Source organism: Vespula pensylvanica, chromosome 2 (genome assembly GCF_014466175.1).
Source record: "Vespula pensylvanica isolate Volc-1 chromosome 2, ASM1446617v1, whole genome shotgun sequence".
In the NCBI taxonomy this organism is placed as follows: domain Eukaryota; kingdom Metazoa; phylum Arthropoda; class Insecta; order Hymenoptera; family Vespidae; genus Vespula; species Vespula pensylvanica.
In genome coordinates this window covers 8,215,342-8,275,864 of record NC_057686.1, presented here as the reverse complement: position 1 = coordinate 8,275,864, position 60,523 = coordinate 8,215,342, and the positions used below count along the sequence as shown (strand labels likewise).

At 32.5% G+C, this 60,523-nt stretch overlaps 11 protein-coding genes across 25 annotated transcripts; 6 read left to right on the top strand and 5 right to left on the bottom strand.

Moving 5' to 3' along the window:
• Nucleotides 1-3,921: 3,921 nt before the first annotated feature.
• LOC122637564 (protein atonal) lies at nt 3,922-5,226 on the top strand. The gene has a single exon (XM_043829773.1). The coding sequence runs from the start codon at nt 4,018-4,020 to the stop codon at nt 4,828-4,830; it is 813 nt and encodes a 270-aa protein (XP_043685708.1). The 5' UTR covers nt 3,922-4,017; the 3' UTR covers nt 4,831-5,226.
• Nucleotides 5,227-10,008: 4,782 nt separating this feature from the next.
• On the bottom strand, nt 10,009-19,482 carry LOC122637561. Of its 5 annotated transcripts, XR_006329261.1 has the most exons (17): nt 18,510-19,482; nt 18,133-18,293; nt 16,837-17,133; nt 16,608-16,758; nt 15,115-15,336; nt 14,523-15,006; nt 14,210-14,445; nt 13,967-14,140; nt 13,317-13,890; nt 13,094-13,173; nt 12,932-13,023; nt 12,510-12,744; nt 11,164-12,363; nt 10,722-11,082; nt 10,378-10,622; nt 10,216-10,291; nt 10,009-10,127 (listed from the first exon to the last, which is right to left on the bottom strand). XR_006329261.1 is itself a non-coding variant. In XM_043829766.1 (16 exons), exons 1-15 carry the CDS (start codon nt 19,480-19,482, stop codon nt 10,226-10,228), a joined length of 5,637 nt encoding a protein of 1,878 aa, XP_043685701.1. In that variant the 3' UTR covers nt 10,009-10,127; nt 10,216-10,225. The 5 variants fall into 5 exon arrangements, 4 of the variants coding, with proteins under 4 accessions (XP_043685701.1, XP_043685704.1, XP_043685700.1 ...); XM_043829766.1 differs by having other exon boundaries at nt 10,216-10,622; XM_043829769.1 differs by having other exon boundaries at nt 10,009-10,291.
• On the top strand, nt 15,488-16,708 carry LOC122637563. Its single transcript, XM_043829771.1, has 2 exons — nt 15,488-15,779; nt 15,845-16,708. The coding sequence occupies exons 1-2, from the start codon at nt 15,525-15,527 to the stop codon at nt 16,499-16,501; spliced, it is 912 nt and encodes a 303-aa protein (XP_043685706.1). The 5' UTR covers nt 15,488-15,524; the 3' UTR covers nt 16,502-16,708.
• A 2,412-nt stretch (nt 19,483-21,894) lies between the features above and the next one.
• Nucleotides 21,895-24,841, top strand: LOC122637562 (asparagine--tRNA ligase, cytoplasmic). The gene is made up of 10 exons (XM_043829770.1): nt 21,895-22,011; nt 22,213-22,281; nt 22,537-22,947; nt 23,016-23,173; nt 23,271-23,414; nt 23,479-23,627; nt 23,709-23,837; nt 23,954-24,203; nt 24,274-24,537; nt 24,608-24,841. Exons 2-10 carry the CDS (start codon nt 22,239-22,241, stop codon nt 24,737-24,739), a joined length of 1,680 nt encoding a protein of 559 aa, XP_043685705.1. The 5' UTR covers nt 21,895-22,011; nt 22,213-22,238; the 3' UTR covers nt 24,740-24,841.
• Nucleotides 24,842-27,057: 2,216 nt separating this feature from the next.
• LOC122637596 (vacuolar fusion protein CCZ1 homolog) lies at nt 27,058-30,288 on the top strand. Of its 2 annotated transcripts, none has more exons than XM_043829821.1 (11): nt 27,058-27,231; nt 27,389-27,483; nt 27,578-27,671; nt 27,764-27,979; nt 28,093-28,268; nt 28,345-28,488; nt 28,548-28,693; nt 28,930-29,194; nt 29,294-29,421; nt 29,549-29,874; nt 30,036-30,288. In XM_043829821.1, exons 1-10 carry the CDS (start codon nt 27,157-27,159, stop codon nt 29,599-29,601), a joined length of 1,392 nt encoding a protein of 463 aa, XP_043685756.1. In that variant the 5' UTR covers nt 27,058-27,156; the 3' UTR covers nt 29,602-29,874; nt 30,036-30,288. The 2 variants fall into 2 exon arrangements, with proteins under 2 accessions (XP_043685756.1, XP_043685755.1); XM_043829820.1 differs by having other exon boundaries at nt 30,010-30,288.
• Nucleotides 29,936-33,059, bottom strand: LOC122637594 (25S rRNA (cytosine-C(5))-methyltransferase nop2). Of its 3 annotated transcripts, none has more exons than XM_043829817.1 (7): nt 32,749-33,059; nt 32,516-32,616; nt 31,550-32,411; nt 31,299-31,466; nt 31,024-31,219; nt 30,564-30,932; nt 29,936-30,462 (listed from the first exon to the last, which is right to left on the bottom strand). In XM_043829817.1, the coding sequence occupies exons 2-7, from the start codon at nt 32,610-32,612 to the stop codon at nt 30,001-30,003; spliced, it is 2,154 nt and encodes a 717-aa protein (XP_043685752.1). In that variant the 5' UTR covers nt 32,613-32,616; nt 32,749-33,059; the 3' UTR covers nt 29,936-30,000. The 3 variants fall into 3 exon arrangements, with proteins under 3 accessions (XP_043685752.1, XP_043685753.1, XP_043685754.1); XM_043829818.1 differs by having other exon boundaries at nt 32,786-33,059; XM_043829819.1 differs by lacking the exon at nt 32,749-33,059 and having other exon boundaries at nt 32,516-32,635.
• Nucleotides 33,060-33,238: 179 nt separating this feature from the next.
• Nucleotides 33,239-34,670, top strand: LOC122637598 (39S ribosomal protein L39, mitochondrial). The gene is made up of 2 exons (XM_043829827.1): nt 33,239-33,458; nt 33,609-34,670. Exons 1-2 carry the CDS (start codon nt 33,448-33,450, stop codon nt 34,609-34,611), a joined length of 1,014 nt encoding a protein of 337 aa, XP_043685762.1. The 5' UTR covers nt 33,239-33,447; the 3' UTR covers nt 34,612-34,670.
• A 560-nt stretch (nt 34,671-35,230) lies between these two features.
• Nucleotides 35,231-37,597, bottom strand: LOC122637599. The gene is made up of 4 exons (XM_043829828.1): nt 37,068-37,597; nt 36,424-36,840; nt 35,989-36,289; nt 35,231-35,767 (listed from the first exon to the last, which is right to left on the bottom strand). The coding sequence occupies exons 1-4, from the start codon at nt 37,250-37,252 to the stop codon at nt 35,351-35,353; spliced, it is 1,320 nt and encodes a 439-aa protein (XP_043685763.1). The 5' UTR covers nt 37,253-37,597; the 3' UTR covers nt 35,231-35,350.
• Nucleotides 37,598-37,745: 148 nt separating this feature from the next.
• Nucleotides 37,746-41,151, bottom strand: LOC122637597 (gastrula zinc finger protein XlCGF57.1-like). 4 transcript variants are annotated; one of them, XM_043829823.1, is made up of 4 exons: nt 41,002-41,151; nt 40,395-40,719; nt 38,882-39,549; nt 37,746-38,788 (listed from the first exon to the last, which is right to left on the bottom strand). In XM_043829823.1, the coding sequence occupies exons 3-4, from the start codon at nt 39,482-39,484 to the stop codon at nt 38,186-38,188; spliced, it is 1,206 nt and encodes a 401-aa protein (XP_043685758.1). In that variant the 5' UTR covers nt 39,485-39,549; nt 40,395-40,719; nt 41,002-41,151; the 3' UTR covers nt 37,746-38,185. The 4 variants fall into 4 exon arrangements, with proteins under 4 accessions (XP_043685758.1, XP_043685757.1, XP_043685761.1 ...); XM_043829822.1 differs by having other exon boundaries at nt 40,395-41,139; XM_043829826.1 differs by having other exon boundaries at nt 38,897-39,549; nt 40,395-41,139.
• Nucleotides 41,152-41,801: 650 nt separating this feature from the next.
• On the bottom strand, nt 41,802-48,192 carry LOC122627012 (chymotrypsin-like elastase family member 2A). Of its 5 annotated transcripts, none has more exons than XM_043807728.1 (5): nt 48,063-48,192; nt 44,908-45,184; nt 44,679-44,824; nt 44,197-44,468; nt 41,802-43,543 (listed from the first exon to the last, which is right to left on the bottom strand). In XM_043807728.1, the coding sequence occupies exons 1-5, from the start codon at nt 48,085-48,087 to the stop codon at nt 43,370-43,372; spliced, it is 894 nt and encodes a 297-aa protein (XP_043663663.1). In that variant the 5' UTR covers nt 48,088-48,192; the 3' UTR covers nt 41,802-43,369. The 5 variants fall into 5 exon arrangements, with proteins under 5 accessions (XP_043663663.1, XP_043663661.1, XP_043663665.1 ...); XM_043807726.1 differs by lacking the exon at nt 48,063-48,192 and adding an exon at nt 45,450-45,575 and having other exon boundaries at nt 44,908-45,169; XM_043807730.1 differs by having other exon boundaries at nt 41,803-43,543; nt 44,908-45,166.
• A 50-nt stretch (nt 48,193-48,242) lies between these two features.
• On the top strand, nt 48,243-57,251 carry LOC122627010 (nuclear pore complex protein Nup153). The gene is made up of 8 exons (XM_043807720.1): nt 48,243-48,371; nt 49,522-49,812; nt 49,886-50,192; nt 50,270-50,496; nt 50,559-50,947; nt 51,059-54,278; nt 54,373-54,500; nt 54,887-57,251. The coding sequence occupies exons 1-8, from the start codon at nt 48,297-48,299 to the stop codon at nt 54,963-54,965; spliced, it is 4,716 nt and encodes a 1,571-aa protein (XP_043663655.1). The 5' UTR covers nt 48,243-48,296; the 3' UTR covers nt 54,966-57,251.
• The last annotated feature ends 3,272 nt before the right edge of the window (nt 57,252-60,523 follow it).

Below are 60,523 nucleotides of genomic sequence, written 5' to 3'. Positions count from 1 at the left end.
GACAAATTCCTTTTCACAAGATAGTCGCGAGATATATTTCCACCTGTCGAAAGTGTCCGTTATTATCATAGTTAGCCTAACTATGGTTCTGTGAAACACGCAGGAGGGATACATATGTAGCGTCTTGAAACGACACGTCGAAATCGCGACTGGGATATTGGTCTGAAAACGAGACTAGACACCTTTCGGATGTATCTCGTGCCGAAAATAAGATTCCCTTTCGCTTCTCTGTTATTTATCAATCTCGGTAGATTGTACGTGTCTCCCGTTTATTGTTTACTATCCGTGCCTTTATTGGTAGGTTCACATCACAAGACACAGAGAAAAGAAACTTGGGGGACGAAAACTGACCCTATGTTTCTTCTTCTTCATTTCTTCCTTCTTCTTCTTCTTCCTTCTTCTTCTTCTTCTTTCTTGTTCTTCTTCTTCTTCTTCTTTCTTCTTCTTCTTCTTTCTTCTTTCTTCTTCTTCTTTATTTCTTCTTTCTTCTTCTTCTTTATTTCTTCTTCTTTCTTCTTCTTCTTTATTTCTTTATTTCTTCTTTCTTCTTCTTTATTTCTTTATTTCTTCTTTCTTCTTCCTCTTCTTCATTTCTTCCTTCTTTTTCATTTCTTCTTCACTTTTTCTTTCTTCTTCTTCTTCCCATTTTCGATGAAAGATTATTCGAAAACATCGCATAGTAGCACGCTTGTTGATCTTTAACAACGTATAACGATGGCTCCCGCGATGGCGGACCGCACCTCGAAGGACAAAATGAGGAATTTCAAAGCGGAACCGGATAATGCGATAATTGTATTCCGAGAATCAGCGCGGCACGCATTCTCCTTAACAGGCCCTCCACGAGACTCCGTCCTCTTCTTCTTCGGCCGTCTGACACGACGGTAGACACGGCAAGGAAGAAACTATAACTGCCCTGATGAAACGAGAATCGGTTTGTTCTCGTGTCTGACAACATATCTCATCTATTCTGCTATCTTTGATAGCACAAAATTTATTCCTGAAATGTATGACTCGTTAATTTTTGCAAATTAAAGAATAAAGAATTAAATTTGATATAAAATATTTTATATTGTTATTAAAACGATGTTTATGGACTGATGTATCTTATTATCGATGTATGCTAGTTCTTATAAAATTTTTATTGTTGACTAAAGAAACATTCGAGAGCCCTTTTCGATCACGAACTATTGATCTTATTCTCCTTGATTTCTCGTCGGACGTGTTCGTGTGTTTTTAAAATCACGTATTTCAGGGCCATATCGGCATGTTCCTTCTGATGAATTATTGATGAGATGGGTAAATTCGTCAAGCGAAGATCGAAAGCAGAAAGAGGAGGAGGAGAATGAAGGACGAAAGAAAAGTAGAAATAAATGTTAATCTTTGAAATTCCAGGCAGTCCGTTCTGATTTAGAATTTTTCCGCGATGGCCATTACATCTCTATCGGGCGAATGCATATTTATGGAACAGAATGTAGATCTTATAACATATAAATGGCAAAGATTGACTTCGTGGAGGGCCAAGAGCTGGTGCGTCATACGGCGCACTCATAAATTAGCTCTACTTGGCGGCTAACATGTTATTTGCCACCGAGCTCCACAAATGAGTTCACTTTGTATTTAATTACTGGACTCACGCCCAGGGCGTATCACCGTGGCTGGACCCACCTCGTTTCGAGCCGCCTCCGACAGTATCTTCTCATCCTTTTTTCTTCCAGCATCTTTCCTCTCTCATCTCGTATGGCTTCTTCTTTCCTTTCTTACTTTATATTTCTCCTTGCAATTTTGACCGAAATTTAAGAAAGTGCAACTTTTCATTTTGACTATAAGCTTTGTGTAAAATATGTTTTCTTCTTAAATATTTGTTTATCTTATATCTATCACAGATTGTAATATATAAAGATTGTAATATATGATATAAAAAATAGAATTTTTAACGATGACGAATTTGAAAACATTCACAAACTGAATATATATGAAATTTATCTTGTTGACTATATCTTGTTATGTAGGTATCGTATATTTTATAAATCCTCCGTTGTACTTTTACAATTTCTAAAAGACTACTTTGAAACATTTGTAGTTTCCAAAAAGATGCTATTCCGATGTACATTTCGGTTCTTATCGTTCTTACATTAGAAAGGTTGCACCAAGGATCTATGTTGAAAATGTGGATCCATCCGATGAATTCGACCGAGCTAAATCGACGGCATGTCGGAGAACAGAGCGGGTTGAGCGAATGTTTCGGTTTGGAAGCACGCAGGTAGACGAGAAAGGTGGGTGAAGTTATAGCTGTACGGGGCAAGGGCAAGCGGTGGGACTTACGTCTTTTGGTCCTAATTATTGGTTCCGCCACGATTCTATTTCAAAACGAGATGATATTAAATGAAACCGATCGATTTTCGTATCACGCCTGTCCAAGCAGGAAGATAGATCTCGCGAAGGTTCGCGACGAGATCGATATGAGAGAAGAAACTTTATAAAATCGACCGATTAATTTTTTTTCTTAAGAAACATCTTTTTACCACCTGTATAGGTTTACTCTTTCCAAGTCGACAAGGAACAAGGAAGAGTTATAAGTTCGCGAAGAAAGGCAAAAAAAGAAAAAAGAAAAAAAAACAAAGAACAGTTATCGTGGACAAATCGCATGAGCTTTTTGTAGGAAGCTCGTAGCTGTTGCTTGCGCTCGTTCAGTCGCTCTCGTTGAAGGTGTACGAAAATGTACGAGAGGTTTTTAAGTAGAGGATTATCGTTCCGCTACTTAAGAAGAATTTTAGGACGGCGTTCGGACGATCTCGAAATCCAAGACGGCTGTGTCCCTCGAAGGGGAATGACAGAGAGATCGGGTTGCCTCGAGACCACCTTCGTGCTCGCCGCAAACTTTATCCTACCTGTTTTCGCTAATTGAGCGAGTAAAGATGTAACTGGACCTTACGCCCCTAAGGTATTTGCACCCTTTTTGCAAGATACGATCCTCGTTTCTCTGCTGAGCTCGAGTGCTCGGTGAACGCAAGAGATGGACCTGTGGCTCGGTCCGAACCGTCGCAGCCTGTGAGCACCGAATTCTTCAGAGGCAGATTTTAACCGATTTATGAGCATTCTTTCTTTTTTTACGCTACTAGAACTCGTTAAGTAATTACACGGAGATTTTCTATGAAACTAATATTTCTATTCCTTTCATTTTTTAAAATATGCAATTCGTAAGTTATTGCTTTTGTTTTTGGAAATTTAAACCAAAGTCTGATTGTAGTAGTAAAGTTAATCATATATTGAAAGCACTACAATTTCGTAGCCTATTAGTAACATCTGCTTTTTATTATTTCATCGATATTAATATTAAATAATTCGAGTTACTATTTTTTGACGAAAGCAAAGAATTCGATTCGTCTTTATCGAAGTGAGAAAACGATCGATAGACCGTGAGAATTTCACGCGAAGAATTTCATCAGGAGTCACACGATCTATGCAACGAGTAACGAATATCTCGATGGACATGGCACTCTACGCAGAAAAAGAGAAAGAGAGAGAGAGAGGTAGATAGACTTTCCCAGAGAACGCAAAGCCTACACTGACGATCTCTCTTTCTTTTTCCTCCCTTCTCGTGTAGCCATCGTAGGCGCCGGGCCACCTGTTGCGGTATCCGAATGCGTACAGGGCCTGGTCCGCACTTAAGAGCTTACTAAAAATGTGGTGGGGATATTGGACGTTCTCCGATTGGTTCGGCGGCACGTGCTCTGCAAGGGTGCCTGCTCCTCGAACGCATAAAGTCCCTGGCGCGCTTTCACAAGACTTCAGAATCACCCCGAGGGCCGTCTCGGCGTGTACGCGTTTAAGACTATCGGAAAGCCTTTTGATCTCGCGTATGGTACAATTTTTTCAAGTAGTGTAATAAGAAAAGAAGAACTTCTGTCTCTCAATTAGATCGAATCAATTATCGAAAGAAGATCTAGGGACAGTGCAAACGATTAAGATCAAAGAGAAGAGGAGCTTTCAGTGTGATATCATACTGATTCTCGTACGATGGAACTTCAGGAAATGTTTCGTTACGGCTATATGTTTCCACCACGCGAGGATGAAGTCGGATCATGTACGTACTTGGAATTACCGAGTTACACGACCTATACCAAAACAAAGTCAGGCTTGCCTCCAGTGAGCACTTTGACTGTACCTCGTTGCGTGATATATGAAAGTAACAGAAGCGACGGTTGGCACACTCCGAGTCCTGCGGCGAGTGTACGATCCGTCAGTCCTGCTACGACACTCTCGATTTCTTCAGAACCAGAAACTAATATAATTGGTGGCTCTTCCTATCGTCTTTTGTCTGGAGCAACGGAAGACCAAAGATATACAACCAAAAGAATGGCTAATAGTACTGGTTGTGTCGTGATTGGAAAAACACGATCCTCGCGCTTGGATACCGTAGATCTTGGAGAAGAGTTGGATGTGGATGCTGATGGGGAAGTTGAACACGATAAAGCTCAATCCTGTCGTGGAAGCGTCGTCAGCAATTCTAGTGGTCTTTCGGACAGAACAATGGATGCCGATAGCGAAGACGATGAAGAGACAAGCGACGGTCCTGATTCAGCTGGTAATCCAACTTCTTCTGGACGAGATGCAAGGAGACGAGGCAAATACGTTAGCTCTACGACGGTTAGGAAACGAAGACTAGCTGCCAATGCTAGAGAGAGAAGACGGATGCAGAATCTTAACAAAGCTTTCGACAGGTTAAGAGCTTATCTACCTTCGCTTGGAAATGATAGACAGTTATCCAAATACGAAACTCTTCAAATGGCACAGTCTTATATCACGGCGCTTTACGATCTTTTACAATAACGATCATTTGACAGGAGTTGCTTCATCTTGAATCTCTTCTCGAGTCCTTAACAAATTAGGTATAATATAATATCAATCGAATTAATCGATGTACTTTGTGACAAATGAAAATATCAGTATTATCTTGAACAATAGGGTATCGAACGATAATGAATTGTTTTTAAAAACGAGACCACGCACACAACATTATGCGTCCGACCTTTTTTTTTTACAGATATCAATCATATCCTCTGTACATACTATCACCCACCGATAACTTGTATATTTTGTACGATAGTCTGACTAATTATGCGATAAATAAAATTAATTCAACGTTGTATTATATAGCGTAACATATAATTTATTGTAATTGAGGTAAGTGACAAAGAAGAACAAAGTGATATTTTTGTGAATAAAATTTTTGCAGATAAACTGATTTCATATTTTCTTAAACTTTCCCTTTTCTCTGTTAATAATTTAAGAAAAACATTTCACAGTACGAAATACTGAGTTTTGTGAAGAAAATTAATTTTCAACAAATTTACAGATACAAATTAATGAGTTTCAGGAAAGTCAAAGGATGTTCGATGAAGAAGGAACATCATCGTCATCGGTGGTCCGGCCGTCATTCGAAACCAGCGCGACACTTTGGTGCCCGGTTTCATCGCAATTTGAGAACCTGCAGTATTCTCTTCCTACGACGATGACGATGACTCCTTTTTCACTCTCTCTTTCTCTCTCTCTCTCTCTCTCTCTCTCTCTCTCTCTCTCTCTCTCGTTTTTTTCTCTTGCTTTCCCTCTTTCGCTTTTTTTTCCTACTCTCTTTAGGTCCTCTCGCAAAAAAGGTCCCTCTTTCTCAAAATATTCAAATTTTCAAAGTAACACTTGTGTTTATCGCATAAACGAATCTACAAAGCTACGTTCTTCTAAAAAGCTTCAGGGTCATTTCGTAACACGATCTTACGTGATTCCGACAAATTATACCAAGCTCATATTCTAGGATCTCTACCTAACAAGATTTAGGATACCTAGGATCTAAGTAAATATTTCATTATTTTGAAAATACAATCAAAATTGGTTTCTAATTCATCTCAAGAATTTCTGACGTCTGATTAATTATTAATCTAATATTAATAGAATTACTTAAGAACTATTTCTCTTGCAATTCGAAATGCATCGGTCAACGATAACGGTATTGATAAAATTTACGGCACTAGGAAGTCTATGAGTATTTTCACACGACAGAAGATATAAATTAAACGAAATGATAGACCCGTGATTTTGAAAAGCATTCAAAATTACCATCCAAATGAGTTATATACCATACAAATGAGTTATACACGGGAAGTCGTTCGTATTCTGCTTTTACATGGAACTACCGCTGTTTTTTTCTTCCCTGAAGAAATTTTTAGAATAAGGAGTAAATTTTTATATCTCCGATACAAAAATATCCAATAATTATCTTTGGATCATCGGAATTATACCGTAAATGATTTAGAAATATTTACGAGGCAAGTTTTGACAAGAAATTATAACTAATTTTAGGAAAATCTATACATACTTTCACTGTAAAAGAACAAGCGAATGATCGCAAAAAGATCTTTCGTAGCAAGTCTACACTTGACTTCAAAGGTTGAAACGTGGATTTCCGATAAAGCGGGCTACTCGATGTGGCCGTCAAACATTCGACAGGAATATCGGACCACCCTGCCTAGCAACGATCCCACAGCCGTGAGCTTCAAATTGAACGATCGATCTTACTCCGCATGAGAGAAAGAAAGAAAGAAGGAAGAGAGAGAGAGAGAGAGAGAGAGAGAGAGATAGAGATAGAGAGGGAGAGAAAAAGAAAGGGAGAAAGAGAAAGAGAAAGACATTCTGCGAGTCCTGCGCGAGTTTGTCGCGCGAGAGAATAGCGGCTTGTTGTACGTCCTCGTCGGAAGTCGACTGATTTATATGTGCACCGAATCGGTCGCTTTGTAATACTCGGCCGAACGTATAAGTGGATGCGCATCGTTTCGCTCGTCTCCTCTTTACATTTTTTTTTGTTCATTTCTTTCCTTTATAGATTTGTCTGTTCTTGTTTACTGCGAAACGAAACTTTGTGCGAGTCGTAGCTGAAATCGAATGGAAACTGTTTTGAACTAGAAAATTAAAAGATTGAAAAATTTTAAGATCACTATAATTCAATTTTTTCTTGCTTCTATGTGTTCATAACTCGTTTTTACGATTTTCTTTCTGAAGACCATTATGTTTCACGATCTTCGAAAGACTTTTCTCGCCGATAACAGAAAAAAAAACTCCTATCGAGTAGAATTAAAAATGCAAGACGGATATCGCGAAGTGAGATCGAAATTTTCGATCGACTTCATCCGATAAAACCAGATACATCCGACGTTCCTAAAGAGGTGAATGAGAAAGAGGAAGAGAGAACACACACACAGGTGCGGTGATGGGGATAGGGATTCGGCCGAATGCGCGCCACCGACAAATTTCAACGGACCGATTATATTTATCGCTTGATCCCGACCACAAGATTACATTATTCCGATGCTTAATGCGTTACGCCTTAATGCGGTCTCCTCCTTCGAGACGAGACGACGTTAGGTATTTGCGGAGAGTTTTGGGCTACTCGTGCAGCGTGCTTAACTTAAACCGCTTCTCAAATAAAGCAATCTCCACGATCAGACAACGATGCGGCGTCGTTTGTCTTCTCGTCCTTCTCACTCCAAACCTTTTTGTCTCTACTCTTTCTTTCTTATTCTCGCTAAACCACCCTCTATCGACGGAAGTATTTTGACATTGGCGATCTGGTCACTTGCTCGAACGAGCAACTACCGTTCTTTTACGCAAAGCGATATTGTGATAAAGCTCATCCTTAAATACATCCTTAAATAATTAATTGTTCGCTGGAAATATTTACATTTTTTCATCTCTGGAACCCTGTCCTTTCTCCACTATTTCTTTTTCTTCTTTATTTTAGTCGAAAAATCTTTCAATGATGGCAAACAATGCCGCTAATTTTTCCAAGAATACTATAATAAAGTGGAGATGATCGGATATGCTTGACTATATTTAGAATTATTTCGTTTTTATTTAGAATTATTTAGGTCGTATCAAATACATTCGATTGATTTTTTCAGAAAAGAATACTTGAAAAGCTAGCTTCTCAATTCTCTCGTACTATTATCAAGTTATATTTGTTTTTCTTTTACGACCTACCATATTTCGCACTTGGCTCGCATATACCCTTTTTCTAAAAAATGTTTACTTTAACATTTAAGTACTAAATACTCCGTTAAATATTTTATTACACTATTATTAGTTTGCCAGCTTCCTTGAAAAATAATACACAAAAATATTGTTGTAATTCGCGACACAAAAACTTCCAATTCAACGCTCGACGTGAGATTTTGCAATGTCGTTTTTTTCATCTTTTAAGTTCGCGCTTACGCAATAGGATGATCCTTACAATGGAAAGTCTATTGAACAAAAGGAAAAGCTACTAAAGGAGATCGAAATCAAAATCAGAATTCTTCCGTGTACGCTTCTTTTATGCTTAGTCAATATGACAGCGGTCCCATTTAGTTTTGACTTTCGATGCGTGTTCCCGCGAATACTTCCGGATTATAAAACGCAGGTAGATGCGAGGTCGATCCCAACGAATGCAACCAGAAACACGACCGCCTTTTGTGCAACACCTCCATGATCCCGCGCGTCCGATTCTTTAAGCTCATAAATCGGTAAAAGATCCTGATTTCGATTCCAGGATCTCTCTTTCTCTTTTTCTCATATTTTCTATTTGTTACTTCTTAGGAATACTCTTCTCTTTTCAAAGTTATCCTTCTATTCTTTCAGGATACTAAAACATTCTTTATATTAAGGAAGTCGCTCGATAAATATTGTTTTTCTCCTTGTACAAAGCTGTAAAAATTTCCGGTACGTCGAATCTTTAAATGAACAAAATAAAAAAAAAAAGCAGGATCGCAAGATCACCGGCAAAAAGATATAATGCGAGACTACAACTGTTTTATATGAAAAAAAATATTTGCTTTCTTTTCGAAAGGAGTAATTAAAGAAATTCTTGAAAAAAATGAAGTCTTCTGATTATTAAAAATAATTTTTGTGAAATGTTTATCTAGTTAAATGTTACATTTAAAAGAGATTTAATTAACAATAAACATTTGAATTGTTATTGGAGCCCAAAAAAAAGTCATAACATACTGAAATAAAATAGTTCACAAACAATTGGGGTTCCGATGTCACGGGAGGATACAATTGGCGTATTATACGCGTGAATAAATCTTAGCATGCTCTGTCGAGTGATTTGTTTACTCATCAGAAAATCGATGAAATTCGCCTTACTAGATCGAAGAACTTATAGAAGAACACATTTGCCTTTGTCTTAGATCGATGTAATTCATTTTCATGGCTCATTCACGTGCAATCATTATACTTTTTCTTATTATACAGTATTACTTAGTTACGCATTTAATTTTCTTTCTTCTTCCTTGCTTAGAAAATGGTGGAACGTTAGTGCAGACTCGAAAACACGAGGAAAGAAGAATCCAATGATCGAGGAGTAAGGGAAGTCGAATTGGTGGGAAAGTGGGGATTGACGAAGCAAGCCAAGGGTGAGAAGAATGGACGAGAAAGGTACAGAGTGGGAGGAAGAGGAAGGGGAGAGGGAACACGCGGCAAAGCCGGTTGCGCGCGACACGCGCGTATCTCGCCACTCGAAACTGCCCCAGGGACATTAATCCCATTTAATCGAACACCGGCTCGGAAGGACCGGATCCCTCTTCAGCCGCCATTCTTGTTTACCGCTCGTTGCACCAGCGAGCACTCGAACTCTGCATCGTCCTACGCGTGTGTTTACCCAAGCTAATGATCACTCTCTCTTTCTCTCTCTTTCTGTTTTTCCCTTTCTATTTTTACTCTACTGCTTCGTAAACTCTATTTAGATCGTTCACAATCTCGGACGCGTAATTGTATTGTGCACGCGTTCGTTTTATCGTTTCTCTCATGGATCTTGCATGGAGTTGCATTTTCAATTTCTTTTTATAGTTTTTCTCAAAAGATGATGAATACGAATCCGTCCAGTAACGAAAGGATTACTTATTGATTATTAAATATGGATAAATCAATACTTAAGAAGACATTTTCAACATATCAGTATACTTTTAAAATAAAATCTAGAACTACTAAAATATCTCGTGTCATTTATTATTTAAATTCCTCTTCGTTAAGCATCATTAATGTATGAAAATAGTAGATTATGAAGATGAATAGATATACTTAACTCTTCGTTTCATTCATTTCTGTTTGATAAAATAGTTAATTATAATTTACAGAACACCATCGAATCGTTAAACATCGTCAATCATAAATCTCGATTCCTCTTCTTACCGCTTTAGCCTCACCGACGTTCCTTGCTATTTTCATCCTCTTCTTCGTCCGACTGATCTTCGTTTTCATAGTTTTCCTCGAGATCGGAACGAACGTCAATAAGTAAACTTTGCCGACATAACGTAGAGATCGTACTCATATTTCCATCTTCATTGTCCTTACCTCGCATCAATTTTGAAAATCTTAATTTATTGACTATTCTTGCTAAGGGTCCATCAGAATCTCTTCGCTTCGATATCGTTCGTGGTAAGGATTCACATCCACGATTACTACTAGCAAGTCGACCAAAAGTATCTGGATCGACGTTTATCATTCCGGCGCTAGCAGATTTTACCAAATCAGACTTGGAATTCGAGTTCTGAGAAAGGGTTGGTGATCGTGAAACGGATGACGGTTCAGTCGGACAACTAAAATAAGTTTTACATTTGTTAAAATAGCAAATATATGAACGTCGCAATCGGTTCATAACATAATGTCGATTTTTAAATGTATTGTTATCCACTTACTCGACTAAAGGATCCCGATTTGTATTTTCACGATTTACATTTTCGATATTCAAAGTCAAATCTTTGCGATCGTCCATGGAAAGTGGATCGTCCTTTTGATTTGAAGTTACGGGTGTCAAAGGCTCCAGCATGGATTGACATAAGGGACCACCACGACGCGATAGGAAGCCCTCTTTTGCCCGTTGTATTCTCGAGCTCCGTGACTCTGTTGTAGCAATACAACTACCAATTCTGCCGTCCCTTCTCGCCGCCGCATTTGAAAGGATCCGTAATTTGTGTACAAGATCTGAAGGCAATTTATCCTCCGTTATCGTGGAACGTTCTGTTTCATCTTCTTCCTGTATCCCGAAAATTGGTACTTCTAAAGAAATTAAATTTTTAATTAAAAAACTGTAAATATATGTGTAGCATAAATAAAACAATTTAAAATTTATTGAAGTACCAGATAAATGATGCTCCTGTTCAGTCTCTCGAACTATAATTTCTTCGTAACCGTCGTCAATAGGATTTCTATAATCTTTTTTTTGTTCCTCATCTTTCTTCTCTACTACTTTCTTTTCTTCGACATACGCGACTTCTTTATTAATATCTTTATCACGCGTACTTGTACTAATTTCCACCTTTTCGGTACTAATTTTCTTTTCTTCTTTTTCAGTTATCATTTTACTGTTCTGAACAACACGTTCTTCCCCTGAACGTGTACGCTTGTGATATTTTTGAAACCAGAACCTTTCCTCTCCACGTCGTTCAAAAGGAACGTCGTCCTTTGTTTCCGGCTCTTTCGAGGAAGATCGAAGGGCCCATGAAAGAGACAGAGGCGTTCGAGGCACAGTTTCATGCCGCGAAGTTCTGGGCGATGCCGATCTTGATTTACTCTTACTCTTGCTCTTTGGTCTTTCCACTCGATTCAAGGTGGATTCATCGATATCTCTTTCATGAGAAGCACGACGGAAAGGTGAAAATATCATACGTTTGGTCTTTATGAAAACGTTTCGAGAAGTAGATTCTGCTTTCTGTTTCGCTCGTATGCCATTATTCACATTTTGATTTACAACGTGAGAGCCAAGTTCAACAGGAAGCTTGTTGTTGTCGTTACAAGCTTCATCCAAGTCTGAATGATTATTCGAAGTATTCGAAGGCTCATCCTTTTTCGATCTCGACGAGCTGCTCGCACTGTCGCTGCTCGCTGTAGGCACGACTATCTTCTTTAGAGTTTCTTCGTTGATGATGATTCTTTCGACGCAACGTGCTCCGCGATGCGTCGATACAGTTAATGGCGTCGTTCTAATGGTTGGTTCACGATACTCCAGATTACCATTCTTAAACGGTGTTGAAATCCTCTCAAAGGAACGATATTCTTTCTGGTCTGTCTTTCGGATTGTTTCAATTCCTTTTACGAGTGACAGATTTTTCCTCGCAATCTCTTCTTCCTTCGAAATTTCTGTATTTCGAATTTCTTTACTGTTTCCATATTTATTCTCAATAATACTGGAGGAAGAAAAATCGTGAGAGCATCTCATTGCGTTAAAGTCAGCGTATTGACGTAATGGAAATATTTTGTTATCTATGCAGAACTTTTCTTCAATATCCTTTTCCTCCTTTGAGATTTCACTTGCACCAACATTATTATTCCGAAAGAAATCTTCATTTATAAAAAAGAGAAATATTTATTACACATATCGTATATTTAATATATACCATTAAATTTATATTAATTGTATACAATAAATAATAAACAATAATGGATTAAGCTCTAAGAATTGATTTATTTTACATTTATATTCCTACCCGACTCAGATTTCGAAGATACAGTAGAACTTCCTGAAAAGTTTCCTAGATTATCGACAGTGTGATTATCGACAGCTCCAGATTGATGATGGTAAGAGAAGCTTAAATTCCTTTCGTTTCTGTTTCCATTAGGGATTTCTTTCTTGCCATCGTTCTTGTCGTCAATGTCATCCTCGTCTCTTTTCAGCTCCTTCCTTTCGCTCCTTTGCTCCTCGTTATCCTCGTACGGCAACTCCTGGTTGTACCGACAGGTCGCTAATTTCGATCGCGTTATGATAAAACTTAGCTTCTCGGAAGATTTTTAAACAAATTTGTTCACTATCATGAGATTTTCGACAATTTGTCTTATATGTGAAACCGAAGATAAAATTAATCAAAATATTCTTAAAATTAAAATACGTCGTAATATATATAAAATGTACCATTGGTTCTTCCATTTCTCCCATAGTTCTAGTTCCCGTAGTTCTAGTCGGAATTTCTTCGGATTTGGACACATTATATACAGGTGTATCTTCTAAAAAAGATATTATAATAACAACACGTATTACATTATTTCTTTATTTTAATGATAAATATATATCTACCAATACATTCATCAGTCATCATCCAAGTTTTGTCCGCATTATCATCGTTATTTCTCCCAAAACGAATACCTCGTACTTCACTGGAATCAAAATATAAAATCTGCGAGAGTGTAAAAGTAATGCCAGTTTCAACAACGTAATAACAATTCCAGTCAAAAGAAGGAATTATTAATGTCGAAATATGTACATTCCCGTTTCTATGTCCTTTACGCTTTTCTCTTACCTCTTCAAATTCATGCAATTATATTCTTCCTCGTTACTATCGAATAATTGCTCGTTCTGAGTTAACTCGAAGGAGCGATCAGATGGATACTTGGTTGTTTTATTCCAACCAACAGTCGTCCACGTTTTTTGATCGGAAATATGTTGGTAGCAATGATCTGATCTTCGATGCCGATCTTCTTCAAACTCTGGGTTAGTCTTATCGTATGCTGAAAAATGTGTCTTTTCGCCCCAGAATGGAAGCCAATTGCCTGGAACAGAAGAATTCCGAATGGAAAGATCAGTCCTCAAGTTCCAGTTTCTTGACTCCCAATGTTCTCTGTTCGGATCATCTTCGACTTCCATCAGAATCGCTGGAGATGGTTCGTGACTAGACGTCACCGTACCAAGAGGTACAGCTATACTAGTCGTTTCGCTGGCTGCTACGGAGTAAACTGGAGTCTGATGAGGCTGAACTCTTCTCAAGGGACTAGCCGTTTCTTCGATGACGTCCTCGATATCGACTATCACAGCCTCTGGTTCAAAGTCGTCAATGATCCTATCTACTGAGGTATTTGGCCTTCTCTCTGAGCCTACTATAAGTTTGAAATCATTATTGTAAATTCTTACTACTGTGAATAACGAATATTGCACTTAATGCGGATTATTTACCAAGTGCTGGGGAATCAGCCATAAAATCTGTTCCTTTCAACTTTTCGGTCAAATAGTTCAATGAACATAGACTAGCAGGACGACGAATAAATGGTTGCGTACGTTCGCTAGCTTCGACAACACTTCCCAGCGATTTAGATCTCTTGATACCACCAAGGAAAACCTCCTCTTCATCTATAATCAGGCAACGAAAGATACAGAATGAATTTAATGTTCTCTAAAAAAAATAGAATTAAGTTCAACCTGCTGTAGTTGCGACGTCAGTTGTCGTTGAATCGTTCACCGTTTCTATAAGAGATGCATAAGCCGGACCTAATAAACGAAATGTTGAAGATCTCGGGGATATGCCACGGAACTTTTCCCAATCATATAATTTCCTGGTAAATTCTTGAGATATACCTTCGAAGCGATAGGAACCAACTGATGTCCGGATTAAGATTTCATTAGCAGATTTAAAATTTTGCGATTTTTCGGTCAAACTAGAAGAAAAAAATTCGTAATTATTCTTAAAGGAATTTTCAAATTTATTAAATGTAACGAAACATTTAACAATTACTTTGATCTTCGTTCAAACCAATCACTATCCTGCTGAGTTTCCTGTTCGATGTTTCCAAAAACTGAGAGAATTCTGTCCAAAGCAAGAAATTCTGTCTCGTCCACAATACCGGAGGTGAAACCTAATCGAGCAGATGGTGGTCTTCTCGATGCCTCACTAAGTCTTCTCCAGGCTTCCATTCTTTTTACAAAATCCTCACACAAGTGAAGTCTGCTATCGCTTCCAATGCTACCGGTACTACCAACGCTTCCGCAGCTACGACGAGGACCCATCACTTCCTGAGCTTTCGTTTCCGGTTTTGAAGGATACCGCCAGAGCTGCCAATCCGTTAAGCGTCGTCGATTAACTCGTTGGGATTCTGTGGAAGCACTCGCTCTTCGTCCTTTCTTCGACCGTTTCCACTCTTGAAGTTTCTTCTTGAATTCTGGAGCTAGTCTATCTTCCGCCAAAAGCAAACTTTCGTGAGGACTGCTTGGTGTTGTTCCTTAAATAAAAAAAAAACTTCAAAATTGTATACATATTTAGAGTTTTCAATAAATTGATATAAGTTTAATGGTAAATTATTTTTTGTTAAACTAGGTAAATACTATACCATTGCTGGGAGTAAATGCATCTCGAGTGCTTCTCGTATTGCCTCCCGTAGATCTCTTTAATCGTTCCCATTCTATTAGTTTTTGATGAAATTCAGCTCCAAGCTTTTCGCGCAATGCTTGATAATCTCGTCGAGTTTCCAGCTGAGTGTTTGAAATTAAGGAGTTCTTAGATAAATCCTCTACACTGCCACTGCAACTACGAGCTCTAGGTGTTTCTGATTCTAAAATATAATATATGTTAAATTGTTTTTAATCGTTACATATAACATACTTTTATATGTGCATATAATAATATTATTATACTACTATTATATATTTTGTTATTCATGCCGACGCATGGTCGATAATTAGACATCTGCTGGCGTACACCATTTGTTTTACAAAGTTAACCTGATTATATTATTTTGGCATGCTGCCGTATAAATTCTACGTTTCTACAACAAGTAGAATTTTTAACGATGCATCAAAACTCCCACCGTATTTGTATTACATAAAGTTTATCGGCAAAAGATTAGTTTCTAAGGAAAATAGTACATCGGAGTGTAATATAAAAGATCAATCGAAACCACATGACACATGCAAACAGAATACAGAAGCTCCCACACAATATCCAAAGAAAACTCTCTTTCATTTCTGTTGTCCAAAACCAAATGCTTTGAGTGAAGTAAGACTAACTTTCTTACGCGTACTTAGATACACGTATAGACTTTTATTTCTTTAATCTTTCAGAGCAATATTAAAACAATAGCCTCGGAATGCAATGAGGCGTGCAAACGCATGAAGAACCAAATCGAGAGCATAACTAAATTTGTTAACGTAGAAAAGCAAACAATCATCGAATCTTTAAAGAAAGAAATAAGTGTGGATAAAACTGATGTAAGTCAATGGGTGAAAAGTATCTCATACTGTTTGGATCGAAGACTCAAAAAATTGATGCAATTAGATCCTGCTTTCGCGTCCGAAACACGAATAGTAATCCTTCGATTCAAAGATCATGCAAGAAACACGTTTATTGCTTTATATTGTGACTTAATGCCTAGTATCAGACGAATTGAAACGACTTTAGAAGAACTACAAAATGAGACTTCTCGATGTATTGAAAAAGCAACTGCTCTGATTCCTTTGTGTTTTTACGACAACTCATCTCCGATCTCTAAAAAGTGTTTTTTAAAAAATATAGAAGAAGCGAGAAAGATTTTAGAGCAAACAATGAAGGAAGCACAAATGAAATTGAACGAAGTGAAAAGACTTCGGAAGAATATTTTGAGATGTCATAAAGAAGCGATAAACGAAGCAACGAACGAACACTCCTCAGAGATGCAAGCATTCTCTAAATATTTAGATGATTGTATAGCTGCGCTTAAAAAAATAAAAAGAAAACAATGACATAATGTGCTATCTTATCAAAATTATTTTGTGGATATGTATAGAATAAGGCAAAGAATGAAAAACTTGTAATATTTATTAATAAGTGAATGAAAATAAATCTTACCATCCTGAAGAAAGGATTGTCTAGCTATTACTCTCACTGGACTTGGTGGGACACTGAAAGCAGTGTTGGATAGAAAAGCCCGTCTAACTTTGTTCCATTTAGAATCCATTCTCTGAATTTTTGAAGCCGACGATTCCTCCACAATGGATCGCTATAATATTTATGAAGAAATAAAACAATTTTAAAAGAAAATCGTACATCTTTACATTTTCTAATTTGTTTAGTATACCTGTCGTTTAAATTCCGTCAAATTCTGACCACTTTGACGAGCCTTTACTTGATGCGGTGAACTTTGACCGGAGTCAAGCGTGCTGGAAGGAAGTGGCGAAGTAGATTCCGGCGAAGAAACGTTTCGGAATTCTTCTTCGCTAGATGGTATTGTGATAGTTAAAGTCGGTGTCGGCTTTTTAAGTGTAGCTTCTGCATCCTTATCAGAACTCGATGAAGATTTCGAATTAGATATATTGACTTGGGGTTCAGAAGTGCTTTCCGTCGTGATTCGAATTAGTGGTTTTTCTTGATTAGTCTGTGGAAATCGAAAGAATTAAATTAGAATTTAAACGTGGAAAAATTTAAATATGTCCGATGAAATATTGAAATTTTACTGAAGTGTTGGTAAGGTTGATTACGCATATGCTGAAAATAAATCGTTACTTCCACGTTTCCGTTAGTAACAATAAAATGAATTATAACTTAGCGTTCTCGCGATATTTACATTTGACGCAAGTTTAGAATTAAAATCGTATTTATAAGGTAAATACGATACTTTGGAGATTTGCCAATGATCTTGGAAATGTCCTATGTATCATTAAGAGATACGCGTTTATTCTGCAATGTTCGATAAACAAATTGAACCGTTAACGGCCAAGAGTACGATCGATGTCAGTTCAACATATTCAGAAAATGCGGGCGTACCCCACGCGTGCTTGTCCGATGTATTTTTAAATCGACAAGCGCGTGGACCGATACGTCTCGGAAGAGAAAAATTCTGCGTACATGAACCTTTGCAGACTTCACGAAAGTTTATTGGCAAACGCTTGGAATTCTTTGATAAAATGAAAAAGAATTTCTTTATTACCAATATCTGTAAAAGATATTTATATTGGATATTTTTTCAAATATTTATGTGTAATATGTATGTGTAAATCTGATCTGTAAAAATGAATAACTACTTCTTTTCGAATCGATAAAATATTTTGAAAGAGTTAATTAATTTTTCTAAACGTATTAACAATTTTCAAGACTTTTGGTTATTATCAAACGGATTTATTCAATTTCAAAGAGCGTACATACATATATTTTCGGAATTCATTGTATATACACGTGCATATATACACATATAAAATGAATAAACGACGAAACGAGTTGTTAATGACTCACTCCATAAATTCGTCAAGACATTTAACGATGCACCTGCATGAAGCAGACCTTGATCGTTTAGCTCTTCTATATGTGGGTTAAGTGTTATATACACATATGTACACGATATCAAATTCCACACGTAATTTGGCAAAAGATCCTTTACCTCGCGTATTTCGCTCGCATTCTGTACGGTGTCGTCATCGATAGTCACGGTAATGTCATCTTCGGGCGATTTGTTGCATACGGTAGATTCGTTTCTTTTCGAAATTTCTTTCGCTCGGGATATTCGTCGATCAGTAGAATCGGATATGTATTTTCGCTGACCTATAAGATAGAACAAATAATATATCTAAAAAAAAATGACAATTTAAAAGATATTAAAAAAATATTCGAAAGAAATTTTATACTAATTTCTTATCACAAACAAATTTTTAATTTGAAAAAATCTCAAAGACTTGCAAAATATTTGAGGAAAATTGTTTATCTTTTGAGTCCGCAAATTAAATCGTTCTCATAAAAATACGCTTTTAAAAATCTTACGATCAAATACATCTTCGTTGGAAGAAAAAGCTGAAGAGGGTCGGCCGAGTGGCGTGGAGGGTCCTGAGAGTTCCCCGGTACAGGACCAATTCCCAGATGCAATATCTGGAATTCGAAGATACTTCGTAGTTGGTGTGCTCGGTGTCGTTGATGTTTGTTCGATGTTTGAATCTGTCATATCATTGGGACAGGCTCTCTCCCACTTAAAAGCAGCCTTTACTCTGGTCCATTTAGAGACTTTCGGTACACCAGAATTTTCATTCCTGAAGATCGCCTTCTCTATACCAAGCGCCGAACGGTTACCCAGATTTGGCGATCGTGGTAAAGATTGTTCAGACATGGCAAGCGATCGGCTTCTTTGTCTCGAAGAAGACGGTGACCTCGGATTTCGTCTTTGAAATTGGGAATCTCGACTGCTCGATATTATTGCGTCCAATAAAGACTCGGCAAAGCCAGCATCCTCATCTGGTAAATCACTACTTATGTCTTTATTAGCAAAAATTGCTCTCTCCGCACGCAAATCCGCCGTTCTCAATACCTTTAGTCTTTCTAATTCTCTGACACGTTTGAATAGTTTCGAGCTACGATCGCGGAGTTCCAGTATCTGCTCCGCCATTTCGTAGATCCTGTCCAGTTGCTCGAAGGATTCCTCCGTATAGATACTCGCCACAGCCATTGTCGATGTCGCTGAATTCCTTGATAAACAATCAGAGTTTCGACTATCGCACGGTGGTGGTGTACGAATACCCGCTAAATAAGCAATGATGTCGTCTTCTTCTTGCGGTGGTTCTACGGATAAATTATGAACGGCTTGTGAGCATCTCGGAGACGTCCAAGGATCGGGTGGTGGACTCGGTAAATTTGTTTCCTCGAATCTTTCCTTGTTCTTATTGATTCTGTTATGCTTTCGCATTCTTTTATCAAATTCTTGAATATTACATTCTTCAACTATGGGTCTACCGTTCTTCGCCATTTTTGCACAAACGACACGATTTCAATTTGATAAAATATATATGTACATACGTTGAAATCCGAGTTCAGTACCGTCGATCCGTGAATCAACAACGACTTTTGGCCAAATCTTCTCCGATTCACAAACTTTTATCGATTCTTTTAATTATATTTGGCAAAACCGAAGAAACGATCAAGCTCGTGCCAAATGATTACAATCAGTTTAGAATCTGGTTTATTCGGACACTGTTTATGCTTGCAATGTGTGGATGGAACAGTATGAATCTGCGAATCATCACCGACGTCCGAAAGGTGCCTTCGGTGTAGTCTCACCGCCGCCTTTCGACTCTTTCCAATGTTTAATCAACTAGTCGAATTTCAAAGCTGGCTCTTGATGTTGATCGGATCATTTACAAGCTCTTTGTTCCATCCAATTCCTCCTCGTAGGATGTTTATCGCTCATAGTTACGTAAAACAGTCTTTTTGTTATCAAAAATAGTAACGATTTAAATATCCTGAATATCGCATCTTGTCTTAGAAACATAAAAAGATTACAAATATTCACGGATATGTTCGAATGTTATTTTTGAAATTACTCTGATGCACCACGAATCTGCCACGCCTAAAAATGTTTTACTTTTCTTCTTGAGAACTTCTTTTGTAACCAAAATCAAAAATCACGATGGAATCACAACTGATATTAATAAATCTGTCGATTCACTCTCGACATACAAAAAATTCGCAACATGTTGCTTACATATATCTATTGATAATATTAAAAGAGCCTTTATGTGAAAAACAGGATCGAAGGAGATCGCCGTTACGGAGACGCCGACGCCCGTTGATCGCCTTTGTGGCGTCGCAATGTGCGACGAACGAAGACACGGCTTTGCATCGCGTCCCTTCTCTCTCGTGATTATTTTCAGTAGGCAACGTCGTCTCGGCATTCGTATTTACAGCGATGTACAACTTGGAGTGGTAACGTGAATAGGCATGCGCGTTTGATCGACGAAAGGCCCGAAGAAAAAGATGAAGGAGAAGACCTACACGGAAAGGAACGTGTACATGTGTATATATATAGGAATATTTTTAGTACACATTTTATTCTATACCTATATATATAGCAGATATATTATATCTTTAGTAGCATAGTCATGTACGATAGTATAAATATCTATTAAATATATCTATACGAATATGTTTTACACATTCAAAAGTTTGCTGAAAAAGAGAGAGAGGATGTACCCTATTACAGATGTATATCATACTTATATATGCATGATACAAATTTGCATACAAAAACATGTACACAAAAAATGCAATATATATATATATATATATATATATATATATATAATATACGTACGTATTTAGTCGTAGGTAAATACTTATATTGTGCTCGCTTCATCTGAAGAAAAAGAGAACAAGAAGAGAAAGAAGGTTTTCTCATCTCTTCCTGTTCCCAGCGAAAATAGATGTTTGGAAGACGTCTACTGGCCCTTCTAAATGAACAACCAAACCTACTTATTTATACGCACCCGGACGTCCATCGCAATCTTATGCGGAAAAGCATTTTACACTCGAAAATATGTACGTTGAGCGAGAAAAATGAAAAGATTAATATGTTGGATATAAGACATAATATCAACCTAATTTTTTAATCTGATTTTTATGCTTTTGGAGCACTTTTTATCATAATTATTTTAGACAATAAGATCGATGAAAAGACTTGAGGAATTTTTTAAACATTCAATCACTTTAACAATCATTTTTAAATTATTTTCGTTCTTCCAATTTTATAATACGTTTAAAGTTTTATAATATTATTCAGTTATTTATATATTAAAGTATTATAATATATAACATAAGTAATAAATACGCTTTAATAGTTAATTGAATATATAGTACATATTTTGAAAACAGCGTATATTTATTACAAACTAAAAATCATTCGAAAAATCTCATTGAAACGGATGAAATTTCATTATTTGTGATTGCAAATATTATTTTGTATGTAGAAATTTTATAACATTGCTTGTTAAAAATTTTCAAATGTGGAATGAAATTAAAAAGGAAATGATAGCTTGTTTTATGCCACAATCATCATGGCTGCCCTGCTCCCACGCAAATACAGAACAAATTATTGTTACGATTCAATTGATCTCTTTCTTATTATCAACAAGTGATTATGCGAGTAAACATATTTAAATAATATTTGATTTATTTTAATCTACTGCTAAGAAGTAATCTGTAACACTGTTAAAAACGATATTAGAAAAAATGATTAACTATTTCAAAATATAAACTAACTATTATAAGCTATTCAACGGCGAATGATCAAAATTGTTTAGCAAAAACATTAATATAGAATCTATTTACAATCGATATTGTAGATAAAAATTGACTACCGCCTGATTATGTCCCAAGATGGCACTATACTAGTTCTATCGAAATATTGAAATAAGAAGATTGATCCGGCAAGTGAATACTACGTATGAGTACGCTATTATACGCATATACAATTATTTAAAGATATCAGAAGCGTTAGAAGGTACAGTAATTTCGTTGAAACAACATAGACGTGATTAACACGTTGAGTTTTTTTTATTTAATTTGCATATATATTCCTTATTGTTAAAATAGCAGATTAACAGACTTTTCACATAGTATCTTGAGCATATGTATTCTTATACATCTAAATATGTTTTAATCCATTAAATTACAATAAAATTATTTTTGAAATCTTTTACAGAAGTTTTCAAAATTAATACATTTACCATGCCCGATAAAACATTGCCAAAATTGTCCAACTTAACTTTAGGTACGTATATGGTAGGTTATAACTTGTATTTAGTGGTATGATTCAATTTTGTAAAACATTACAAATTGTTATTACTTCGATTATTTATTAACAAATAGATCTATTCCTTTCATAATAATCTTATAATAAAATCTTATGATAAATCTTATAATAAAGATACTTATAATGAGATTTAAATTATAAACTATAATAATAAAAATTAATTTGTATAATTATATATTATTTCTTTTGTTTGTAAACTTTATACTTCTTTAGGAGAAATTTATACATCGGAAAAAAATGGTAATGATGAAACTGGAGATGGCACAGAACAAAATCCTTTCAAGACAATTTTACAAGCGATGAGACATGCCGGTAAAGAGCCTTTCCCATTAATTTACCAAGATTCACGAGATAGTGAAAAGAGATATGAACCAGCTAGTAAATCCCAATTAAAGAAAATTCAGAAGATTTGGACAAGAGAGCAATATAAAAATGAGGAAAAGCAAGCAAAACTACAAGAAGATGAAGAAAAGAGACTAAAAAATTTACAGGAAGCTAAAGAAATTATCATTGAAGAAGATAAGAGTTTCCCAGATGCAATAAGAATTAAAATAATTAAAGCTTTAGATTATAGAGACAAAAGAGTTAAAATATTTGGTTGGATACATAGATTGAGACGTCAAGGTATAAAAAAGTGTATTATTTATATAATGTAACTTCATTATGTTACTAATCAAATTGTTTGTTCATAGGAAAAGCTCTCATGTTCATTACACTAAGAGATGGAACAGGTTTCTTACAATGCGTATTAAATGACAAATTATGTCAAACTTATGATGCATTAACACTTTCTACTGAAGCTTCAGTAGAACTATTCGGGACTTTAAAATGTGTTCCTGAAGGAAAAAGTGTATGACTTTCATATATACTTATATATGTATTATATTCTTATAATTGATATTAAGTAAATAATTAAAGATGTAAATTTTAATATTCATAATTTATAGGCACCTGGTGGCCATGAATTGTGTGTTGATTATTGGAAATTGATCGGAGAAGCTCCACCTGGAGGTGCTGATTCCATTTTAAATGAAGAAGCTCTTCCCGATGTGCAATTAGATAATAGACATATCATGATTCGTGGTGAAAATGTATGTAATAATGATAATTTTAAGTTATATTATTAATTTTCTATTAATATATTTTTTTTTATAGACAGCACGTGTTTTGATGATGAGATCTGTATTAACGCAAGCTTTTAGGGATCACTATAAAGCAAGAGGATATTGTGAAGTAACACCTCCTACATTGGTACAAACTCAAGTAGAAGGTGGTTCAACTTTATTTAAATTAGACTACTTTGGGTAAATTAATATAACAAATATGAAGAAATTTTTAGATAACTTGTATATAAAAAATAAATAAAAATAGAATATTTTTTCCAGAGAAGAAGCATATTTAACTCAAAGTTCTCAACTTTATCTTGAAACATGTATTCCAGCAATGGGAGATGTTTATTGTATTGCTCAGTCATATAGAGCAGAACAGTCAAAGACAAGAAGACATCTTGCTGAGTAAATATAATAATTAATTTATTTTTATTTTATTATTTATAATATAATAAATAGATATTATACGAATATTATACGAGTAGATATTGTACGCTTTGAAATGAAATTCGAACTTGTAGGTATACACATGTTGAAGCTGAATGTCCTTTTATAACATTCGATGACTTGCTCGATCGAGTAGAAGATTTGATCTGTGATGTAGTAGAACGTGTATTACAATCTCCTCTTGGTTATCTAGTTAAAGAATTAAATCCAGAATTTAAAAAGCCTAAAAAACCATTTAAGCGAATGAACTATAGCGATGCTATTGAGTTTTTGAAAGCTAACAATATAACAAAAGAAGATGGAACTTTCTACGAATTTGGAGAAGTATAATAAAACTTTACGTTTTGATAATTTGATTAGAAACATGAATATCATTTTAAATGATATTTTTCAGGATATCCCAGAAATGCCAGAAAGGAAAATGACAGACATGATTAATGAGCCTATTATGCTTTGTCGTTTTCCCACAGAAATTAAATCATTTTATATGCAGCGTTGTCCAGAAAACAAGCAACTTACTGAATCTGTAGATGTTCTTTTACCAAGTGTAGGTGAAATAGTAGGTGGTTCAATGCGTATTTGGAACTATGAAGAAATGTTGGAAGGATATATTCGAGCGAATATAGATCCTTCACCATACTATTGGTATACTGATCAGGTAAATAACCAAATAAAATAGCAATATAATTACTTATAACCATAGACTTAACATTCGTTAATGATTTTAGAGAAAATATGGTTCATGTCCACACGGAGGATATGGGTTGGGTCTGGAACGATTTCTTTGTTGGTTACTAAATAGGTATCATATTCGGGAAGTGTGCTTATATCCACGCTTCTTGGAACGTTGTCGTCCTTAAGCTTTATGCCCTTTATGATTGCTTACATAAAATTTAATGTAACATCCATAGTTCTAAGTAAAACAAAAGGCTTATTACTTATAAACTTAATTTTCAAAATAATTCAATATACATAACAAATTTATTTGTTCTTTAAAAGGGAAAGAGATAATATGTACATCATTTCATTGTTATATATATATTGTTATGATATACATATATATATATATATATAAATTATAATATATGAATGTACTTGGTCAATATAATATATCAATAAGTAAGTGCTTTTTCATGTATATAAATACATGCACATATCCTCATTAAATATCAAAACAATTTACTTTTTAATCTTGATATGTAATAAATATTTACTATTGTTATATTATTATTTTTCTATAAATTAATTTAGAGATAAAAATTTTTATTAACAATTTATATGATATACAGTATATGGCACCTCAATACACTTTGCGATAAAATGATAGGGTACCCATAGATTTTTGTTGTTTTGAAATCTAATGCAACATTTCATCTAAACAAACATTTCATATGCAATAATACAAAGGATATCCTTTCTTTAGTGACTTACAAAAAAGTCAGCTGCTATTTACCCTCTTTTCTTTCAAGTTTATTGGTTAATATAAAAAATATAATAAGACAAATTAAATAATTCTCGTATGAAAAATTTAATATATTACACTAATCTTACATATTCATCTATAATTAATAATTTGTCTATTTTCCTTTCTTTTTAATGATCTCTAACAAATGTTTAAGTAAAAATTTAGATAAAGGTTTTATAAATTTTCTAAATATTATTTTCTATTCTTACTCTACCATCGTCTTCAATTTATTTACTGATTTAAATTGTTTTTTATATTTTTGTACATTTTATAATAATTCTACCCAAGTATTCTTTATTATATTTATATCTGGAGATCTTTATAACCATTGTAAAACATTTATATTATTTTTTGTAAAATAGTCTTTAACAATTCTTTGGGCAGATAGATTGTCCTATTGAAAAATGAATTTTTTACCAGCAATATAGACAGAATGCTTTTCAATTTCTTCTTGTATAAGTTTTATGTAAATGGCACTATACATTTTTTTTATCGATAAATCTTATATTAATATTACCATAATATCCAATTGCTACTTATAACATAATGCTTTCTTACCTGCATTTCGCTTTATTTTAAATTAAAAAATTCTCTTTTTCTTAGACTAGCCATTCAGCCCATCCAAATAAAATAACATTTCGTCAGTGAAGATGATATTTCGCAACTTTTTCCTACAGCTAATGTGCTCACAAACGAACTTCGTTCTATCCTCTACATGATATGATTTTAACGGCGGCTTTCTTTTCAACTTTTTCCTTTGAATGTGTTTGGATTTATTCAGTATTCGTTGTACGTTTCTTATATTAGTGTTTACACCTGCTTTTCTGCAATTTCTCGTGACGTTAGTCATTGAATTGGATGCAATTCTTAGAATGACATGGGTTTCTCGAGCGGTAAGAGCATGCGGTCTTCCTGTATTCTTCAATATTCCGTAATTATCATTTTTTTTAATGAAATTTGTGATCATGTTTCTACTTCAGTTCATAATTTTTACAATTTTGAACATACTCGACTGTTCTTTTATCAAGTTTAAAATAGTTTTCTTTTCAGTTTCATCTAATTTTTTTTTTAAGACTCATTTTACGATTGATACTAAACTTAATATCTAATTAATTCTAATAAAATACTATAATATATAAATTAGTCACGCACAGATCTTACTACCTCAAGATTCGTCTATTAACTGTCGTAAATTTATTATTGTTATATTTTCAACGCTAGCGATCTATCTTTGTCGTACTTGTTTTTCATATAAACAATTCCAGTTCGGGGAAAAAAGTGTAAATAATTGCTGGCTTTGTCGCATGTTTTTGAAGAAAGGATGACTTTTGTGCTAGTACGTATGAAATGTTTATATATTCTATTGGATTTGCGAAATACCAAAGATCTAAGAATGTTGTATTATTTTGTCGCAGAATGTATATACGGGTATATACAATTTATATATTAATCATTTTCAAAAATTAAAATACATCACGAAAAAATATCGATTAAAAAGATTGGAAACTCGACTTAAAATATATTCTTAGGCTATATATCGATTTATCGATAGACCTTTTTGTTTTCATTGGTTTAAATTATTCGATTAAAGCATGGCTACACGAAAAAGGTTTGATTAAAACAGAGTGTTTATTAATATTTACATCAAACTGATACTATTATCTATTTATTCACGATGTTTACTTCAGCTGTTGACTAACATGTCAAGTAAATAAGAAACGAAATAAATCATATGAAAATCGTGTATGTACATTTGTCAGATCTTTGTTCAGACTTTCTTAATATTATTATAGTTATTAACTATTAATCGAAATGACATCAAAACCTGAAATTACTTTGGAGCACTTTTATATCTTCAATGGAACATATGCAAAAAAAGAAGGCGAAGTGAGTACATCAATATAATTAAGAATATTAAGGATATTTCATAATATCCAAATTATAATAATGTAAATTTGTTTAAAAAGGAATTAAATAGATTAAATTGTGAACTTACGTAAACATAACCTTTATCATTTTTGTAAATGTTTTCATATTCATATAGGAGGAGAAAAAGATACTTTATTATTACCCAGAAAAAGAATTAGATGTGCAAATTAAAAACATAGGTCTTAGTGAAGCAATTATTAAATTCACAGAGTATGTATAATCACATTATTTTTTGTTTGTTATATTATTATCAAAAAAATTTAATTTACATTACTTTTGTACCTATTTTTATTTGATAAATTAGATCTTTCAATCCTGGACAACCTTGTGATTATTGTCATACACATAAAACCCGTCAAATTTACTATCAACCAGAACCAGATTTTTGGATGGTAATGGTAAGATATTGTGAAATAATTTTTTTATTTATATTATAATTATAAGTATAAATGATGTAAAACAAAGGCTATATTTTATGTTTCTATCACAGATTGTTGGTATACCATACATCTGTAGAGAAAAGGATGGTAACAAATATATGGAATATCAAAATGATGAAGTCTCAAGTAGTGTTTGTCAAGCTATATTAAAACAAACCTATATTATGTTTCGATTATTTATGGGTTCTTTTGAAACAATAATCAATGATCCTGATTGTGGTTCTATAACTCTATTAAAACATAAACTCGAGCATTTCTTTTCAAGAGTAAGTAATAGTTTATGAATTAAATATAGCAGTATTGTGCATTAATATAATTTATAACAAATATTTACAATCTTATATTATTACAAGCATTTATCTATAGATATTTGTTTTAGTACCTGCTATCACTAAAATTAAATAACAGTGATATTTTGGATGTTTTTCAAGGTTTACAATTTTTACCTCTTGACAAAATCACATTTTTACAAGTGCAATGCTTTATGAATCTTGTAGAAGCAATGTTTTCTCAAGTAAAATATACAGCATTCCTTTACAATGATCAGGTTGTATGGTAAATAGTTTTAATGCTTTAATGGTTTTATACTACAAATACAATAAAAGTCATATGGTTTCTCATATATATTTAGGAGTGGATTAGAACCAGAAGATATGCAAGTAGTATATAATTATTTAGTAAGCACATTATTACCAGCTCATCTTGAAAAAGAATTACATGGAGGATCAATGCCTCGAAATTCTCCATCGCCATTTACAAGTTCTCATTATGGAAAGTATGTATAAATTTTTATTATGTATCAGAAAACATTATTATTTGCATTTATGTCAACAGGTTTATTATTGGACCTTCCAGTATCAATGAACCAAGTTTAGTAGGAAAATCTCCCACAGTTTTCATTAATTATTCAACCAAACCTGTGTCTTTATATTTAGTTGTGTATCGTGCATTGAGTGCTACAATATGTCTCTTTGTTGACAGTAAGTTAATCGAAAAATCGAATTCCTTATGTTATAATATTATATACCAGTAATTAAATATTATGATTATTCAGGAGCAACAAACTATGGTCAAGATGACATATTTAAAAGAAAATATTTATTAAATTATTTAAATATTTTATATATATAAATACTATAATTTATCATTTATAAATATGTATATATATAGTAACATGAATATGTAGGTATATTTATCTATATATCAATTTTTTCAGGTAAAACCAATTTGTTAATAGACTTTTTTAAGAGTTTAGATAGTTTTCTTGGCCCACAATTAACTACATTAGTTAGTTGTGTAGCTGAACAATGTGCAAAACATGTAATAGTAACACCAGAATCATCTACAAAATATTTATATTTTAATAAACTTAATCTTGCTTACAAAAGTACAATACATTTAGACAATAGAAGATGTTCTAATGTATTAACTACTCCTGAAGTATTAAGGATTATTACTGATATATATAATGATACAAATAGGTAAGAATTTTATATCCTTAATAATTTATATCCTAATAATTTTCTAAATTATGAATTGATCTTTTGAAGTTATATTTTTTTTTTTTTTTTGTTATACAGGTTAAAGGAAGCTGGTGAGATCATTATTAAAACTATAAGTGATTATTGGGTTATTGGAAAATTATCAAATTTGAGGGAATTTTTTGTTGTAATACAGCAAAAGAGTGCCAGTATTCTAGAGATTGATGGTATGTAAACTTTTTAAAGTGTGCACAGACGCGATTTTATTTTGTTATAGATTATTCTATATATTCTAAGAAAATACTTATTCTTTTTATATTTCCAAAGTTACTAATTTCTTAATATCTATTGCAGATGAAGTAAAAAGACTTTGTGACAAACAGTTAAAAAGTATATTTTTCCACTGAATAAATCTCGAATGTTTAAAAAATTTAGAAAATGTATATTTCAACAAATATTAATTTTTATTTGTAACTGTAAAAAACAAAGATACTTTTAACTATGTATCAATAGAATATTATTTGCAAACTGATCTTTTAATTGCAATTCTACAAACAAGTTGTATAATTTATTTCTTTAATGTTATGTAAAATATATATAATGTATCCATATATATATTTAAATGTATCTATTTTCTTAAGGCACGATATAAACATTATAAAATCATTTTACATTTTTACGTAAGTTAATTTAAATTTATATTACATTAATATTTTAATATCAATATTAAAAATTAATTTAAATGTTAAATATATATTGTGGTAATGTTTTTAATTGAAAAGAATGTTAAATTATTTATATAATTTTCATTCCAGTATTTCCTTTATTTGTTCTTGTTTAGGAATAATATTGGAAAACTTTTTAAGTTTTGCTACAAAAAATCCATCCATATTGTGTGCATGTGGATAAAATCGTTTAGACAATTTAAGAGAAGGATGAAACCTATATTGTCTATAATTTGTAAAACCATCTGCACCAAATTCTAAACCAGTAGGTACTAATTTGACATCACGTTTCTTCAAAGCATAATCAACAATCCACTCATTTTCTTCTGGAAGAACTGAACATGTTGAATAAACTATAATACCACCTGACTCGGATCTAGCGTTTACACTATCTATTGCTGCTAGTAATAGCTCTCTTTGTAAAGTACAACAACGTTGTACATCTATTTCATCTTTATTAGTTTTTACACTAGGATCTTTTGCAACAACACCAGTCCCAGTACAAGGAGCATCCAGTAACACTCTATCAAACCCTTTAATAATCTAGAAATATACAATTGAATTAATTATACGTGGACAATACATTTTGCCATGCAAAAATAACATATTAATAACAAGCATTAATATATGTTTGTTATACTTACAGAAGATAATTTTCTTCCATCATAACTGCAAATAACAGAATTGACAATGCCAAGTCGATGAAAATTACCAACAATAGCTTTTATCCTTTCTTGATTTACATCATTAGAAAAGAGAATACCAGTATTTTTCATGAGTGCAGCAATATGAGAGGATTTTCCTCCTGGTGCTGCACACATATCTAGAATTCTTTCATTTTCCTTAGGATCTAATGCCATAACAGGGAGAAAACTAGATGCGCCCTGAATAATATAATGTCCTGCTAAATATTCTGGAGTTGCACCCATTGGTACTTGTGATGAATACACTACTAATCCAACTTTTGTCCATTTTCCTATAGGATCTAGATTAACACCTCTATTGATCAATGCCTGATGAAGCAAATAAATTGTTATAAATAATTAGTAATAAAATAATTAAAATACAAAAATTATAAATATTTATTATTTTTTACAAACTTACTTCTGCCAAGTCACGACGCCGAGTTTTTAGTGTGTTTGTACGAATAGTCATAGGCCTTTGTACTTCACTTGCTTCTAAGAATTCAAGTAACTCATCCAATGGAAACATCTGCATTAATTTTTCCAAAAGAAAATTATTATAACTATAGTATGTGCACAGATCATGTTGAAGCAAATTTAAATACTCTGAGCGTGATCTAAAATACAATATAGCAGTAGTTATTTTTGTTATAATAATCATAATACAAATAAGAAGAATCATATTAGGAAATATACCTATTTTCTTCTCGTAATTTTTTAAAATCCGATAATACCATAATAACATCTCGTATACGTTGTTGTATTTCTTTCAAGTCTGTAACATTTGTAAGTTCTTCTTCTGTTGGAAATGAAAACATATTTTGTTGAGTTGCCATTTCTTTCATTTCTGCTTCTGCAAGCTCCCTATTACATTTAAATATTTAAGTATATTTTACCTATAGAAATGTGATTAATTTTTTATATTAATATATAATTTGTTTCCTTACTGTTCTATTTCTTGTTTCTTTCTTAACTTTTTATTAGCCTTTTCTATAGGCAATAAATCATCTTCTTCATCAAGATTCATATTTTCAGTTTCTTCATCCTCACTAAATTCCATATCATCATCAGTTTCTTCTTCCATATCATTAGTTAATAATTTTTTTGTGTTTTTTAATCTCTTACTTTGTACTTCATTATTTTTATCAAATCTTTTATTTTTGTAATTATTTTTCATATCATTTTTTTCTTTGCTTAAATTTGTATGATCATTTTTTGTTTCTATAGCCTGAACTAATGTTTTACTTTTAGTTTTGTTTATTTTTTTATTCTGTTCTTTGTTAGATATATTTAATAATTCACTTTTACTATCAATTTCCATATCACTACTTTCTTCTAAACTAGATTCTGAATTAATACTTGTTGCATTCACAGTATTTTTCAATGATGTGCTTTTCATTTTTTTAAATTTCTTATTTTGTATTTTCTTATTTCTATTATCTTGTTCATTATCAATACCAATTTCTACATTATTATTTTTTGATTTATCAAACTCTGCATTGTTTTCTTTTATAGGTTTAGGTAAAAGTTTGTTTTTCATTTTTCTTTTGAGCTTGTTTTGTACTTTATCATTTTTACTGAATATTGCATCTTCTTCATTAATTTCCTTGCTACTATTTATATCTTCAATAGTATTATTTTTAATAGTGTTAACTTTATTTTTCTTTATATCTTCTTTACTTTGTATATTATTTTTTATATCTTTGAATTTTTTTATGTTTTGTGCATTTTCTTTTAATTTTTGCTTCTTTAATAATCTTTTCTTAGCTCTTTGTTTTTGACGATGACTTAATGTGCTTTCATTTTTCACTGTAATATTTGGCATATATAATAATTTTTTATATTAATCATAAAAATAAATTAATACTTAAAATATTTAAAATCTGTGACTAAATTAAATTAATTTAATGTACCTGCCAATCCAGAAAATACTGGATCTCCTTGCTTTTTCGTCTTTTTACCTTTTCCACTAGGTACAACTGTCTTATCGAATTTCGCTTTTCGCCCCATTTAACTAAAAACGATCAATTTTTGTAACAATCAATTCAATTATTTATTATAGAATAATTTCACACTGATATTTAGTTTGTTAATAAATACTGAAAATATATAACTGAAATTATATTTATACTTTAACAAAACTTACATAGAAGATATATAGATTCTTTTCTTCTATTATATACCTGTCATAGAATGATCTTATATTATTGATTATGTATACAAAATGTAATTAAAATCACTGAATATTTAACAATATTCTCGAAACTGAACACGTGAATCAGGCATCCATAACCTCTTACTTCTCTTATTGACTCTTTTCAGAACTTTCAAGTTTTTAAAAATCCAAAAATTTTAATTCTGTATTTTTAACGTCAGATGGCGCAATAATTTCTCGAATTATTTATTTTATTTAAATGATGTATAAATTACACTCTACTTATCAATATCAGCCGTTCATTTATTAAATATATAATTTTAATGTAATATTTAATCGCGTCCTGATATTTGCATCAATATTCCGATGTACTCATAGCGCCATCTGACTTTGCAAGTACAGAGTTGAAATTGTAGTCTATGTTTGATATTATAGCTAAGATTTCTTGTAAATATCTATAACCATTACAAGTAATCGAGTAAGACTTACTGAATAAGGAAATAGATCAAATGCTTAGCGGTTTACAACAAGATCTATGAATAAATAATAAAATAATAATTTATACAATTATTTAATATTCTCTATACGGCATAAAAAATAAGCTATACATTCCGACATAAGAAAAAATACATAAAATAAAAAGATTGATACAAATGAAAACATTCATTTAACCTTCCAAAATTTTCAAAAATGTTTCAAAGGTTTGTATAGTATTTTAAATATATTATAGTAGTAAAAGCATTATATACAAAACAATCTTTTAATTCTTTAATGGATATTTTCTATAGTTATTAATAATGTATTAAAAAACTGTGAATGTATAATTTGATTTTTATTATGATTTTTTGTAGATGTGGAAGTCTTTGTTTCAATAATTTGAAGTTACAATCATATATACCTTCAAGATATAAGAGTATATTATCAAAAGCAGAAGCCAAAAAAAGAAGAAATGATCTCTTCGATGAACAGAAAAAAATCCAGCGAGCTGCTATTGGTAGAATAGAAAAAATTGAAGTTAAATATCAATCACCTATAGAGGAAGTTGTTTTAGTTATGAATAAAGATATCTCAACTCCTCATGATTGCGCAAAACATATTTCTGAAGGTATTACTAATGTATCTGCTTTAGCATTAGTCGATGGAAATCCATGGGATATGCATAAACCTTTAACATCTAATTGCAACTTAGAACTTCTAAGCATGTTGACTCCAAAAATAAGTACAGTGAATTATGCTTTTTGGCGAACTTGTTCTTTTATTCTGGGTGCTATAGCTGACACTGCTTTTAAAGATGACATAACAGTTCATTTACATAGTTTTCCAACACCTGTAATAAAATCTGGAAGTTTTGTACATGATGTATTTATTAATTTACCTGATTGGAAACCATCAGAGGCAGAGTTAAGAGCAATGTCCGCTTTATTTGTAAAATTGATAAATAGTGGGTTACCTATAGAAAGATTAGAAACAACAGAAGATGTTGCTAAAGAAATGTTTCATGAAAATCCGTTTAAATTTGAACAAATACCTGATATTGCTGCTCATAGCGTTGATAATAAAATTACTCTTTATAGAGTAGGAAATCATATAGACATTAGTAAAGGTCCAATGATAAGTAATACAAATATAATAGGACGTTGTACTGTTGCTGCAATTCATAAATTAATATCAAACAATAACGAAATTATTTATCGATTTCAAGGAATTGCTATTCCTAAAGGAATCCTCCTCAATCATTTTGCATATAGTATATTAGAAGATCGTGCTAGAAAACTAAATGATATAATGTGGCAACCACAGAAAGATTTGGAAGAAGATTTTGCAGAAAATATACAATTAGGTGTTAAAAATTAAAAAGTTGGAAAATATTGTATAAATGCATATAAACTTTATAAATTGTAATTTTTTGTTAACTGTTTTGTTTAAACCCTATTTCTTCCTTATTAATTAGGTTCTTTATTTATACATTTTACTTAATTATTGTAATGTTATTGGTAAAGACATTTATATTATATGTATATATGTATGTATGTATGTATGCATGTATGTATGATATGTATATATATATATATATATATATATATATATATATGTATGTATGTATATATATATATATACATATATATATGATCTATATCTTCTCAATGATTTAAATGCAAAAATAATTTAATTCTATTAACATTTGTATAATTTTAACACTAAAATTTTTAAAAGAATAAAATGTGCATAAAAGAGTATTATTATTAATTTTATACAAGTAAATGAGATATTATAATAATGTTATTGGTAGATAAAGTTTAGTATATAGCATATAAGTATATGGTTTTAATCTCATTAGGATTCTTTTTAAATAAATTTCTAATAAATTATAAACATGTGATCAAAATTTTGATAATAGTATATAAAACATGATAAAAATTTTGATTCTTATTAATATTTAAAATAAAATAAATTATTGTCAAAAATATAAAAATTATATAGTAATTCTTTTAATAACTTTTGCTTATCAAAAGATTACATCAGTTGTAATAGAAATCATTTTTCTATATTTTGAGTTATAATAATATACTAAAAAAAATTTATTTGTAATGTACTAAGAAGAATGACGTATATGACGAGAACTATTGAGCTCCCAAGTAAAATTTCCTGGTAATCTATTAGCCATTGAAGCAGGACACATGATATCAAGTTTTAAATAAATCTCTGGCCGATTTGGAGTTTTTGTATATATTTCTAGCTCATTGGACTGCAATAAAGTTCTTACAGTAAAAGGTGCCAGTTCGAGTGAACATTTCAATTCTACAGCTATGATGAGATTGAAGCAAGGCGTTCCATGAATTTCTTCAATATCATCTTGTGCATTTTCATGGTCAGTTACTGGTAAGGATTTGATTTTGCTCTCATAAGCATATTTATTCATATTCCCATAATAAAAGAATTGTCCACCATATTCTCCATAACCAGAATATGTAGATACTGGTGGTATTCTTGGAGGTGGTATTGATGGTTCCTGTATATAAAACCTTTTATTTAATACTGTATGTATAGAATTATCAAAATATTTATATTTTTACGTAAATTGAAAGAAAGTTATGTAAGATACAGAAAAAAACTATGAGTTTCAATAAAGTTTTATAAAGCTATTACTAATTATTGGAATTAGATAATAATACAAAATTGTATAAAGAAATAAAAATATTAGCCATTATATTATATCATTATAAATGTTACCTGTAAAAGTAATTCTCGTTCATATCGTAAGTTTTCATAATAATGTTCATTCACACTGCTAACTAAACGACGTAGTCTGAGGTACATGAAACGCTGTTGGTCTTTCCAAGAATTTTCATCAGGCATACTTGGAATTTTTAGACAAGTGAACCAAGCTCGTTTTATTACATATTTTAATTTCATACTAATAATGTCATTTTTGATTCCTTCATTAGACAATATATTGAATGATAAAACCTGACGTCCTTCTGCAAGACAGTCTAGAACATCTACAGCTTTACATCCGGACACCAAAACAGATCTAATCATAAAATTACTTTGTAAATTTTTAGATAGAAAATAAAACTTATATTTGGAAATGAAGGTATCGTATATTTATCTTTTATTCATTTATATATTTCTGCCTTTTATCATATAAGTATAGTTTTTTTTTACCTGTTCACTCTGCATTCAGAAATTTTTTCAAAATAGTTCATAAAGCGCTTGCAATCGGATATAAAAAAAAAAATGTTAGAATCTGGTCGTTGGAGCCCCAATAAAGAAACAGGACAATTTATAGCACGATGAAGCAGACTATTTAAATTATCAAGCAGACTACCAGCATAAAAACAAAGTCGTGAAAATTTCTCTGGTTTTGAAGGATGTGTATATCTCCAAGTTACAGCTCTGAGCATCTTGTATTGTGCCATGACCATTTCTAGGATATTGAATACTCTGCTGAAGGTTAGTAGGTCAGCACCTGTCTTAACTTTCATTATCATTGTTTCTATATGTTTCATTGCATTTTCAAGTTTTGTACCAGCAATAAGAAATGAAGCATTCAAAACTATCGTAGCGACGTTCAAACAACGTCTGAAAAGATCATATGATCTTTTGATTTATTGGTTATTATTATGTATAAATATTAATCGGTAATCACATTTAAAAACACGAATATAATAACTGATTATAAAATCGGATCATCGATTAATATTTATTTATTCCTAGTAATAAATAAATGATGATAGTGATTATATCAACATATTTTTATCAAGGTGAGAATTTATTATATTTCAATGAATATTCGTTAGATATTCCACCTGGACACTAGACGAACTGCAGTTGCTACATCATGTAAGGGTAATAAACGTAATACTATTTCTAAAACTTCTGGTGGAAGCGTGTCCAGAGTGTGATAGTAAAAACATTCATCAGCCGTATGCTTTTGCATATTTTTTTGCTCTTCGCATCTCGATGACGTTCTACGGCGCTTATTTGGGCTCATTTGAAAAGAAATCCTAATAAAGGCTATCTTCTTAATTCTGATAAAGTTTTGTTTTTTCGATATTGCGTTTCAAATTTTGTACAAATAAAGCCAACGAAGTATCATTATTTCGTTAGATAAACATATCAACGTAATATGTCGTTTTATCGTTAAAAAAGAAGTATATTCGTATATTATTATTAAAATATATTCGAGTGAAAATTTAGTAAAAACTAAAATGTCATATAATGCCTGTTATAATAAAACAAAAGAATTGTTCCTTGAAATAGTTCGTTCGTTATAATCGTGTTTAAACACAATTAATATTTCTAAAAATATATAGTGTTACAAAAACGCAAGTCGCAGGGTTCTTTGTAAATATCTACCATTACCTATAAATATAAAATTATTCCCTAATATCGAAGGAATCGTAAACATGATAATATTCATATTCTATTAGGATGATATTATAGATGCGTTAAAATTACGAGTAATAAAGTTAGCAACTCTGGCATTTCGTCGACACATCGATATTAAAATTTTATTAAAATATTCTAGAAATGGTGCACAGCAAATAACATTACATTTATTTGTTATTTTCTTTTTTCCATCGTAGGCAAGTTTAAGATTTATTCGTCTTCTTTCGATAACAAAATTTTGTATAAGAATTTCCGACGAAACAAAACGAAAGAATAATTTAATAATTTTCATCGTAATTCATCATTGTAATACATAATACATTGGTTCTACTATAAAAAAAGATACATAAAGACTACGTAAAAAAAAAAAGTTCAATACGCCATATATGAGAAATTGAAACTCGTTAACGCTAATTTTTTTTATCGGTGCATCTTCAGAAAACTAACAAAGGTTTCAACATAATGTCTATCATATCTCTAGATATACGTACGAGAGAAAAAGCTTTTAAATCAATACATTCGATACGTCTTATTGTTAAGCGGTAAAGTTCACCGGCATCAAGAGAGTGAATTTAGCCTGATCGACTGGCACTTCCTCGGATGCACACGGACTGATGCTATCCAAGAGATTTTGTATAGCACTCTGATTCCCAGGATGCTTTCTTTTGGTGTGTTCGCGTCTGTGTTTCAATTCCTTGAACGTCTTTCCGCACTGCTCGCATACGTAAGGCCTCGCTGCTTCGTGGGAACGTACGTGTCCCTCGTAATGACTCTTTCTCACAAATTTTTTGCCGCACTGGGCACAATCAAACTGGTAACGACCTTCGTGTGCGGCTACGTGGGAGCTCAATGTCCATTTTGTTTTAAAAGTCTTCGAACAGTAGTCGCACCTGATTTTAGTCGCGACTTTGCCACTAGCAACATCGACTGTTTTATCGGAAGACGATGTTCTTCGTGGATTTTTATGCAGTAAGAGCATCTCTTCGAGAAGGAAATCATCCTCCTTTTCGTTTTGTGGCATCGACTGGGCCGACTGAGTTTGCAAGATAGCACCCGCGTGTTGCTTCATATGCTCCTGCATATCGGCTTCGTTTTGAAGTTGTAGTCCGCATAGGGTGCATACGTTCTTCGCCATTGTCTGAAATTTCGTAGTTATGTATTTGAAAATCACAAGGACGAATTGATATTAATTTTATACGACGTTAAAAATAATTTTATCACCTGTGATTACCTTGAGAATGATTACCTTGTCATGCATAGCGAGATGAGCCTTAAATTTGCTTTCTTCTGAGTATCTCTTCTTGCAACGAGGACATGTGTACGCTCTAACGTTGGTTTCCGTATCTCGAGGAATTTCCGTCTTAAAGGACTCGTTCGTTCTCAAAGCAGAATCGTTTACGAGATTCTTTGCGTATTCGAGACAACCGATGACCAGTTGTCCCTTCTCACCATCCATCAGCTTTTCTTTTCGCATTTCATGTCGTGCGATGTGACGCTTTAAATCGTGTGCCCTTGAAAAAGCACGACCGTATCGTGTACAAGTGGGATAAGGACAACCCTTCGTCTTGTCGTTTCGAATTCGCGGCGCAGCTCCATTTGGCGAACGTTGTTTCGCGTCCTTGCCACAATCCTTGCAAGATGCTTTCTCGACCTTTTGTCCGGAAACAGTGGCTAATTGAGCGGACAACGGTATCACTATGGAAATGGTCTCGTTCGAGCCCGGCGTTATTATCGGACCGACATGTATCGCTGGCGGTGTGGTTAACGACATATTGTTATTATTGTTGTTATTATTATGATTGTTGTTATTGTTATTGTTGTTGTTTCTGTTCATGTTTGATCAGCCAGCGAGAGTCCTTTTATATCATCCAGTTGATATCTTCAACTCTATTTTCGTACCTGAAATAAAGACGTTTTGAGCGAACAAACAAACAAATTAATTAATGGAAAGGGCAGAAATTCTCAATTTTCATTCGTAAATCGTATGTAGAACGAATGATCTAATTTATAACAACTTGGTACACATTGGAAAAAGAAATATTATTGTTACATGTAAAAAGGAAAAAAATCTATAAAACTTGCTTGAAAGTTCTTTTATTCGAGATTTTTTCTAGTCATCGAAATATTGACTTTTAACGAACTGAATGACTCATCCTGTATATGCGATAGTATGTACATGTTGTAGAAGAAAAATAATAAATTGCGGAAAAACGAGCGAAGATGATAAATAGATTACTAACTGATAGATATAAAGAAAATATTATGTGATCGTAAGAAACGTTTCGACGATCATACGAATTCGTCGTATTGTTCAACGTACTGTACAATCTACCGCATTCCGTATTACTTCGAGTTCAAAAAGGTTCGCATAATCAGCGCGTGAAGGTTACACGAAAAGTTCGAATTAACGTCTCTCCTGATTTGAATTCGTCCATCGCCGGCATCGAAAAAATCATCGTTACCAACGTATTCCACTCCGCTGAAGCATAAATATAAACGTATCGTTCTGTTACGTTACGATGCGGACTGTAAAAGACGCAGCCATTTTGAATCAATTCGATATTCGTTAAACCCTCTTTTTCTCGACGCACCCATTTTTCTCCTAAAGAATTTTCCTTTAAAGCGCGTTGCTCTTTAATTCTCGATATCGAGAAAAGAAAATCAATAAAGGAAATAACATTTTAATCGGATCACGGAAAAGAATCTAATCTAATAGCATCGAAGCATTCAACGCCGTCTCTTACTTCGTGTCGCAGTAGTCGGCGCGTCCGTTTTCTCCCTTCCGAGGGACTCCCTTTGGAATAAAAGGCTTCCCCCGGCGACGTTCTTCTCTCTACCGTTTCAGGAAACGTTTCATCGAGTCTCCCTCTCGTTCCTTCTCTTTTCCATTTTCGTATTGAGCGCGTCTGCACGTGCAGTCGTCATCATTGTCTTCCCTTCCACGATGAGAAACCGATTCTATTCCTTCGCGTCCTTTTCCTGCCTGTTTCTGCGGTCAATGTCGCGTCTCTATCCTTCGCATTTCTCGTTTCTCCTTTACTTTCTCGCGTATATACCTCGATTCGAATCCTATAGGTATTCGAAAGACGATGGAAATAAGGAAAAAAGGAGAGAAGGGGAAGGAAGAAAGAGAAAGAGAGAGTAATAGAGTCAAGCTACGATCTCTTTTGGAATTGAAACATGTTTTTACGATGAGTCGACGTTACTGCAACACTGTCTCTCCCTTTCTCCATGCTCTCTCTCTCCCTCTCTTTTTCTTTCTACCGAACACTCTTTCTCTTCTCGCGATTCTCGTCTTTCACTTCTCTTTCCCCGTCTAATCGTCTCTAACCACTCTTTTTTCTTTCCCACCTAGGTTTTCTCGAAGAAACGACGGTCTCCCTCACTTTCCTCAGCTCGATGAAAGTGTCCTACTGATTGAGAACGTACACTCTCACTCCCGACTGTACCGCTCGCCACGGACGCGAGAGGTGGAGTGTATTCGTGCGTCGTCGCTGGTTTCGTACCCTCCCTCTTCCCGCCGCTCCCATTCTACCCTTGGCGTCCCTTTCTGTCTTTCAGGCGACCACGATGACGTAGTACAGTAAGGGTCACGTGATCCACTTTTGACTTGCGCGGGATAAATCTATGGATTTGAATATACCTATGTGATTTTGAACCTGATAAATATATATTCAAATACCTTGTCTATTTAAATTAGATATTTTTATAAAGTAAAAAGAAAAATGAAAAACGATTTATTTTTCTCTAAAAAAGCAACTTCTTATGATTAAGCTCGTACGTTATAAAAGACAGTGGTACGATGTGGATGTTAATATTAAATGGCACACCCTTTTGCATCGTCTCTAGGGAAAGAATTCTATAGTTAATCAACTAATGGTATAAATTAGTGTTTGCCTCCGACGAAATTTCTACCTGATTGTAACACTGTGCTACTCGACTACTTATACATTGTCTTAATATCAAATTTCGAAGCTATTAGCTTTTTTGCTTTAGCATGAATAATTTGATTAGCTGTTTTGATTAGCTATTAGTTTTTTGTTGTTATTTAAACGTTAAGTTCTCGGTTAAGTGTTATTTTATTGTCAGTGTGCATTAAAAATACGACGCATGTGCTGAATCTCTAAGTAGTAAAAAAGTTTCATTATAACGTTTAATTAGTCCGAACGTATTTCTATAAATTTTTCCTATGTAAATGAAACTAATACTGACAACACCAGGTGTGCGATAACGTAACAAGACATAATGTAATTAGTTAGTAGTAATTGGTAAATTGGTGTATGTGTGCGTGTGATAAGTGACACGTTTCGCATAAATACGACTAAAACACGTGGAATAGTATATAATATTAATTTACTATGTTGATTATTATAATATTCGTTCGATTAATAATTTCATTTTGTGATCGCATATTTTAATCAAGTACTTGAATCAAGAAACTTATGGAAATAATGCAGAAAGAGCATGATAAGATTATTTAAATAATATAATGTTATTCTATACGTTTTCAATATTCTTAAAATAACACAACGCGATTAATATATTATCAAATAATTGAATAGCTAGCTGACGTGCACCTGATGCATTTACTGTTCGATAACACTTAGAATTTAACTACGTTATTAAACTTGCAAACTTAGTATCAAAGGGTTAAAACTTCACCCTTCAACCATAGGCTTTTAACTTTTTCTTGTAATTATATCAACAAAAGGTATATACAATATCATATTTTATTTTTATAATAATGTCTTGCTTTTCGTTTGCTTGTTTTAAGACAATATATTTACATGTATACCTATATGTAACATATATTACAACAATAATAATAATTAAAATACAGAATGTAGTAGAGTTACTTAAAAATAAATTACACTTATTGTCAAGTTGAAACAATAATACTGAATACGATTTCTTGTTTCAGGTGATGCATCGAGTAGCTTTATTGGTAGAAGCTCTTACGTAGGCTTTCCTGCGTTGAGTGTTTTGTATTAGGTTAATTAATGTATTCACTTCGATGTAATAATATGTATGTACGTAGATACTTGGACTATACTGCGTACGCCTAGCTATAAATCGATATTTCTAATTTCATCGAAGAAGCGCAACCACTTTGATTGTATTACACATATAACGTTGATGTTACGCAACGTCCCTATGAAAACGGGAGTTCGTAATACACCCTATATAAATGCAGATCTTCTTGTCTCGAGTATGGAAACGAATATCAATCGCAATAGTACACGGATGAATTTTTCCATTTGCCGGCAAATAGCTTTTCTTCGGAAGTTAAGAAGAGAATACTTTCGTTGCCCTTTTTTAGTTTCCCACTGGATTTTATACTTCTTTAAGTTATACAAATAACAAATGTTTCCTTTATCATACGTTATAAATATGACGAAAAATTAAAAAAAAATATATATATAAACATATTTAGCAAAAATTCAGAATGGCGCAGTTTTGTCTCATTAAGTAGTGATAGTAAAAATCGAAAAATCTTAAAAAGACTATATCAAAGATTTTGAAAATCATTTGTAAAAAACATAAATTATTAATACCGCTTGTAGACATTATAGATATTGACTATTAATAATTTATGTGACTCACTTTGTGCATATATGACACATACATATATACATGCATATATACAAACATGCAATAATTGAGTATAATCTATGAATTGTAGCTTGTTTCATATGATCCATTCACGATGAATAATAATTTATATGTCGCTATCATTGTCGATAATGTTTCTTATCCAATTCAAATAGTGTTGTATCCTAGTGTAAACATCGGGATATCCTGGTCTAGCACATCCAGAACCAAAAGAAGTAACACCGGCCAATTGCCAGACACCGTCTGAACGACGGCATTGTAGGGGACCTCCAGAATCTCCCTGATGCAAAAACAGAAAGGTAAAGTGAACATTTTAAAAATGATTCGACGTTTACCGATTATGTTGATGGCATTAATACCACAAACACGCTGTAACCACGAGGTTTTATTACGTGAAAGCGTAAGAGAAGACTAATCAGAATCGAATTAGCACTTTCGAAACATAAAACATGCTCTATTACTCGACGCGAAATTCGATTCAGTATAAACGAGCGGACTGACGCGTCGCATAATCATTAAAATTGACCATTTAATGACGATAGATCGATCAGACTGATCGTTGCGTTTGTATTTTCACAAAAAACATTACATACGGTACACAGAAATAGAGAAAGTGCGAGAAGGAAAAGCAACATCATTTTCTCGATGCTATCTTCTAACGTTGTTTTTCTCTTTTTTTTTTTTTCTTATCTCTTATTTTATTTACACGTCGATATAATCCAATCTCAACCGAGTTAATGTTAATTTGACGAAAGGCGCCAGAGTACAATTTGCTTGAGTGTATCGAAAAAAGACATTATAATAGCACTTGGTTCGATTCGGCCGGAAAATGGAACAACGTAATAGGAGATTTATTTTTAGAAAGAATAAACTGACTTAAATGATTTTCTTTTCTATTTATTATGCTCTTTTTAATTATACGTCGATACTTACAACACAGCTTCCCGAAGAGCCATCGATGTGTCCAGCACATAAATGGCCATTAAGAATAGGAACGGATTTTCCGTAAGCGTGCAAGCACTCTTCGAGATTTAACAATGGCACCGAAGCCTCGAGGAGCGCAGTCGAGAGAGATGGCGAAGGTCCATAACGACCCCAACCGGATGCTACGCAATTGCTGTCCGCGAGTTTTTCCTCCGCGTCCGGAAGACATATCGTCTTCACTACCTTGGAAAGAGGCGCTGGTCTAGCGAGTTTCATTAGAGCTAAAAAAAGATAAAAAAATATACGATCAGTGTTCTACATATTTCTGTTTATTCGATCACGTTGAATGTTCGCTCGTATATGTATACTATTTACTGACTCGCGTGACTGTTATTTTACTTCTAAATCTGACGCAAGTTCGTATAATTAATTAATTGATATTCCATTCGTTGTTTAAATATTATCATTTTTCTAATGTAACATATACTCACCGATATCGTGAACATAATTATTAAATCTCTCATGAAGTATCACTCGTTCGACGGGTAATCTGGCTGATCCACGACTACCGGAATCTAATTCCCATTCTCCGACTACAACCGTCCATAAGGCACCGATTGGAAGATTAAAGAGATCGCTAAGAGCAAAAAGAAGGTTGATGACACCAGTTTTTTTTTTATAGTTTTTGAAACGTTCAAATTATTCAAATAGAATGCTAACTTGTGGATACAATGTGCCGCCGTAATGACCCATTTAGGATCGATGAGAACTCCACCGCACCAATGACCGATAAAACCTAATTTCGGATGTAGTAGCTGCAGAGAGACTTGCCACGGCCAAGATCCTCTTCTACTGGGTTTTCCATTGAAAATTCGTCCCGTTGTAGAGACAGTCGTAGAAACAGCCGTTTGTCGATTGGACGTCGTGGATGTTACTTTGTTCCTCCCAGAAGTTGTTGATCGTGGTTGTCTATGAGACGCTGCTGGACATCCGCACTCTGTTATTTCAAAAACTTCGGTACTTCCTCAATTACCTTCTGCGAATTCTCATGCGAGGCCGATCAAAATTTAATTCACAGAGGAGGATCGAATTTTTTATTTTCTCTCTTATATAAGATAAGGAAACGAAGTAAAACATTAACAAAACATTAATGATATTGAACAGTAAAAAATGTTTCCTAGAAAAATTTGGTAGCAAAATTCTTTCTTATAACAATTTTCTTTTAGAAAGAATCAAGTACTCGCAATTTTATCTGAACTTACTTAAATGATCGTCTCGAATGATTTTCATCATGGCGCAATCGACCACCGCGAGGAGGAAAAGAAGAATCGCTACGAATCCACCGCGCAAATAATTCATGTCCGTCGTACGTGAAATTGTTTAACGATTCTTTCAATCGATTAGAAATAAATACAAATTCGTCGTTACATATCGTTATTGTTGTCTTGTTTTTACCGTTGTTATTGTTATTTTTGTTTTCATTGTAATACGCACTTGAAATACATCCTCGACAATTTTATTAAATCTTTGTGATCTGAAGCAGATGCATTAAAGATACGATTCAAATTTGATGAGAGAAAAGAGGCAGAGTTAATATTCTGAGAGATAATAACTGTCTTATTCGCAATCGTTTGAAGAGAGATTCTGCGGAGGAACTCGAAGAAAGTGAGCGCGTCTGAAGGCACACCGCGATCGTGCTGAACGAATGCAGACTGTGGGTTCGCAAGGAATGAATATCGCTGTTGCCACGAAAGTTGCTATACAGTATCCCCGTTTTTTCGCCATTCTTTGTCTATCAAAGCGACCAGAACAAATTGCTTCTTCGTCGTATGTATGTTTCTACCGATGGTCACTTGAAATCAATTGAAATTTAATCGATTCTATATGCGAGCGTACAAACTTTTATCTGAAAAAGAATTTTTATATATCAGAAGTCAAATTCAATAAAAATATCAGAAGTTAAATGCAAGTAAAAACATATACTTCGTTTTATGTACGAATATGGTTTTAATTAAAAAAGAAAAAATTCAATCGGCAGAGATAATCATTTTGTTAATGAATTCTCATTAAGAAAAGGAAATTATCAGTTTCATTCTCTACAATCTGCAAGTTCGAAGATGTCAGCTGTATGCTCTGGTTATTCAGACTATTTTGATCACTAAGAAAACGAGCAGGAATGATGAGAATTTTATTACGAGTGAATGTTAAATATGTTTATTTTTTAAATATAATGTAAATTAGTTTTGTTGTTATTTGATTAATAACTATTTATCGGGGACCCGTTTTTTAAAAATACAATCCTGCCAATGTTTATTTGAAGACAAAACAGAAATTGACAAATACGGAGCACTCATTGAGATATTCGATCGTTATACTTTTCTATCTGCATGAATTAAACCGTTTGATTTACCGCTGTACCACTTTTTCTATGCGTAATTGCGTTCCGCTATACTTGGTTGGTCACGAATCGAAGAAGCGGACGAAGAAAGTTCATCAAAGTGGCTCGACGGCGAACCACCCATGTGTCAAATCCTTCCTTCCCGGTTTGTTTCGATCTTAATCGTAGCCAGACGACGATCATACGCGCGACCTCAAATCCGTTTAATGCTTATAACACTTGCTGTCTACTTCATAAAGTGAAACCAATCGGATGCGCAATTCACAGCTTCTAAATTCTGCTCGTATAGAGAAAGTGAAACTGTATTCGTGTTATTTGTGTTATTTGTGCTTACGGAAAAAAAAACCAACGATCTTTATTACTATCTTCCTCTCCGAATCGAATTGGAAGTTCAATAATAAATAATAATTAATGAATCATTAATTTACGTATTATGAATTTCACTTATTCGAAGATTTCATTTTTATTAATTTAATAAACGTCCCTCTTTTCTTTTCAGGTTTCTATTTACTTTCTACGTGCATGTATTAACCTTTTGCCGAGAACTCTCTTTTGATAAATTTCATGAAATATTGTCCTGGTATATATTACCACTATAGTTTGAAGACTTGTGTACTTTCAAAATTAAAAATTCGGTTTCATCGTATGTTTATAGAATTATAAAATGTCGAAGTAGGCTTCTAAATATTATGATCATGTGAAATATTTAGGTAATAATCTATTTGTTTCGTTGTAATTAATATAGTTGTTACTATCATGAAAAAAATTCCTTTGCTTCATACAATTTGATACTTAACGTATTTTTCTTTTACAACGTTGTATCAATTTGACAAAATTTATTTTACATTTTACGTTTCTTTACGATTGAAAATATAGCAAGTAACTACAAACGACCACTAGAGCACGCTGTCAACACGGATAAAGTGCATTGTTACGTTATAATAGGAACTGTAGTTAAATTTTAAAGCGCAAATTGTTATATTTTCTTGCGAAAAAAATCAATGTTTTTATAGATAAAATAATTATAAAATAAAAATTTTTTATAAGCAACATAGAAAAACGTTGGAAATAATTATTAAACACGACTATTTTATAAGAAGAACAGGAAAACCTAGAAGTATTCGATTACTTCGAGATATCGACAGTATCGATTAGAAGAGTAGTCAAATATGATTGGTTGTTAATATTTTTCGATTATTTTCGATTATTGAACAAAAACATCAGAATTTTTACATAACGTAATTTTGCAACTTAATTCCAATCATGAATTATAATATATTCAATTATTATCGTAGTGGAACAATAATTATCTAAAATAAATAAATATCTTTGTTATGGCGTGAAAAAAAGAAAATGAGTAAATGTAACATGTTTTTTTTCAAAAAGTAACGTTTCTCTACATTTTCGTAAAGAAGGTTTCTATGGAAAGAAATATCATATATAAAATCGGTAGCGATAGGTGTATTTTAGAACATACTTGGCGTGATCGACGGACGACGCATAAGTATTGCGTCACGTGGGCAGGCGCACAGAGCGCGTATTTGTGAGAAATCTCTGGCGCCCTGGTGGCGGTTTTCAGAGCGGCCATATTTTCGCTCGTGGCTCACAGTCTCCGAGATAGTGGTTCAGTGACAATTTTTGGGATGCGACAGTCGAAATCATCAGTACTTGTGCTGCTGGATCCATAAAAGAAGGAGAAACGGCAGCAAAGATGGCTAAGAGTAGCGGGAATTTATCTTCGAGACGATCATCGTCGCACAATACGAAGCCTTACGATACGAACAACGTGAGTAGAGTCATATTGGCACGACTTGCCCGCGAGAGAAACGAACCTGCGTTCCTTTCAACGGTCCTTCGCGCCTTTGTACCGAAATTAGAACGACCAACGGATAACTACTCCCGAATACCGTTCCTTCCGTATAATGCGTCCTGTGCGACCACCCTTTTCCTGGGATGCGTTCCCATGAGATCCCGATGTCACGTTTATGTGAGTCTTGCCAGTAACCTCAATCTTTCTTACGACTCTTATGCGCGATTGCGTGCTTTAGCGTAAGACCTATCGCTTTGGAAGCGACAAGTAACCTTGACATCTTCTCGTATTCTGAAAAATATAGAGGACTTCAAGAAGGCTCTTGAATAACATCTAATATTACATATTTTTTACTTTTCTCTTCCAAATTCAATGAAATTGTTTTATCGAATGTAAATGTTCTAAAGTATTCGTTTTCACGTGTAGCGTCGTCATGAATCCGTGTTATCTTTCGATATTCCACAGATAGTTTTTATTAATTTTCATTATAATTATATCACATTCCGACATAATACGTATAGCAATTCGGTATAATTAATACAAAATAACATTTACATTCTCTTATTTTATATTATAAATCGAAATAATACAAGATAAAAAAGATCTCTAATGAATATAGAAATATATACTCTGCTATAATGTCGCTCGTTACAATATTATAAATTTAACATAAAATTAACCATTTTAGTAGCTGTAAGTATCTACAAGTTTAATAAGTTATAAAAGTATTATAAAGTGGTACACACACATATTCATGACATTAGTCTTATAAAAAATATAAAGTAAAATCTTATCAAGATTATAAAATAGTTTTATCTATTTGATATCAATGTAGAGAATAATTATAGCATAATATAAAGTATGGAAGGAACATCTAAAATCATTATACTTCTTGGATTTGTTATGAAAAAGATCTATTATATATGTTATTGCTATTTATTTCTGTGAATTATTTTTATATAAACCTATTTTTTTAATTTTTTAATATCTTTTTTGAAATTACAAATTAGTGTATGTTCTAAATTGTATTTATGATAAAAAATATATATATATGTTTTCTTCCGTTCCTTACATTACTTCTACATTCCTTATAATACTGCCTTAACATTATATTTGTTCTTTTTAGTCATTTGTTAAGAAAGTTGCTACTAAAGTAACAGACTTTATACCCCAACCATTATGGATCAGTAAATGGTTCAATACGTCTCAAGGAAATGGAGATATTTCAAATGATACTGAAAACCTTGAAGAAACAGAACCAGAAGAGGATATAGAAAAACCTCCACCATCAAAACGACCACGAATTCGTACAGATATTATCCATCCACCTGGAACATTTTCTGTTCGATCAAATGTTATAACATCAAATAATAAAACTAAAGTTTCTAGAGGAAAATATTCAGTGCAAAATGATACGGTAAAATAAATTAGAGAGTTAATAATTATGGTATTTAAATGATCAAAGACAACTATAAATATAAAATTTATAGAGAGATGATTTTCTGAAACCTACTATGGCTGGACCCAGTGGGATAGGTCATTTAATATGTTCTACACCTACCACACAATTAGATAGCAGACCGGTAACTACACAAAGGTCTGATTTAAATCTCCTAATTCCAACATCAAATAATGGTACAGCAAATGGAATGGATGATAATTCAGAATCAAGCGAGAGCACTAGTGGTTGCAGCTCTCTTATACCGCAAACCAGTCGACAAGAAGCTCCTTCTCATGACGTTTATAATTCACCATTTGTTAATAGGAAACGCTTTATAGATGAGAAATTAACATTTAGTAAGAGAAATTCATGCTTATCTTTGTTAATTATTTTATGATATTACATAAGGACTTAGGCTATGTTTTTATTTCAGCTAATCATTTACAGTCGCCAAGGACACTGTTTGTAGACAGCAATCCCCGTGATACTTTAAGTAATCATAGGCCAAGTTTTAATGCATCTGTCATGACCAACACGCTGGATCGTGCATCTCGTTTGTTGTCACCTTTTTATAGTGGAAATACCACCTTCGGAGGAGCAAATGCAGTTGAATTGTATAAACGAAATCAAGCAAAGTCTCTTTTACTCAATACGACTGATGTATGTATGTTATATTTTTTTTTTTTTATATATTTTCAATAACATGAGTTTTATAATTTTAGATTCAGCTTAAAGTTCCAAAGAGACCAAGTGTCCAAGTCAAACCTTCAAATACTACGGTTGACCCATCAGGTATGAGTCAAACTGCAAGAAAAATACTGGAAGCTCTGGAACACTTTTCTTCGCCTATATCAGATGCTAAGAAAATTCCATTAAAAAGCACAAATATTACTCCGTCTTCAGTTAGTAAAAAACGTCAGCGAGAAGAAAATGAATCTCCATCTGCTCGTGTAGGATTACGACCTCCAACGCGAGAATTAATTGTGCCAACTGTACCCGCTATAATTAAGATAAGAAGACGTGAAAAATTGCAAGACACAACAGTAGCAGCACGAAAAATTGTTTCTGCTCATAGTGTGCCTCCGCCTCCTACTCAAGAATATCGTCTAGGGTAAGTTTTTATACTTAGGTCGGCATTATATGATTAAATTTTAGTAACTTCCAAATTTTAATATCAGAATGTAAAGCATATATTTTATTTAAACTAATTTTCTTCCTTTAGATCTGATGAAAATGAAAATACGAAACATAATGGAAAACTCAAGGCAACAGCTAAAACAAATTTAAATGAAGAAGATACTATTGAAATAGTTAATTTACCAAGTGTACCTCTACCAATATCTTCTTTACCCAATTTTAATTTTACATTACCTCAAGCAACAACTAAAAATCTTTCAAGGAAAGAAGATAATTTCAAATTTGCCAGTCCAATTAAAGTCACAAATCCAACTCAAAATTTACAATCTATTAATAATTTCACGTTTAGTAGTCCAATTAATGCTGAAAATCATTTGAGTGATTCTTTGGTTAATACATCAAATAACAATAGTGGGTCTATGGTAACATCAAATTTTATCTGGTCTGGTTCATCTACAGCTCCTAGACCTAAAGACAAAGGAAAACACGATAATAGTAGCCAAATAGGAGTTAAAGTTGCTAGTGATTTGAAAACAGGTAGTGTCGTGGATATACTATGTAATAAATCTTTAGAGAAAGTATCTTCATTGAATAAGGCGAAGTCATCTTTAAATACAAATATTGAAAAAGCTACTTCTGATGAAAATCCTATTGTTTCTGCCAGTGAAGAAATGAATAGTTCAACTGTTAAAAAACCTGAAAATCTAATCAAAGATACAAAACAAAAAGTATTAGATATATGGGAATGTGATGAATGTTTAATTCGAAATATTAATTCTGAAACACGATGTTTTGCCTGTAAAGCTTTAAGACCAAATATCAATGTGCAAACTACAATATCTCCACCAACTTCAAGCAACATTGTAGAAGCAAAAACAACTGAGACTGATTGCTTTGGATCTCATTTCAAAATTAGCAATATTAAATGGGATTGTATGTCTTGTTCTACATCAAATAAGTTAACTGACATTAGATGTGTTTCTTGCAATGCACCACAAAGAAGGAATTTAAATCAAACGAATACATCTCCAACAGGCATATCACAATCTGAGTTAATGAATAAGGGTTATGCTGAAGGTTCGTGGGAGTGCCCAGGCTGTATGCTGAGAAATGATGCTAATATTATTACATGTCCTTGCTGTAAAGCATCTCAACCAAATTTATTAAAAAAAGCAAGGGAAAAGAAAAATAAAAATACAAATATACAAGCAATTGTTTCCACTCAAGAAATGAATACAACAAGCTCAAATACTTTGCAATCATCTAATTCAGAAATAATGGAGAAATTTAAGCCAAGCAAAGATTCATGGGAATGTCCATCTTGTATGGTTAGAAATGCTGATTCTGTTACAATTTGCCCTTGCTGTAATACTACTAAACCAAGTGCTAATTGTGATAAAACTAATGAAGTACAGAAGCTACCAGCAAGTGGTTTTGGAGATAAATTTAAAAAACCTGAAGGTTCTTGGTCTTGTGATACTTGTATGTTACAAAATAAAGCAGAAAACTTGGAATGTGTTTCTTGTGGTAGTGTAAAACCTGGAAGTGCAAAACCAAAGGAATCTACAACGAGTACAAGTTCAAATATGAAATTTAATTTTGGTATCCCTGCTGGTTCAAGCAATTTCAAATTTGGCATTGACAAAGCTGACAATCCAAATAAATCCGGAGATTCATCTATAAATAATTTTAAATTTGGTAGTACTCAACAAACCGATACTGGAAAGTTTACATTTGGTATTCCCAAAAGTGACAAAAATGACATATCTAAGGCAGATATAAATATTAATACTTCGAATGCTGGCCCAAAAACATCAGTATGCAATGTAGGATTTCAGTTTAATGCAAAGAGCGACAAGACTACCATAAGCAATAAATCAACTGAATCAGATAAAGAAACAAATACATCCTTTTCTTTTAATGTACCCAAAAATGAAAATTCAACATTGTTATCTGAACAACAACAATTAGCTGTAACTTCAGCTTCAACTCCCTTTACTTTTGGAACAAGTAAAACAGAAGTGAATATTTCAGAAAAGAAAGAAGATCAAAAATCTGTTTTAGGAAATATCACAAAAGACACTGTTGAACCAACCACAAGTACTACAGAGTCATCATTTACATCAAAAATTTATGATAATACTTCCTTAGTAGCAACGACTTCTCAAAATAATATTTTGGAAAATCCGCCTAATTCTACATTTTCATTTACTGCTTCAAGTACTATACCAGTTAGCAGTAGTGTATTAGTACCAGCAACTACATGTCTTCCAACTTATAGTCAACATTCCTTTACATTTACTGATGCAAAAACAGTCACACAAACCACAACTACTCCTACTTTTGGACAAATAGCAACGACGTCATCATCAAATGTTACTTCTACTTTACCTACATTTTCTTTTGGTACAAACGAATCTGTAGGAACCTCTGGTCCACCAACAACTAGTACTACAGTAGAAGCAACGCCAATAGCACCACAGATCTTTACAAGTGTATCTAAGACGATGCCATTATTTAACAATGTTGATGTAAAAACAACAGTTGCATTTGGTACAGGAGAAACTAGTACGTCAACCTTTGCTACAGGAGAAAATAAATCACCCTTATTTGGAACATCAGAAACTAAAGTACCAGTATTTGGAAATTCTGAAAACAAATCTATTTTTGGAACATCTGAAAACAAAATGTCTGTATTTGGAAATACGGAAAAAACAACTCCTGTATTTAGTACACCAGCAGCAGTAGCAACACCAGCATTTGGCTCACAAACAAATAATGCTGTTTTATTTGGTTCATCAGCTCCTGTTTTTGGGAATAACAATAGTTCAAACTTTGGTGGTACTTCGGCACCTAATATTTTTTCAACAACAAAGCCAAATGATAACAATGTATCAAATTCAAGCTTATTTACTTTTGGTGCAGCATCTAATCAAACAGCAGCACAACCAGGAACTGGATTTAATTTTTCAGCAAATAATAATCCTGCTGAATCAGCTCCAAAACAATTATTCACATTTGGTAGCAGTTCAAATACACAACAGACTAACAATTTGTTTGGAGGCAATGGTTTTAATAATGCAGCACAAACTAATACAGGAAGCACCTTTACTTTCAATGCACCAAAACCAGAGACTCCAGCGTTTGGCCAATCAACAGTTGCAACTCCACTCTTTGGTGGACTGCAAAATAATCAAAATCAATCAACATCAACTTTTTCAACTTCTTCATCTGCTAATACAGGATTTAATTTTGGAAATACAACACCTGCAACAACCTCTGGAGGTTTCGCTTTTGGCAGAATGGTAATAATTGGCACAATTATAAAACAAAATATCGAATATATAATTAATATAAGTTGATATATTAATTTAAAAAAACCAATAATATTTAATCTAGGAACCAACTTCTACCCCATCTGGAGGATATAATTTCAATCCTCCTAGTTCTACGCCAGCTGTTTCTTTCGATCCTAATACACCACCTTCTTTTAACTTTACTGGTGGCAGTGCACCAATTTCATTTAAGTAAGTATTAAAACAATTATTCTTAATTCTTCGCGGTCGAAGTATGGAAATATCCCGACACGAGTACTATATACACAACAATATAGTACACGAGTACTCGTTCGTTTACAATTCTTGTTTAAAAAGTGAATTCTACATGGCTTATCTTATTTTAATGTACATGTTTTAAAATATAAAGAAAAGAACTACAAAATAAGACTTGAACCTTTAAAAAAAGAAAAAAAAATGAAACTGAAAAAGAGGAACTAAAAAAAAGCGAAAATATTTCTAACGAAAGAGCATACCCATGTTAAAAAGTACTACGACCGTAAAGAATTAATAAAAACATCAAATGCATTCTGTATAAGTATATTGTCTTTATAAATATATATATTTATATATGACAGTGCTCCTCCACCCGTATCAAGAAAGATCAAAAAAGCTGTACGAAGAATGCGGTATCCAGCAAATGATTCGCAGCGCTAATACGTGTACATTCAGATGCGTTTTTACATCAGCTCGTGCATCTATGTGTGTGTTCTGTATGTATGTTACAAGTTTCAATATAGTATAAAGAAACTTTTGCACGTAAATTGATCACGTCAATGTGGTGGTATACCAAGCATTTATGTAATATAGTAGCCAGTTGATGGGATATGCTTGAGTACATCCACTTGTGTTCTACAGGAAGAACTGTAAATTTTAAATTATTTGAATTATACACCTATAATGAAGAAAACAATTTGAAGTTGGCATGAAGCCAGTTTTATTAATTAGACGCATTGTAATGTTGCTGCATTACTAGAATCTTGCCCAAAAAAGACGATATAATTACTAAAATGACATAGCAAATTAACTTGCTGAAATATGAAAAAACTCTTGGTAAGAAAAACTAATAAGCACTAAAGATGATGTGCAATTTAAGGGTTTTTAGCGAAGGAGTGGCAACTCCTCAGGTAAGTATAAGTCATTTACAGCTTGCAACGATGATATTGTAGGAAATAATTGGGGTAATTGATTTCTGAGAACTTTTACATTTTGAAATTTCTTTCTACAAACACTATCAGTAAATTGTATGTGTTCGGTTATGTTATTATATACTATAATTGTCACTATTGAAAATCAAGTATTTGGAAGAAGTAAAATCGAATAAAATCTTATATATGTAAACATATTTACATTAAAAAGATGATGACGCAACAATGCTTTATAAGGAAATACATCTCGACTATTTCGTATAGTGACACGTTACAAGCACTGTGAATTGGCTATATATAGATACATATATATAATATGTATATATGTTACGTATACGTATACTTATACTATATATGTGTACATATACATACATACATATATATATAAATCCCATACATACAAATATTAATTTAGAAAAATTTAACATAATATTTTAATTAGAATTTCATGGGCAGGCCTACAATTTTGTAGTACTAGTCCACGAGAAGTGTAAATTACACTAAAATGGCATTCGGACAGTACAAATTCGCGATTACTAAACATTTTATTGAGTAGTCGAAATTGTATATTTTTTTTATATATCGAATGAAATATTCCTATAAGAAAATACTGAATGCCATTTTAATAGGCTTATATTATAATAATGTTGCGTGTTTTACAATAGAGTGAGTGAGAAGGATTTGAGACAAATGTTGAATGAAAATAAATTATTATGGGGCTTCTAAAAAGTTATATATTTGATCACGTCTATTTTTTCTTTTATATTCACAATTGTTTCTATATTTTTTCTTTTTTTCGTATAAAATTATCGTTTTATGTGCTACAATTAACAAAATTATAGAAAAGAATATTAACCTCTTAGAAGCTTCTTAGAAAAGTTTAGCTTCTTAGAAAAAAATGGAGATAAAATTCTTCGATATTTCAAACATAGATAAAACACTGATAAAAAGTTTCACATTTGTTAATTAAAGCACAATATAATTATGTTTAATAGTTCTATCGTTTATGGATAGTCTCAGTTTTTATGAAATCTAAAGATAATATCTTTTGTAGAATTTTTACACTATATGATGTTAACGAATTATTTAAGAAATTACATATTTTTATAATATGCGTAATCCCTTAAGTGATATTAATTTATGTAAATCAAACTATTAACATATTGTTATTTGTGAGGTTAACAATTTATAGACTTTTCTTTTTAGAAGTCCCTAAATCAGAAAGTAGTTAGATGACGTGTAATGATAATCATTGAATCGATATTCAGTCATGCACGTCTTATTTAAGATTATAATAGTTATGTCTATAATGTTGGCTTAGAATTGACAGTAGCCAAGAATAACTCGGCACATGACCCATTCTGCCATAGTAGACATGTAGGTAAAAATGGTCTGTTACTATTGTTACTCTGTACGTTGTTGTGTAATACTTACATATAAATATTAGAACAACTTTTAAGTTCAGTGTATATTAATAAGAAATATCAATCATGGTCTTGTGTACATGTTAAAGCTAATTTCTTTCAAAGTTATTAAGTCAGTGTCATTCTCAAATGTACTTCTTTATATTATAAGCAATATTAACTAAATGCATTATACAAATACAAACGGGTTATTTTATTTTATTCTTTTGTGGCGCTGATACACATTTATTCTTGGCGAAAACTATTCAATAATTGCTAGTATTTCAATAATTACTCTGTACAGTAAACACTGCTGTAGGTCTAGATGTACTCTATGCATACAAATTATGAAATGTAAAGGGTTATTGTACGAATAAATATACCTATGTGTATATATACATTCATACATATATACACACATACAAAATGTATATGTATGTGCGTATGTATGTATGATTAAAAAGATTTGATTTAAACCATTATGATACGAACATGGTTAGCGATGGTGAAGTGAGGCTGCGCTGAGCTATATCTATGCTGCTGTCTTATACTGTGAACATTCTCTGTCGAGGCTGTGTGGTCTATTTGTCTATTACTAGGCAAATTTCGAAATTAACCAATGTATCAAATACTGCTGAAAAGAAACAGCATCTTTGTATTAAAACTCGTATATGGCCTTAAAAATACATAACGAGTCTATGAAGTAGATATATTAACAATTATAAAGTGAATGATATTGGAATTGTTTTGTAGCACTTTGTACTCTCCATTGAAATATGTTTGTATAAACATTTGAAGAGCACTACATTAAAATGGTTGAACAGTAGATATATGTAACAACTCATAACTAATAGGATTACTTATAATGAATAAACTATGGTATTAGAGGAACTAGCAAGATGAATTTTTGCATAGAGTTTTGAAATATTTTAATGATTTACAGTAAAAACATTAAAAATTACAGCTATGATTATTATCAATATGTTTATATAAACATTACTTCTTTAAGTAATATTACATAAACATTATATATCATCGTTTTATCATTTCTCTTGTATATTTATAATTTCATAACACAATTATTTAATGTATTACTTGTATTAAAATATTTATGTTTAGCATAATAATGCTATAAGTTATGAGATGTTACAGTGAATTACATGTTCTGAGGCCTTATTACAATCTTAGTCCATTAAATTATGTACTGTACTGAATTCAGTCATGAATGTCTGTTAGGATTTTACTGAGAATATATTAAGCAATGATCCAATGTTCAGGAATGAGAGAGTTTGTTATGAAATAAATCCAATGACTGACTATAATTAAATAAAATATACATGTGAGAGAATGTTCACTGTTTGCTTCAGGTGCTATGAGAATGTAATTACATGCTCATGACATGGTGTAATGTTAGATGATATAATGAAACAAGTTGGTGTTTCTCAACCAATGAATTTGAAAATTAATTATAGTGGTTAACGTGCAAAATGTAAAAAGTCGTTTTAATTCGCACAAACAGAGCTCATAAAATACGCTTAACAAACGGTTGATGGATGTTCTTTTCCAATGTTATACATTAAAAATGTAATATATGTCATCTTCAAAATAATAACCATAAATTTCTTCCTTTAAGTAAAAACAAAACGCGTCGTTACGGTAAATCACCTAGAACTAGAAACTTAAATATTTCGGTTGTTATGATAGAAGAAAAACTTCTAAGGAAGAATCTTGGATTCTAAAAGACTTATATGTGCTACAAAATATTCCTTGAAGATTGTATTTTTTTCAAATACAAGGATTACTGACATTTCTTTAATTAGAATTTGATATTTTTGTTAATACAAAAATTGTCGAGCAGATGAAAAGAAGTTTAAAATATTTTTATCTTTTCCATTGTGATTACTGTGAACAAAAATGTCCCTTTCCGAAATTCATAAGTACTGCAAACTCTCTTATAGTACTACTCGTTTAAGATATTAAATTATTCTCAATTTTATATTTTAATTTTGGAATTTGTTTTTATCTATTCTACAACTTTTTTATAAGCAATAAAATCAAGTTTCATTCAAAGAGATATTAATAATCCCCATATTAAAAAAAAATATGACTCCAATGATAGTTTTCAAGTCTGCTATATAAGCACTTTCAAATCAAACATTTCTTTAGAAGTTTTCTTTCTATCATAAGTGACTGAGATATTTACATTTTCAGTTTTAGGCAATTCACTTGGTATATGCGTTAATTTCGCAAAATACATAAATAGAATATAAGAAAAGAAGATAACGATAATCATAGTAACAAAGATAATAATAATGTTTGAACTATATGAAAGATATGGGATCTTTTGTGGACCAGAAGCACAGAACAGGATTATATCAGTCTCAACTATCTCAATAGCTCGTTCTTTTATCCTTTATTTTCATCAAATAAAGGTGACATTGCCTTAATAAAATAATACTTGCGATGGTCAAGGACTATTGAGCTTGTGTTGAGAAACACCCTTTAGTAGGGTATAACTCTACATTAACATAATTACCATTACCATTCTTAATAATATCCTCCACTGTAATCCATAATAATTGTATCTCATACGATATTAGGATATATGAAAAAATTAACTGAAAACAGTAATGTTGTTTATTTTCCGTTGACAATTTTACTTTATTTCTAAATGTGTAGCGTTTCTAGAAGTCTATTTTCCGTAACGAGTACGAATCAAAGAATTTTGATATTGCGCACGTATGCATAAATATGTAATTGTTTGAATAACGGTGGATCTTTCATTTTCGTTTTTATATATGCAGTATCGAAACAGAGTAAGTTAAAAATGCGCACATATTGAAATGCTTTGGTTTACAAATTATGGAACAATTTAAAAAGAATAATTTAAATTTAATAGCAACCACTAATATTTACATAAAATATGTCAATTTAAGAATTATTTTTTTTCTAATTTGTTTCTTTATTTCTATAAGTAACAAGCTCACTCATTGACAGTTCCTTAATGAAATACATAAAGTGAGAAATTTATACTGTGACTTATACAAATTCGTGTTCTCCACCATCCTGAATTTTTGTGTATATTGTTTATTTTTATAAGAGTTTTTATTACATAGAAAAGCAGGAGCTTGATTAATATACATACAACAAACAAAGACTATTTTCCTTTCAATAGTTTCATTTACAAAACGGCCTCCATTTGTTACAGATACTCTAAAGAATACATAACAGGAAACTAAATTCTAACATTTTTTTAAAGCATTATATTCGAGAACATTCGTTTAATAAATATTAAATGCAATATGCAATAATTATGTTATTAATGATTACATTATTTACTATAAAAACTACTTTTATAAAGCATATGCATTTTTACGCAAAGACATAAGAAATGCTACTTAGTCCTTTTTGTTACGTAGATGTACAATGACTATGTGAAATAAAAATTATCTAAAATTATAAGATACATCATCGATATGTTTAATTTGTTGGTGATTACAGTTTGCATTCTACACAACAAGTCTCTTTTTCATTACAAAAGATAAAAATAGATTCATACATAGATTGAAGACCATCAAAGTGACTGATGATATATTTTATCGTAATGATTGTTTAAAATCTATTAATATAGCTATACAATGTTATGTTTACATAATCATCAAAT

Bases quoted from the DNA above. Each gene is read 5' to 3' on its own strand.
- LOC122637564 (XM_043829773.1), top strand. From the start codon at position 4,018: ATGGAACTTCAGGAAATGTTTCGTTACGGCTATATGTTTCCACCACGC.
- LOC122637563 (XM_043829771.1), top strand. From the start codon at position 15,525: ATGCTGCCGTATAAATTCTACGTTTCTACAACAAGTAGAATTTTTAAC. The intron at 15,780-15,844 runs GTAAGACTAACT...TTAATCTTTCAG, and splicing joins AACCAAATGCTTTGAGTGAA to AGCAATATTAAAACAATAGC.
- LOC122637561 (XM_043829765.1), bottom strand. From the start codon at position 19,482: ATGGCGAAGAACGGTAGACCCATAGTTGAAGAATGTAATATTCAAGAA. The intron at 17,134-18,132 runs GTAAAGGATCTT...CGATTTCCACAG, and splicing joins ATGCGAGCGAAATACGCGAG to ACTAATCAAGAAAAACCACT. The intron at 10,623-10,721 runs GTAAGTGGATAA...AACTTATTTTAG, and splicing joins AATCGGGATCCTTTAGTCGA to TTGTCCGACTGAACCGTCAT.
- LOC122637562 (XM_043829770.1), top strand. From the start codon at position 22,239: ATGCCCGATAAAACATTGCCAAAATTGTCCAACTTAACTTTAG. The intron at 23,174-23,270 runs GTATGACTTTCA...CATAATTTATAG, and splicing joins GTGTTCCTGAAGGAAAAAGT to GCACCTGGTGGCCATGAATT. The intron at 23,415-23,478 runs GTATGTAATAAT...TTTTTTTTATAG, and splicing joins TCATGATTCGTGGTGAAAAT to ACAGCACGTGTTTTGATGAT.
- LOC122637596 (XM_043829821.1), top strand. From the start codon at position 27,157: ATGACATCAAAACCTGAAATTACTTTGGAGCACTTTTATATCTTCAAT. The intron at 27,484-27,577 runs GTATGTATAATC...TTGATAAATTAG, and splicing joins GCAATTATTAAATTCACAGA to ATCTTTCAATCCTGGACAAC. The intron at 29,195-29,293 runs GTAAGAATTTTA...TTTGTTATACAG, and splicing joins ATATATAATGATACAAATAG to GTTAAAGGAAGCTGGTGAGA.
- LOC122637594 (XM_043829817.1), bottom strand. From the start codon at position 32,612: ATGGGGCGAAAAGCGAAATTCGATAAGACAGTTGTACCTAGTGGAAAA. The intron at 32,412-32,515 runs GTACATTAAATT...CAAATATTACAG, and splicing joins AGTATTTTCTGGATTGGCAG to TGAAAAATGAAAGCACATTA. The intron at 31,467-31,549 runs GTAAGGAAACAA...TAAATGTAATAG, and splicing joins AAGAAACAAGAAATAGAACA to GGAGCTTGCAGAAGCAGAAA.
- LOC122637599 (XM_043829828.1), bottom strand. From the start codon at position 37,252: ATGAGCCCAAATAAGCGCCGTAGAACGTCATCGAGATGCGAAGAGCAA. The intron at 36,841-37,067 runs GTGGAATATCTA...TGATCTTTTCAG, and splicing joins GCAGTTCGTCTAGTGTCCAG to ACGTTGTTTGAACGTCGCTA. The intron at 36,290-36,423 runs GTAAAAAAAAAC...TTTTATGATTAG, and splicing joins TCTGAATGCAGAGTGAACAG to ATCTGTTTTGGTGTCCGGAT.
- LOC122637597 (XM_043829823.1), bottom strand. From the start codon at position 39,484: ATGAACAGAAACAACAACAATAACAATAACAACAATCATAATAATAAC. The intron at 38,789-38,881 runs GTAATCACAGGT...ACGAAATTTCAG, and splicing joins ACAAGGTAATCATTCTCAAG to ACAATGGCGAAGAACGTATG.
- LOC122627012 (XM_043807726.1), bottom strand. From the start codon at position 45,546: ATGAATTATTTGCGCGGTGGATTCGTAGCGATTCTTCTTTTCCTCCTC. The intron at 44,825-44,907 runs GTTAGCATTCTA...TTTTGCTCTTAG, and splicing joins GCGGCACATTGTATCCACAA to CGATCTCTTTAATCTTCCAA. The intron at 43,544-44,196 runs GTAAGTATCGAC...TTTTTGCATCAG, and splicing joins GCTCTTCGGGAAGCTGTGTT to GGAGATTCTGGAGGTCCCCT.
- LOC122627010 (XM_043807720.1), top strand. From the start codon at position 48,297: ATGGCTAAGAGTAGCGGGAATTTATCTTCGAGACGATCATCGTCGCAC. The intron at 50,193-50,269 runs GTAAGAGAAATT...TTTTTATTTCAG, and splicing joins AGATGAGAAATTAACATTTA to CTAATCATTTACAGTCGCCA. The intron at 50,497-50,558 runs GTATGTATGTTA...TTATAATTTTAG, and splicing joins TTTTACTCAATACGACTGAT to ATTCAGCTTAAAGTTCCAAA.